Source organism: Lytechinus variegatus, chromosome 9 (genome assembly GCF_018143015.1).
Source record: "Lytechinus variegatus isolate NC3 chromosome 9, Lvar_3.0, whole genome shotgun sequence".
NCBI lineage: Eukaryota > Metazoa > Echinodermata > Echinoidea > Temnopleuroida > Toxopneustidae > Lytechinus > Lytechinus variegatus.
Window position 1 is genome coordinate 25,836,333 of NC_054748.1, and position 64,466 is coordinate 25,900,798.

The following is a 64,466-nucleotide window of genomic DNA, read 5'->3' on the forward strand; positions in this document are numbered from 1 at the left end:
TTTCAAAAGACCCAAACCAATCTTTTTTCCTCATTACTGGTAAACAAATATTCATTTTAGGTGTAATGGGGCCACTTGCAGAGAGATTTGCAATCAAACATAACTTCAGAAATTGAATGCAAATGAATATTTAACACATCTGAAATGAGCAGTCGCTTAATTTAAGTTGTATTATTATTGTAGCGTTATGGAGCATTGTGGCCTAGTGGATAATTCTTCTTACTTTGAAAAAGAGGGTCGTGGGTTCGAATCCCAGCCATGGCATAATTTCCTTCAGCAAGAATTTTATCCACATTGTGCTGCACTCAACCCAGGTGAGGTGAATGGGTACCCAGCAGGATTAATTCCTTGAATGCATGAGCGCTGAAAGGCAGCTCGAGCTAAAGCTGGGGTAATAATAATAACAACGCACCTCGGAATAGAATATTTCTAGATAGATGGCACTATATAAATGCCTATTATTATTATTGTACAGTATAAGGGCCAAGACAAAATGAAGATGAAGCTATAGAAATACTAGAAAAAGTATGATTTTGCCCATGATACACTGCAAAAACTCCGGTGTTGATTTAACACCAGCCCGGAATCTATGTATGTCCACACCAGAGAAGTATTGAAACAACACCAGTTTGGAATCAAACCGATGCTGTTTTAATACAAATTGGTGTTGTATAAGCACCTATCTGGTGTTAGACCAAAACAAAACTGGTGTTGTTTAACACTTATCTGGTGTATAGATTCCGGGCTGGTTTTAAATCAACACCAGAGTTTTTGCAGTGTGCCACAGAGCACTGAATAAAAGCACTTGACTGGGCAATAGGAAGCAGTTCCCAGCATCAGATGGAAGAGATATAGGTCAATACCTAGATGCTATCTGTAAGTTTAACAAAAGACACCAACAATAGGGTAAAAGGTAGAATTCAGAATGCTTTAAAAAAAGTCATGAATATCTGAATTAAAGATTGAGTACATTTGTTACTACAAATGGTAGATTGGGTTTCAACTTGAAGCCACAGAAAAAAAAAATCCCATACGACTTCTGGACAAGTAGGGTAAAGGTGAGTGTGCTGTGCAATTCATTTGCTTGAGGAAAGTGGTCTGAATATGAAGCCTGAAGTCCTTGAATGTCCCTCTTGGAGGCTGTTCTCACTACGTTCCTAAAACTAGTTTACTGGAAACTAGTTTAGTGGAAAATAGTTTAATGCATAGTGAGAACGGTCAAAGCAGTCTTGAAAGCAATCTTCCAAACCAGTTTGGAAAACCACCTCGCGATGTAGTTTTCAAGATCGCTTTGCCTCGTTAAACTGGTTTTAGCGTGAGGACACAACAGTTCTTCGGGAAGCGATCTTCGCACATTTTGAGCGCGCTACTCCAAACGACAGGTGTAGAATGCCTATGCTGCGGTTTCGAATTTCGCGCGAAATGTGTCACCCCACTGAGAGCGTTTCCATAGCAACAAGAGCGCTTTACGTGAAGAGATTTGAAAACCACTTTCGTGTGATCAAGTGGGAACGCTAGCAAAGCGATCTTCCAAAGTGGTTTCCTGAATCGGTTTCCAGTAAACTAGTTTTAGAAAGCGTAATGAGAATGGCCATTTGTTCAAGTTGTAGTTGTAGGGGAGAGAGGAGGAAGGTCTAGGAATTAGCCCAAATAGTATTGGGCCAAGTGGCAACTCTAATCAGGTGTTGAACGTTACTTCCAACCATCTCAGGATCCACACCGAATAATTCAAGAGAATTTGATCCAAGTCAATGAGGCATACAATCAGGATGCCTCACACAGCTTCTAGACTTACACATGGGGAGCATTTCATGAAACAGATAGTCACTGATTATTGTTATAAGCTCCTGGGAATCCTTGCATCTGATTGGCTGAAAGCAAACTAGTCAATGAAATAATGGACTCGTGAAACACTCCCCACAGTTCAAAAGTCTTTCACCAAAGTACATAGGGGGTCAGATCTACTGTCCTACAAAACATAATAACAAGAAAGTAGAAAGGAAACAAAATAGGTGAAAATTGTATCACACTCAGAAATTTTGCCCCATTTCTCCGATTTCTTTTTTTTAAATCCTACCATAAACATTGGCACTAATTGTTTTTTGTCTTTAACTGTTTTGTCAGACAAACACACATGCAATGGCTGGTATTTGTTTTTATATTGGTTGGAATTTATCAATCTTGCATTAGGTGGTCTCAGACTGCCTCGAAGTTTGTCAGTTCCAGGTATTCTCTGATCGGGAAATTTACCCCGATCAGAAAATACCAGGTATTTTGGTAATGGGAAAGCAAACTACGTGTAATTTCCCTGAAAGAAAATACCCGCTAACTAGTGGGTACGTGGCGAAATTACGAGAACTTTCGCGGGGATTTTTCCAAGGTCGCAGGTATTTTGGCGATGTGAAAGCAATTTACGGGAACTTTTTATGCCAGCGTGTCGTTGGCCGCGGGAGCTGTGGGTGGCTGCTGGGCTAGTGAATTTGAATCTCGCGCCTTGCCTGTTTATCAGACCATACTGCGCATGCTCGTAACTTCAGGAACTTACCCGAAGGGTATGGTTCAGGGCGGTGTGAATGCAGGAATAAATTAATGGGTATTTTTAGCCTAAAAAAGTTATCATAATTTAACGGGGATTCTTGTGATCGACGCGGTTTGAAACCACCTTTTGTCATTCATTGCCATGCCAGAAAAACACTTTACAACCAGAGTTGTCAAGAAATTTCAATGAATTTTCAACATATTCAGATACGCAATAATCAATCAGGTAATTTTATCCAAGGGGGGGGGGGCAATCTTTCCTGTAACCATCCGATCCAACCTAAGTAGATCACTTTACAAAGAGAGGGCAGATAGATTTCAATATCATGCATGGATTAATCAAAAGAGATATGTTTTTTTTCTTAATGAAGAAAATCAAGAAATCAAGGTAGTTGAGTCAACTACAACATAAAATCAAAATACATTCTTCCAGAAATTGGATAGAAAATATACAGGACCTCAGATTTGAAAACAACTCTATGAGTGAAGAAAGGGAAGGGAAAGTACTAATATTCGCAAAAATATTTTCATAAATCTGTCTCCTAAGTGCCTCTTGCAAAAAGATATTAATACACCTGTCAGAGACAGAAAATCACTTTCAACTCAACAATAGACTGCCATGAACCTTAGAACGGGTCTACTTTAGCTTAATTTACACTCTGGTTTGTGACGAGGCTTAATAGGTTACCCTTTCAATAATTTCAAGTTATTGTAAGGATATATGAGTAGTTCTGTTCATGAAAAGCCCTTGTGAATTTTTGTTCACATACATTTCTTTCCATTTACAAACTTTGGGAGGGAAGCAGGCAAGTATAGACCTACATATAAAAGGAAGACGAAATTAACAAAAATGTTTTATTTGGAACACCAAATTAACATTAACAAATAGTCATTAGTAAAAAGTATGTATTTCTCATTTCGAGATGAATATAAAGTGTGTAATAACTATGAACAATATATATATATATATATATATATATAAAACCAACCACATTAATAATATTCCACATTTATATAGCGCTTAACATTGGAACGACGTCACTTAGCGCTTAACAGACATATTATTACCCCGGTTATTGGATTCTTGCATGCTCGCATACAATGTATGCACCTTCTCCACTCCCTGGGGAGCATTCCAAGACTCAATTGCTAGGCATACTACATATAGGCTTTCACATCCTACCGGGTACCCATTTAACACCTGGGTGGAGAGTGGCAAAGTGTGGATTAACGCCTTGCCAAAGGACGCTAGGCCATGGTGGGATTCGACACACGACCCTCTGATTACAAGGCGAGAGTCAGAACAGCTACACCACGACGCTTCCACAATAGGCGGTTTCAAACCGCCTCGATCACAAGAATCCCCGTTAAATTACGAGAACTTTTTAAGGCTAAAAAATACCCGTTAATTATTCCTGCATTCACACCGCCCCGAAACACATCCTTCGGGATAAGTTCCCGAAGTTACGAGCATGCGCAGTGTGGTCTGATAAGCAGGCAAGGCGGGAGATTCAAAATCTCTAGCCCAGCAGCCACCCACGCCGCCGCGCCCAACGACACGCTGGGATAAAAGTTCCCGTAATTTGCTTTCACATCGCCAAAATACCTGCGACCTTGGAAAAATCCCCACGAAAGCTCTCGTAATTTCGCCAAGTACCTACTATTTAGCGGGTATTTTCTTTCGGGGAGATTACGCGTAGTTTGCTTTCACATTACCAAAATACCTGGTATTTTCTGATCGGGTAAATTTCCCGATCAGAGAATACCTGGAACTGGCGAACTTCGAGGCGGTCTGAAACCACCTATTGTAGGCCAAAAACTCCTATTTTGTTAACTTAAAATGAAGGGGAAGAGAATGCCCCTCCATGATGTACCCTTCTCCCAGGGTTTAGGATAGCCCAGAGGTGTGGTAGAAACCCCAATTTTAATCCCATGTGAAGTTAATGAGCCCTGCCCTCTTAAAGGGTTTCACCCCTGTGCAGTTCATTGACCTATCAATTCTGATCAGTTTCCAAATGAAGCCTTCTCTCTATTCATATCTCTCTCTCTAGGGCCGTCTGCACCAGCCCAAGTTTTCAAATTAGTGCACTATTTCTGATCCGGCAAATTATCCTGATCTGAACAATCTCGAGATTATTTGTAATGGAGACGCAATTATCGCGCTAGTTCGCAGGATTAATCTCGAGATTGCAATCCCAAGTCAACATGGGATTATTTGCAAAATAGCGTCCTATTTTACAAATTATCCCGCTAATTCGCGTCAGATGCCTCGCTCGAGCAGAAATTGCTCTTCTTGCAATGGAGATGGGGTTCTTTAATCTCGAGATTAATCGCGAAGAGGGCCGATCGGGCTAAAATCTCGAGATTGAGCAAACTCGGGCTGGTGCAGCAATGTCTTCTCTCTCTTTCTCTCTCCCTCTCTTCATTTCTCTATCTTTCCCTTCTTGTTTTTGTCTCCCCTCTCTCCCTCTTTGCTGACCCACTTCTCCACTCTCTACATACATATTTTTTTCTACATTTCTACTTAAAATAGAAGATTATTTTCCCAAATCATTTCTTTTTTAAAGAAGCAAAGTAAAAAAAAGGAGGTCATCAACATTCTCTTTGAAGGATTTGTTCCAATTTTTTTTTCTGACGAGTAAATAAGATAGACCAAAACCAATCTAGAATTGATGCCACCAGACAGAACCACTTTAAAATTCAATTCATGTCTGATTCAGCTATTGATATATTGACTACTACATTATCTAATCCCTAGAGGCTTTATTAATTCCGGGATTCCATTCCCTACAGAGTGCAATAACCAATACCACACATCCCCCTTTTCCCCCTTCGAAATGCACTAAACATACAAAACAAAATTTTAATCACCAAATGACCCGTAGAAGCGTGTATTATCACATTCTTAAATCCTAATAACTTTAATTTGGGTGCTTTAACTACAAGATATCATACAAAGTGTAATCATGAATAGGAAAGGCCTACTAGCCCTACATCCCAGCTTATTTCCCACTGAATCTCTTCCGTCCACCTTTAAAGGGGAAGTTCACCCTGACAAAAACTTTATTGTAAAAATAGCAGAAAAAATAATAAAAAATATTGCCGAAGGTTTGAGAAAAATTCATCAAATAATTAAAAAGTTATTAGAATTTCAATTATTTGATTTGTGACGTCATATGCGAGCAGCATTCCTACATAGCGAATGGTAAAAAATCAATAAAATGTCATTTTCTCAGAAAATTGAAAATGGTTTTCACTGTACCTTTTGTATATCAATGGACAAATCATTTCACACCCGATCATGAATAGAAAACAAAATTAAGTCATCAGGAACCATGCAAAATTTGAAATTCATGCATTTTATATTACATAACACATGGGGCAGCTGCTCGTTTATGACGTCACAAATCCAAAACTTTGAACTCTAATAACTTTCTTACTCTTTAACGGATTTTCCTCAAACCTTCACCAATATTTTTTACTATTTTTTCTGCTATTTTTGCAACAAAGTTTTCTTCAGGGTGAACTTCCCCTTTAAAGATAAATGAAAGTAGTTGCAGTAAACACTGATTTCACGAGAAAGTCTGTAAAACCAGGCTTAAAGGGGTGGTCCAGGCTGAAAGTATTCATAGCTTAATAAATAGAGTAGAATTCACTGAGAAAAATGCTGAAAATTTCAAAGTTTCAAAATAGCAAAGTTAATGAATTTCAAAGTTTAGTAATATTTTGTAAAAACAGTCGTCATGAATGTTCATTAGCTGGACTGATGATGTCACGTCTCCACTTGTTCTTTTGTATTTTATTATATGAAATTAGGTTTATTCAAATTTTTTCCTCCAAGAACTAGAAAAAATTGATTGACAACTGATTTAGTGCATTGACAACTGATTTAGTGCATTAGATATTTATTGCTGCAACTTATTTCATTATAAGGGAGACATATTATTCACACAAGTATGAAATAATGAAAAAAAATGTGATTTTATGTAATAACATAAGAAAACGGAAAGTGGAGATGTGACATCATCAGCTCGCCTAATGAATATTCATGACGACTGTTTTCACAAAATATTGCTAAACTTTAAACTTCAATAACTTTATTATTTGTCATCCGATTTTGATGAAATTTTCGGCGTTTTGCTCAGTGAATTCTACTCTGTGTATTAAAGATTAAATATTTTCAGCCTGGACCACCCCTTTAATTGTCACTAAATCATCGAGGATCTAGATCTGGTACACTTACATAACCTGAACTTTGTTGACTCTTGAAATCTACGCTGAAATATGTTCACATAAAGATCACCAACACAGATAAGCGCACATTGGAAAGTGTATTATTATTGCTTTAAATGTCGGCCTGACGCTTGATCTGAATCGGTACTTATTTGCTAATTTCTCAGCAATTACACAATTTCTTCAAGAATCCTTCGGCACATATTTTTTTATTGATACAAAGAGACACTTTGGTACGTAATTTCATTGTATTTTGTATGAACTCATTTTGAAATCGTTACCGCAACTGGCATTTATCTTTAATTTTCCTAAACCATATCACATTGCAAGTAAATAGTACAACCGAATAGAAATCCTTCCAGATAGGGCCCTATGCTCATCACAAACTATCATTTTTCATTTATTTATTTCACAACAAGATCTATTCAGCAAAGCTGATTTTTAGAAGATCCACGTACATGTATAACATTTTGCAAACATTAGTATTAACATGTAGAAATAGAAGAACATAGCATTACACTTGACCCAAGACCCACATGAGAAAGTTAGACCAACTGATATAGACCAGGTGGAGGTTTAACTGTCAATTTTTTAGATTCTTCTTACCAAAAGGAGGTAAAAGTACAAATTATACACATTTTTGTGTGAACCTGTCCATCTCTTACAATCACACGGACAATTCGAAACTCACATGCTAATTATTTAGCAGGATGAGTAGAATTGATACGGTGAACACTTCTTAAGAAAGAAGCCTGTAGAGTATCAATAGCAATTATCCGCAATAAACTGGTACCGATCAAAAGCCAAGGATTTCCAACACAATGGACTGGGATCATTGACATCAATCTTGGAGAGATGTTTGAGGGAAATAGATGGAGAAGTTTGGTGTTCGATGGAGGTATTTGGTTGTTTTCTGTCAATTCGGTTGAAAGGTTTACAGAAATTCAATATTCTAATGACCTTGTTTTGGTTTGTTCTGTGTTTTGCAATTTTCATCCTGTCCCCCTGGGTGGAGAGTGGCAAAGTGTGGATTAATGCCTTGCCAAAGGACGCTAGGCCAACGGTGGGATTCAAACACACGACCCTCTATACAATTTGATATTTTCTTCCTTTTTATAATGGCATGCTTGGGCATTAAAAGAAACCAAATCCCAAGAAGAGAAGCAATCTTATTGGAAAGAGTAAAATGAGAGGAACAATTTAAAAAAAGTTTCATCAAAATCGGTTATGAAATAAGCAAGTTATGGGAGTTTGAAAACTCTTGTTGTACTTCCTATGGGCATCCTCAAATTGGCAAACGTGCTTCAAAATGGCTGTTTTTGTGGACAACTCTCCATTTGTTTTGTACACAAATATTCAGATTTTCCTCATTATCTTTCAAATTGCATCTTGCCTCCTTCTGAGCACAACATATGTCATGGGAAAATATAATCCACACCATATATGTCAAGGTCAGGAGAAGATAATGTGAGATATGTAAAATAAAGGGGAAAATCTGAAAATATATGTACAAAACAAATGGAGAGTTGTCCACAAAATCACCCATTTTGAAACACGTTTGCCAATTTGAGGATCCACATTGAAAGTACAAGACTTTTTAATCGTCCATAACTTGCTTATTTCATAACCAATTTTGATGAAACTTTTTTTAATTGTTCCTCTCATTTTACTTTTTCCAATAAGATTGCTTCTCTTCTTGAGTTTTGGTTTCCTTTAATAAACTCTTAACTTCAGGCACTCCCCCCCCCAAAAAAAAAAATAAGTGAATGTAACTTGTATTTGTAAATTCATATATTGACGAATTTGGAAATGCAAGGCCAAGCCAAAAATTCAGATGTAGAATAATTGCTGCAGTGTAACTACTGAAATAAAATATACTGGTATATTGTTTTGAGAATGCCCAATCTGAATATACAATCTCTAACATTTCCTGTGTTTACACGCTGCATCGGCTCGCAGTTCTGAACAGCGAGCTGAAGCAGAAATGGCTTTTTCATTGCGTGTAAACGCGCTTTAACTTGCGTCGGCTCTCAGTTCAGAATCAGCAAATTTGCACCACCAAGGTAATAGGTTCAGAAGCGCGAGCCGATGCAGAATCGGCTTTTTTACTACGCGTAAGCAGAAAGCCGATTCTGCATCGGCAATTTCATTTACTTTACCATATGACGTACTTTAAAGCTAACGGAACCAGCATTGTCTTTATTATGACGTATATTGTTGGTGCGCGGGTCATTTCAGGTTTTTGCCCCAAAAGCCGATTCTGAACCGCGAGCCGATGCAGCGTGTAAACGCAGTGCAAGATAAACCCAAAAGCCGATCACATGTAAACACGGTACATGATGCATAAAAGTTATAGCTGCCGATATGGGTAAACAATCCTTCGCTCACAAAACAATTCCATGCTATTTTGGAAAATAAAATTTGACTATTGCCTTCTGAAATTTGTTGTGACCAAACTTGTTTGCTTAAGCTTGTCCTTGAAAATATATACCACTTTTATCCATGTCTGTCCTGTATGCTAATTCACGGTGGCCTTCCTACCTAATGGGTATATAATTTGATCAAAATAACCAACTCATTTCATCAAATTCCACATTCAAATCCCAAAGCAATTACAAAATGACGTCAAATCTGGTGACAAAAAAATCGGGTCACATCCCAGATAAACGGAAGAGAATTGGATTCTGAAATACATGAATCCACACAAAATGGTCATAGGCATGCGATATCAAATGAGGGTAAATTCTGGCAGCATTTTAACAGCTTCCAAGAGTCAATGATCTCACATATTACAAGTTGGTGTGATATGCGATTCACTATTTACAACCTAAAACATGTGGGATTTGGCAGCTTTAATTCCACTTCATAGGCTTCCTATCAAAGATGTCACAATAGTCCCACATACCAACAACGGTGTGATTATTCTTTGATTGCCTGGAAGACTTTGTGAGGGGTTAATTGTGCTAGCTTTGTGGGGATGTAGAGAGTAATTGGGTGAAGTGTTTCTTCAAGAAAATAATCAAAATAGATTATAATTTTACAAAATCAGTTAAGAAAGTGGTTTGGAAACAAAATCCACATCCTACCTGTAGCATTTTTCAAGCATGGAATCTTATCCATACCATTAACAAAGTGTTTGACGTAAAATTCAGGAATTCAGCGGTCGTCGGAATATATGATTATTCCATATATTTGAAAGCATTGTAAAGCAAGCCCGACACCAAAAACCACAGCTAGGCTTCTGATTTCATTGAAGAATTGAGAGAAAATCTTGTGATGAATGTATTTGAAATGGTTAGGGACATTTCCTCAAATGTCATTTCATAATTTGAACGAGTGGTGCTACAACCATGATATGAAAATCCGATCCGTTTGCAAACAAAGTAGGAAAACAAGCAGGAATAATAAAATATAGGAAGAAAGAATTGTTGAGGAGAACTCTTCCATAGCTGTGTTCAATCCTTACTTTACTGCATAGGCACACAAGATTAAAATTACCTGTTTGGTGTTACATAAAGCTAGAAATTAGGACCTACTGTGTGAACGCTAGTGATTATTTTCATATTTATTTATTCATTTTTTTTTTGGGGGGGGGGTTCTGCCCCTGCCCCCTTTGGTACTTTATTGCTAATAATCATCATCAATATCAAAGAGACAGACATAACAAATAAAATATTCCTCCAACCATGTGCATTCACTCATTAAAATCTCAGTACACTAAAATGCTCTAGAGATATTATATTTCCTATTCCTTTTAAAAAGAGAAAATAGTATAAACAATTTTATAGGTTAGAGCATGGAGTAGGGTACATGGTTAGAGGCAGGAATGTCACAATTTAATGGAAACTGCAACCCAAGATGTCATCAAAATGTCATGAAGCAACCGCAGTAATATTCAAGGCTTGATTCATGATAGAAAATTTTGTCAGTGTCGTGTTCACAAGTCCAGCTTGTTCATATAATAATATCATACTTCTTTCAACCACTGTGGAATTTTATTTCATCTACTAACCATTTGGTCTACTTGCCATTTCGCCTATCAACCATTTTGTCTCAAATTTGACAAAGTAAAAAATAATTGGTAGAAAAGTTGAAAATTAGACCAACTGGGCATTAGACTGACTGTAAATTAGACCAAGTGGGTATTAGGACAAGCATGACGAGTGTAACCCAGACTGCAGTTGGACCTGGACCAAAGAGTAGACCAAATTGGTTTATTAAACTGTAGAATCAATTTCCATTTTTTTTTAATTCATGGTTGTGCAAGTAAGGGCAAGTGTAATGGATCAGATGGCAAGTAGACCAGACTAAAAATAGACCAAATAGGTTTAGCCCATGTGGTATTAGACTATTATTAGACGTAGACCAACTGCTCAAAGACCGAGTGAACATAAACTGTAAAAAAATGTTTAAAATTTCAAGCACATCTCTTAAAATAGCTAATATTTAAAGTTTTAAACAAGTTGTTTAAACAGCTTAAATATTAAAAAGTTCTTGTTAGAGTGACATGTGCTTACAATTTTCAAGGAGCTTTTGCTTGAAGCTCCTTGCAATTTAATACAGTGTAGGCCTAAAGTGTGTGAACATAGCTGTCAAGCTCATCTACCCGGCATCAAAGAGGAATGTTTTAATTTAAATATCCCATCACCCTGCAACAAGGGAGACATCAATTGGGGGACTTTGACCTAGGTTTTGACCCCATTAGCGGCATGAGATTTGAACTTCTTTTACCCGACACTTTTTTGGAGTTTGTGGGACTGTAAACATGTCAGCTGTCATTACTCAGTGGGTTGGCATGTTGATGAGGTAAACCTGCAATTTCTCAAAAATTATTACAACTTTTTCTAAACAACCTTTCTTGCCATTCCCCCAACCCTCCAAATATTTTTGGGCAACCTGGTTTTAACAAGCCTGGCTTTTTTAAGGTCTTACCCTTCTTCATTACCGTAATCTTTATGTAACTTTTATTGGAACCTACTATAAAATAATGTAATCTGGACTCGTTATGTTTACAAAATTGCTAATCACGTAACCTATGTTTGAAATAATACAAAATTCTTGTGAAAGAAAGAATAAGCAGGCCTAAATGAACCAACTATATTTTGCTATACCTAGGCTGTGCAATAGCATTATTAAGCCTTTAAAGGGGAAGTTCACCCTAAAGAAATCTTTGTTGTAAAAATAGCAGAAAAAATAGTACAAAATATTGGTGAAGGTTTGAGGAAAATCCGTTAAAGAGTAAGAAAGTTATTAGAGTTCAAAGTTTTGGATTTGTGTCGTCATAAACGAGCAGCTGCCCCATGTGTTATGTAATATAAAATGCATGAATTTCAAATTTTGTATGGTTCCTGAAGACTTAATTTTGTTTTCTATTCATGATCGGGTGTGAAATGATTTGTCTATTGATATACAAAAGGTACAGTGAAAACCATTTTCAATTTTCTGAGAAAATGACATTTCATTGATTTTTTACCATTCGCTATGTAGGAATGCTGCTCGCATATGACGTCACAAATCAAATAATTGAAATTCTAATAACTTTTTAATTATTTGATGAATTTTTCTCAAACCTTCAGCAATATTTTTTATTATTTTTTCTGCTATTTTTACAATAAACTTTTTGTCAGGGTGAACTTCCCCTTTAAGTTGAGGTCTAAATGCTCTATTACTGTACTTTCAGACATTTTATGAAAACAATACCATATTGTGAACAAATATGGGTGTTGACAGCCCCCTCCCCTAGTCCAGATTGGACCTTGTTGTTTGGAAGTGCCCTTTCCCAAAAGCTAACATAGAGGGCACATGTCTCCCAATCTCTAATCAGCGCCAATTGGGGAGTCAAGATGAGTAGATTGGCGCTGATTAGAGATTGCGAGACATGAGCCCTCTATGTTAGCTTTTGGGAAAGGGCACTTCCAAACAACAAGTTCCAATCTGGACTACCCCTCCCCCTGCACTGTGAACCCCTCAACATCCTAAGTGCTACGCCAGGATATGAAGTGAAGTTCTATTTGATAGACTTTCAGGAGAAATTGAGTTTTTGATGTTTCAAGGAAATTATATAGGAGCCTATCTTCTTTAATACATCCCAACGATCTATTCTTCTCAATAAAGATGCAGACTCTCGCTTCACTCCAAACAAAGTCATTTCGACTCCATTCCTTAATGGATAATCACTACAGACTTTAAAAAAAATCTTCTTCGTAATCCGTGATTCTTGACAAAATGTAATCCATTTGGAATCAATCCCGGCCCTCGGGGCGGCACCAGCAGTATGAATGGGTCTACGGATCAGGCAAAGTGCTTGGGAGTGTGCTATTTCATGTACCTATCTCACTCATCATAGGATTTTCAAAAGCACCGAAAATGAGAAATATCTGTACAATGGATGAATTACAAATTGTGCATGATACGATTGAAGTATGTTGTATACTATCGGAGTTTATCCCTCTTGCAAGAGTTTGCACTGAGCTAGAGCTGATGGGTATAATTCAAATACCATTCTATTTTTGATGTTTTCCTTTGAGGGAGGGGGTACAGTAGGTATGGAGGGGGGGAGAGATACACACACCCAAATTATAGTTTTATACATAATCTCATACTGAGATTGGTCCTAATATTAAAATCAATATCAATTTTAGTTTGACTGTTTATCTTTCGCAACTCTTTGACAGAACAATTAATTCCTCTCTCCTAACTATGCCAAGTAGAATCGATCTCAATCACAGGCTACGCTTGATTCACAGATCTTGCAACTCTTAATAGTAATAAAGACACAACCCCGACATCAATGACGTACAATTATAATAAATCCATAATAGACGTGTTACTAGATCTGCGACAGTGTCATCTTAAAGTGGTGCCTTCCCCCTATTGTTATCTCAATACCGTGATACCAGCGGGGAATTGTTTGCAAAGTGGAATCGGAAGCACTGCAGTGGAAGACGCTCACCCCTGAATTATATTGGCGATATTAATAAGCTTGGCTAAAGAAATATGCTGAATAGACTTCCATATTTTATCATGAATGGAACGCTATTTGTTTAGTACAGATATACGATGTCCAGCTGAGACGGAGAATGGATTTTAATGAATGAGAGGTGGAGGACGAAGGGGAAAGACCAGTGTCTATGAAACACAATCTCGACTCGTTTTCTGCTCCCGTGAACATATATAAGTTTATTTTTTGTTACAAGTAGATCTTACTATGCTAATAGAACCTCCATTCATTATCTACTCCCATGAACATATATATGGATTCATTTTTTGTTACAAGTAAATCTTGCTTTGCTAATAAGATCGGACAGCTACATGTAATATAATCATTATGAAATACAAAATGGAATGGACTAAGGAGAAAAATGTCAACGTGACCTAAAAAGTGGTTGGATATTTTAACATGGGCCTACATATCATGATATTCAACGTTTTTAGTATATCCATAAATTAATTTATTGTTCAGTCCTATAAAATATACAAAATTTCCTCTGACCTATTTTCATAAATATGTCATTTCCATTTCCACTAGTGATGGAATCGGGTCAACGCAAATTGTTCAGATTACTGACTGGGATGTATGAATTTTTTTATTTAAAAGTTGGGTTGATTTATATAAGTTCATTTTGATTTGTTGGGTAATATGTACATGTGTATTTTAAGTTAAAGAGCTATGCAAATGATTTGGTTGGCTTTATAAAAAGATGAGACATTCGTCAATCTCAGGTGTGCAAACTAGTTTCAGACTCCACTCAATCTTAAAATCATTACATGATAAGATGGGTTACTATATTTGTAGATAGGATTATTTGACTTCCGGGTTAAGGTCCACCATCGCATGAAATGGGTTTCAGAATAGTAAATTTGTCAGGGCATTTTCAAATTAATTTATAAAGTTTGTTACACTGAGACAATGATGACATATATACTGCATCAACACTATTTCAATACACCAAACCTGGACTGGAATCAACTAACGCTTTATAAAACAAACATGCAATTATCATTCCAACTTCCTTCGTTTATACCATCCAAAGTCAATTACAATTCCACTAATAATTAAGTTGAATTTGTAACATCAACATATTTTTTTTCAACTGCCTCTCAAAATCATACAAAATTCATGATTTTGCTATCAAACAATTATCTTTAAAAAATAACAGATTTGGACAGCTAACACTAAAATAAAAAATAATCAACTTTGTAAAATAAACATTGAGCAGATATTAACCTGGAATGGTGTGAATAAATGGATTTAAAATCCATGGTAAATATTGATACTTTGATAGAGTGTGTTCACAAAATACACATTTATTTGATGTTAACCTGATATAGGGTAATCAAGCACTAACAAATCTGGACAGATAATGATAAAACTGGATGACTCTACAACAAAGTTAAGTCAATATTTGATTTCCCACAATGTCTCTGCCATTTTCTGTCTTTCGGTCTTCTTTGCTTTGTTTCGGAGGGTGTGTTCGGGACCCAATGAAAATTTCTCAGGCGACAATTGCTCGGCTCTTAATTTCTACACACTATTTGAATGACAAACTTCAACCATGGGTTCAACACTATACCCTACCCTTAACCTAACATAAATCCCTATTGCAACCTTACCCTATTTGTCAGATTTTGTCCATCTCTATCTATCCCTTAGTCGAGGGATCTTCTTTTTTCCAATAGCAAGGCAGCGTAAAGCTGATTTGACGTCTGTCGTCATTTAGCGATAAAATTTGGTAGCATCCCTTTCGTGCTGCCAACTTGAAGTAAACCAGGGGTAAAATGCTTAAAGTGTCTATGACGGTATGAGCACTACTTCTACTTCACGTACTACACAATTTTTTCCTCTCCTATTATTTTCACTCCCCCCCCCCCCACATGTATCTTTCTCTCTAGGTGGTTTCAAACCGCCTCGATCACAAGAATCCCCGTTAAATTACGAGAACTTTTTAAGGCTAAAAAATACCCGTTAATTATTCCTGCATTCACACCGCCCCGAAACACATCCTTCGGGATAAGTTCCCGAAGTTACGAGCATGTGCAGTATGGTCTGATAAGCAGGCAAGGCGCGAGATTCGAAATCACTAGCCCAGCAGCCACCCACGCTGGGCTAAAAGTTCCCGTAATTTGCTTTCACATCGCCAAAATACCTGTGACCTTGGAAAAATCCCCACGAAAGTTCTCGTAATTTCGCCAAGTACCTACTATTTAGCGGGTATTTTCTTTCGGGGAGATTACGCGTAGTTTGCTTTCACATTACCAAAATACCTGGTATTTTCTGATCGGGGTAAATTTCCCGATCAGAGAATACCTGGAACTGGCGAACTTCGAGGCGGTCTGAAACCACCTTCTCTCAAAGTTGTGAGGTTGATTTTTTATCGGAGTCATTTTATCAGTCGCACAATCACCAACCCCATCGCTACAGCAAATATTGATCTTAACACTTTGTGCAAAAATTCAAATCTTGACACAGTCATCAGTGAAGTATGTTTGAGTCAGAGAATAATGTAGGTGACCGAGCATAAAAATTCACCGGATTCAATCTCATGAAACCCAATATGTGCGATATATGAAATGGATCATGAGCAGAATCATACTGATGTGTGTCCTTCGACTCGATATCGGTGTAAAAGTGCATTATTCCGGTGGAAAAATTATTGACACATTGGGACCCCTGTATAGTGTTATCAGGGAAGTGTTATCCCTGGTGTTATCATACACACTCCTTAATTGCAGCAGGGAAGTGTTATGTAGAACACTTCCCTGATTGCAGGGTAATTTTACTCATCCACAATAGGAAAAATCTAGTATTTTTTTATCAAATTGTTAAATACCAGCTATTTTGCCAAGGTGAATTCCCATACAGAAAGTCGGATTAACTGTATAGTGGGTAGGTCCACATTTCATAATTACAGCAAAAATCTTAGAGAGATTTCTCTATCATGGCTTTCCAAGGTTTCAAGAAATTAATAAGTTTCAGATACATGTAGGTGTGAATGTATAAAATAAATGAAATAAAAAAGAAAATCTGGGCCATGTCTTACATAGAGTTACAATTGATCCAATCAATCGTATCTCTATGGAAATCCATCCGTGTCATAATTTTTTCTACAGGAAATTTGCAAAATGTCCTTTGTAAACAAAGGAGAACACATCAAATTGTCAAGACATCAATGAATTTATGGATATACATTCATATCTAGATTTTTTTGAACAAACATGCATTTTATATGTTGACTTTGCTGGCTTTCCATTGTTGTGATTGGTAGGATCAATCACAACTCTTTGTAAGACAAGCCCAGGTGCCCATTCTCTTGTCATCCATCTTCTTCACTTTCTGTATCTTACTCTCTCTTTTTTCTTTATCAACCTCACTCCCCCCTCCTCCCTCCCTCTTTCTCTTTCACATCATTCCAAATCCACATGATTTCTTTCTTCTTTCATCCCAGGCCACCAATACTATCAAGACCCTGAAACACAAAATTCAGTGATTGATCATTTGGCAATGTTTTACGATCAACTGCATTGACTTTTGTGTATGATCAATCATAACAATAAGTCCCACAATCAATTGCTAAGTTTTATGTTACAAGGCCTATATCCTGGGTTCACTGTGCTATTTGTCATTTATTGCAGCAATTAGAAATCCACCAGCATTACCGATTCATGAGTAATAGAAGAGGATTGGCTTTAGCTACCAAATTAATTGTTTATACCCCCATCTTTATGTACCTGTTTCTGAAGCACGGAGACATTCACACTTGGTGAAAAGGTAGCAAAAGGATTTAATAATTCTGAGTATTTTTGAAGAATGAAAATCACGTAGGATTGGTAATCATTGTTAGGAAGATAAAGTGAGGAGGAGAGGGAGGGAACTGTTGAGGGAGGCAGGAGCAAGTCAAGGGGGCAGAAGGGGAGGAGGGGAGGGAATGGGAAGCAATGGAAGGGAGAGATAAGGGGACGAGACAGGAGAGAAGGAAGAGAAGGGAGGAGATTAGGGAGGAGTTGATAAGGGGGGAGGGGTGCAAAGAAGAGGACAATGATGATCTGAAACAGCAGACATCTTAATGTTTAAACAGTGACAAGATGTCCAAAAAAGGAGAAATATTCACTCTTTTTTTCTTCAGTGCAAATGTGCCATCTATTATTGTGAGTCATTCGCTACTATCATAAACTTTACAATCTCCTGTCTTCAGACAGATGTAGGCCATATATATATATATAAACTTCTCAAAATGATGCGCTGTGCACACAAGTCAATATTAATCATCATTGAAAACAATCAGTTGTTGAATGGCAGTTAACTTCATCCCAGGTAATATGATAAACAAGTTTGATTTCGCTAAAAAAAAGAAATAAGAGGAATTAAAAGCTTTTTAACTATTTGAAGTTTTCTCACCGAAGAATAAAATGTTTGAATTCTAAAAAGTGCTAAATCATACATACATGTGCTTGAGGCAGTAGAGTATTAACTGTGATTATTTAAATACATTTATGAGAGAAATTAATCCTTCATAAAACCTGACTCAGTCGATTAATTTTCTTCCAGTTGATATGAGACCAAAGGAAAGAAACACAAAGTTGACAAAAAAAACATCTTTTCCTGTCAAACCTATTCTACTACAAATATTCCACACGAACCAAAACTTGATCATAATCTTCATAATATCCCTAGTAACAACAAAAGATGAGCTATAATTCCCTTTTGTAATCACAAAAAGGTTCAAAATTTGATAGAGATTGAATTAGATAAGCCCCAGTTAACAAACGTTCACATTTCATGCCTAGTTGGAGTTAAATACCAAGAACATTGGACGGAAATAGTAACCAAAGTTTGTCTAAAACACCATTATTGCAACTTGGTCTACTCTGAATTTGGTCCAATTACCACTTGGTCCAACCATCTCTTGGTCCAATATCTAATACTTGGACTAACTATCATTTTCTCTAGTACCCAGATGGTCCAATTACCACTTAGCCTTCTCATTTTTTCATTCATTGTCAAATAAACATTTCATTCATAACAGTTCATCCAGAGTGGAGATTGGATGAAATGGGTGAAGTCTAACCAGAAATCTGAAAGAAATGGTATTGGGCTAACAATAAAGCGGTAATTCGACCGATACGATGTAGATGAATTAGGATTAGTCCAAGTTGGATGAGACCAATCAGAAGTAGACAAAGTGTGAGTAGACCAAGTGGCAATGTTAATGGCAAGAGGGATTTTTTTTTAAATAGGATACAGACAGTCATTTCAGTGTCATTTGGTCCTAGATGTTTATTCTTGCATTTTCTCTTCATGAAGTGCAAGTTGACAAATTTGGAGCATATCTTTACTCAACTCCATGTTTAGATTTTGAGGGAACCAAACAACTTTTCATACATTGTTATTATAACAGGGTATGCAAGTTTATTTAACCACAGATTACAAATGAAGAAATGAAAATGCCATTGTTATAGGGTTCTATTAAACAATAGGTGGTTTCAGACCGCCTCGAAGTTCGCCAGTTCCAGGTATTCTCTGATCGGGAAATTTACCCCGATCAGAAAATACCAGGTATTTTGGTAATGTGAAAGCAAACTACGCGTAATCTCCCCGAAAGAAAATACCCGCTAAATAGTAGGTACTTGGTGAAATTACGAGAACTTTCGTGGGGAGTTTTCCAAGGTCGCAGGTATTTTGGCGATGTGAAAGCAAATTACGGGAACTTTTATCCCAGCGTGTCGTTGGGCGCGGCGGCGTGGGTGGCTGCTGGGCTGGAGATTTTGAATCTCCCGCCTTGCCTGCTTATCAGACCACACTGCGCATGCTCGTAACTTCGGGAACTTATCCCGAAGGATGTGTTTCGGGGCGGTGTGAATGCAGGAATAATTAACGGGTATTTTTTAGCCTTAAAAAGTTCTCGTAATTTAACGGGGATTCTTGTGATCGAGGCGGTTTGAAACCGCCTTATAATACTCCATCAATTATTTTGAGCTTTTTACACCAATAAAGGGAAACCACAAATCATACACCGTATTAAAAATTTTCCCATGTTATTCGCCCCCAAACTTCCAATTAAAAGATTGTAAAATTTGGCGGCCACAATGCATTCCCAGCCATGCGAAACCCTTGTGTACCATAACAGTGAGATAGCATGACAGAGATGCATTGAAATTTGACGATTTGTAAAGCCCTCCCAAACTATTTATCATATAACTGGCACCAAAACGTTTCTGCATTCTTGGAGGGCAGAAGAGCTTGAAAAAAATACAATGTCACTTATTTCAATATCAGGTGAACGAGTAATTATGACCAATATGCCAGATTTTTCACTGATTTCCTTTCTTTTTATACATATTTATGTCATGTGTCAGACATGCAACAAGAATGCATCATTATGCAATGTGGTATTTTCAAAACTTGTTTGTCCCTGTTAAAACTGAAAATCTTTTCCCTGAAGGGGAGTAAGCCTAATTTCCAATTTTATTTTAATAGAAGATCACAAAATCACAGAAACATATCTGATGCAAGATTGGAGAACCTATACAAGCAGCTCCCCCACAAATTAAACATGACTTTATTTGAGAAAAATAATTATAGTCTTATATCTGCCTCATTTTTATTTGTATGTTTCATGATTTTATGCTTTTTCATCATGCTAATCATTTGTAAATATTGTGATTGTTATGATTTATTTCAATAAAAACTTTAAAAAAAAGACTATTTGAGAATACACGGTGGAACATCAATATTTAGAAGACTTTTATGAAGACAAACATATCTACATGGATCTATCATCAAATAAAAATATTTGAAATGCGATAGAAAAACTATTATAGGGGAGCTACTAGCATGCCATTACATCACAAATAAAAACTTTGATCGAACCTGTATCAAAATCAACTCCATTTTCTGAAGGTTTTCTCTCATTTTTTCAGTTTTAATTCACAAAACTATCTCTGTGCCAGGGTGGATTAATTTCAAATCAGTGACTCAAATTTAAATGCAAGGATTGTACTATATCCAAGATACATAAAACATTGCGCATGCACAATTGTAGATAACCGAATTAATGAAAAAAAAATAGTGTAACAGCCTTAGCACATAATCCATTAGCTTGTTGATTATGTAATCATATTGGACTGTGTAGACAGTCTGCAATAATGTTTGCACATAATAATGTCTATGTTTAGAGAGCAGGAGAGAGAATATAGGGCGACAATGCAGCGTTCACACGATAAAAAAAACAGTCAATTTTCAGTACATCAAGGAAAAAATTATAATGAGAAAAGGTGTTTAAAATATTAAAACATGAATGGCATTTATCAGTAAATCAGACACCACATATTTAAATTTCAGTGCATACTTTAATTCAAATTCTGGCTGCAATCTCGGATAACTTTATAGACATTTTTTTCAATCAATAAGATTTTTTTTCTAGTCACTTGCTTTTTATTTCATATTTCATTAAACAAAGACGTAATCACAAACTGAACCCAACTTTGTAAAATTTCTATAGAGTGTAGGCTTTCATTGACCATGTCGCTTGAGAGTCCTTTCGGAGGTGCTTGACCAACCTTTTTGGTGCATAATGTTTTCTTTTATCATTATTCTGGATAAAGTGTGAACACACACTGCTGTCATGTCTGGTCATTTTCCTTTCTTTCTATTCCATCTTAAAATAACCTATTGGCTTCAAACAACCAATAATGTCCACAACATGTGTGCCACATGTTTGCTGATGATATTAGACCAAACATGAACAAGCGTGGCATCAGCATTAATGGCAAATCATAGGAGACCTGTTTTCATTAGCCCAAGTTTTCCCCAAAGTGTGCTACCACGGTCACATTTGTTCTATGGCGGCTGTACGGCGAGTCGAAAACAGCCGTTTCATTAATTTTTATTCAAACCACCTATATTTAGTTGGTATAAAAATGTTATAACGGCTGTTTTCGACTTGCCGTACGGCCTCCATAGAACAAATTTGACCGAGGTATAAATGATGTTCCCCACTGGAAAAAAAAACTTACCAGATTAAAAGAAGCTCAACATGATCAAGATGCAATGGGAGGGTTTTATTTTAACTGGAAGCTTTTTCTTTTATATATTTATTTTTGATTTATTTCTTCTTCTTTGTGTGTGTGTGTGTGTGTGGGGGGGGGGGGGGGGTATAGCATGGTATTTGGCACATGAGAAGTGCCACAATTTGGTCATTGGAGGACTACGCTCTCAAGCTTGAGCATTGTGGGGAGAATGGACCAGTGAAATGGCTTAAAAGTTGAGAGCAATGTCTGGGCTTTGTGCCTGAAACATACCTGAATCAAACTTCTTTGTGATAGACTTGACTAGATCTATATTTATGAGGCAATAAATTTCGGGGGGGGGGGGGGGGGTTAACATGATCAAATGTTTTTAAAATTTTGTGACCGAATGAACTGGAAATTTCTATAATTGTAACAAATTTGCCTTAGTGAGAAAGTCGTATTTGCCAGATATTAAAGAAAATTTAAAGAAAATTTTTAAACTGGAGAGCACAGTCTGAATGAATTACTACTTGATTTTGTTTTTAAATTATGCCAATGTCGGGAGAAAATGGAGGGGGAGGAGCACCAAAATGTCCATGTTCATTTACTTTTGACTACAAAAATTCTTTTTTGAATTTTATATCTGGTTATTTTGAGCTAACAAACAAATCTTGTTTATTAAAAAAGTAATTTCTAGAAATCCTTGAAATCCACCTCCTCAAGATAAACACATGTACATGTACCTCACCACTTTCTGAAACACTTTTTCATTCATTTTTAACATGATATCATAATCCCTGTTCAATGTTCCACATTCAAACATGATATCCCCAATGGCTGCGTTCACGGAAGCTTTCAGACCAGTATTCTAATACAAATGTTTCCATTTGTGGGAAAGGGTTTCAATCTTTACTTTTAAATTTAATTTCTCTTTAGGCCCAACCCCCTTTCCACATGAAAAAAAAGAAACTATTGATTACATGTAGATACAGAAGAAACATGAATCCAGGGCTTCATAAACAATGAAAAAAAGGGGGAAAATTGCATGTTTGAAAACATTTGCTCACTTGAATAGTGCTCATGCTATAATGTTTTATTCGCATACTGTTTCATGGAAAAACTCATCACCAAATTTAAAGTTTTTCTGTTCAGATGTTTGATAATGGGTAAAGATCATAAGATACACGTACCCCCATAGCCTGAAATGAAGCTATATCTACATGTATGTAAGCATGCACTCATGAGAAGGGTTTCAGAGTAGAAGAAACATGATTCTCTGGGGGAAGTCCGATGTTATTCAATCATCGTTTCTAAACCTGACAGCTTAAAGTCCTCCCGATGGCTACAAACGTCCACAAAGGTGAGAGAAAACAGAGAAACATTCAGTTTCAGACACACCGACAAGAAACGTACATCTCTGTGTTCATAAAGGACTAACATAGTTGGGTATAAATTAACAACTATCTATTCATTTTTTTTTTAAACAAAAATTTACAAACGAAATTTAACAAAGCATGATCTTGCAAAGTTGAAAACGTTAAAGTGGGATCGATCATCGAATCCCAGCAATGAGATAGTCTCCAGCAAGAAATTTACCCACATTGTGCTGCACTCAACTCAGGTGAGGAATATGGGTACCCAACATGATTAATTCATTAAATTGCACTGATCAAGTCATTAAACTGAGAGTGTTTTAAACGTTAAAAAGTAAATCAAAGGGAAAAGGGTTTTCAAAACATGATCATGTTCCAAGTTGAAAACATTATTACAAGTGAAATTCGCATCCCATCTAGAACAAAGAACACCCCCTCTACATACATACACGTACAAAGGCTTTACCCCCCTGTGCACCAATCTAATGATGCGGTCCACAGACTGGTATCAAAACCTGTAGGATTGTAGATGGGCCTTGGCTGGCTCAACCAGGCTTGGTTATCCTCCAGGGGGATGAGACGTGCTGTGCCGAAATTGGTGCAAGCTCAGCGTGAAACGATTAGAGGAATTAAGAGGTCAATGGCATTAAAGTAAAATCAAAGAAATGAAAGAACTGATTTTTTTTTTAATGTCTGAAGAATGTTTTACAGTTGGTAAGGATAGGGAATGCATGCAATGATAATATTTTTGAAGACAGAAATGAGATAGGGCTTACACTTCATTCTGATGAAATAATTCACTTCGGTTTATTTCGAAATTTTGCCTCTTTTACTGCTTATTTTACAGACCTATTTTCATTAGACCTAGCTTCTCATTTATATCTTGGGACCAACAGTCTACATGTAACCTAAACTCCCTCTCCACTCCCGATTCCCCCTCCTTGTCCCCCCTTTCTCCGACCCACATCATCTTTCTACCCCACCACCCCCTCTCCACAATATCTACTTCCATCTCTTCCCACTGCCCCATACCCCCCTCCCCCAATACCACAATCTCTCATCTCATCTCCCTCACCCTTCCCCTTACCACAATATCTCCCTCCATCTCTTCCCACCACCCCTCCCCAATAAATACCACAATCTCTCATCTCATCTCCCCTCCCCTCCCCCTTCCCCTTACCACAATTTCTCCTTCCATCTCTTCCCACCGCCCCTCCCCTTTGATACCACAATCTCTCCTCTCATCTCATCTCACCACACACTTTGATCCTACCAATCCTAATTGGGTCAATTTAAAGTTTATATTCTAATAACTGTGGCTTTATGAAAATTGAATTTTGATTGGTTGATGGAGAACCTGGATTAATCTACTCAGGAGGTTGTCTGGAAATCTAGAAATCTAGATGATTGACATGTACCTATAAGGTGGGGGTTGAGCAGAAATTACTTTCTCTATCCATTTTTTCTTGTGTCTGCATTTTAAATTTTCATCAATTGTGCTAGACCTGTATTCTGAAAATGATTTCATGTCTTATCTCCATTAACATGATTCTGAAAATAGATATTGAAGGCATACTTGTGATTGGGAGTGGGAAGATGTAAGAAAAATATGCTATCAAAACTAAAATCCAAGATGTTTATCTTAAGAAACAAAGAGTTTTACAAAACAGCAAAATATACCTGCCAACCCTAATAGCCAACAAAGTATTGAAGTTCTCCATAAATAGGAATAATTCAATACTGCAGAATTTTTGTTCACAGAACTAGGAACAAGCAGGTTAAAGATAAATTCCAGTATTGGTAACGATCTCAAAATGACTTTTTACAGAATCTAATATAATGACCACCCAAGTGTCTGTTTGTATGAATAAAAAATATGTGCCAAAGGATTCTGGAAGAAATTGTGTAATTGCTGAGAAATGAGCAAAATAAGCGCGGATTCGGTCACTTCCGTCGGGTCTTTATTCGAGCAATATTAATACACTGTCCCACGTGTGCCTATATGTGTTGGTGATCTTCAGTGTGAACATTTTTCAGCGTAGATTACAAGATTTCACAAAGTTCAGCTTATGTAACTGTACCAGATCTAGATCCTCGATGATATTCTGACAATTAAGCCTGGTGTTACAGACTTTTTCATGAAATCAATGTTTACTGCAACTACTGGAATTTCTCTTTAAATGGCAATTTTCTTACCTCCATCACATGATATTCCAGATTCAGGAACACAGGGTTCAGGATTATCAAATATAAAATAATGCCTCAATTTCGATGCTGGCATTAGAAATACATGGAAAATAGGACAAAACGAATCAATCGCTTAATTAGATTGTAGAAATTGAACTGGAAATGACACTGGTATGAAACAGCATGGGGCAATTAATTGTGCCTCATCATCATTTCTGCACTATTACACAAAGCAACCCCTTCAATATCAAATGACTCAAACTATGCATAAATTGCAAAACGGTAGAATTTCAATGGAACAAGGCCACATGTACTGATACAGTATGCTCATACAGATATTGCAATCATTTCCAACTACGGCTGACCTAAATCAATATATCATTAACATCAAGAGGATGCACTATCAAAATTGTGTAAAACCTGAAAAGGAGTCTAAAAAAATATTCCCCCCCCCCCGCAAAAAAAAGACAAAAAAAAGCAATTGTTGATAGGATGGAATTCCCCTTTCAATATAAAGGAAATATACACGAGTGAATGAAAACATTACTTATTTTTTTCAAATCAAAATAGAAGTGACAAAACATGAAACTAGTTCTAACAAAATGTATGCTTCTTTAACAGGAAAATTGACACTGTCTTCAAAGAATGTAATATATCAAATGAGGCTTTTATGGCTATCAACAGAAAAGGATGTAAATAATAATTAATATTTTAGTTTCATATGTATCAAACAGTTTCTGTTCCCCAAGTACAAACTGGTGAATGAATAGTTGTGAATACAAAACTACAACTTATTTCAATTTTGATACAAGAATGGAATTACAAAAGTAGCATAATTGCACAGAAAAGGAAGCAACAGCATGCAAGTTTGTGTAAGAGAGAAAGAGAAATAGAGTGGAAGAAAAAGTAAGGGAGATATTTATTTCTTTTTTTTCTCTCCAGAGATACATAGATTAGAATCAACTGCTCTTATTCCCCCTTAACAGAAAAAGAAAATTTTCAAAGATTTTACATGATCTCTTTCATTTCTTTTCCATCAATCGTTTTTTGTCAATGAATTTTTCTCTAGTCTGTTGGGGGTATATTTATCATGAAGAGGATTGCTGTAAGAGGCATTTCAAGGACAACTTTTTAAGCATTAATAGTTCATACATGTATATTCTCTTCATCTTCCTTCATTGTCATGATTATGGCATCTAAAATTGTGCTAATTTTGAATACAGTTCAGGGAAAATATGTACAATTAAACTTTAGTCGTTTGAAACCCTAAATACCACTTCTGCCCATAACTCCCCTTTCAACCTTCTCCAATCAATTTCATTTTTCGTAACATGCAGTTCGCCGACAAAAGCATTACTTTTTCATGAATGCACATCTAATAATAAACTCCATTTTCCAACATTCATAATATTTTCTCTCCATCACTCCAAAATGCTAGATGGTGTATTTTGTGTACAAAAGTAATGGAGCAAACATCGATCACAATTCTTCTCCACTTTGAGCCGATCTTGTACTTTCGTGACCTAGAAAACACAATTATGGTATGACCATGGACCCCAGGGTCCATGGTAAGACTTATGAATGCTCGGTAGAGTGCTTTTGAGACCAAGGTTAAATATGACTGAAGCCGTCTAAAAACATATCACATCTGAGGACACTTCAGCTTTAGAGATTATTGACATTCAACCAACAAATTACATCTTCATTCCTCGTCATCTCTATTTTTCTTTTCTCTCTTGTACTTCCCTGGCCTGGGCTTTCTGTTACGTGTCTCAATCAATATGTAAAAATCTAACTTACTGGAAATAAGATGTGGATATTGTCGGCTTTCTGTTGTTTTCAAATTCCAATCAATATGAACCCTACTCTATTATGTGTGTTTCTTTTATTTTGAGACCTGTGTTTGCTGCATGCTAAATGATAACATTTGATCATTTTCAGAATCAAAAAAGATTATATCAAGGCCAAGTCTTGTCATCTGGTGATGCAACTGATTTGTAGCTTTCAAAGGTGACTGTAATCTTCAAATACATGTACACACAAACATGCACATAGTATTCTTATCAATGAGATACAAACAAGAAATAATTTTACACAAATCTGAAAAGAAAACCCACCTGATGAATTTCTGCCACAGATGAGATGTTCATAGGGCTGCAGCATCCCCCAAAGCTCCGCCTCGTTCGCTATCCCATAATCCAACACTGCTTGGGTCAGTTCCCCGTCTGTCTTCTCAAAATACGGAGCACAGGCCCTGAAGAAAAGCTCAGACGCCAGCGCTTCCATCGATGCAGCAAGGTACAGAGCAGCATGGTCTTCGACACGTGAGGATATCCTTGCTTCAGCCAACCATCGGAAGAAACGTCCAATAGGGAAGGTCAGTCCTGCCCGAGCAGTCTTCCCACGTCGCATCTGCTCGCTGCTCATCTGGTACAGCGACAGAGCCTTCACCGCCGCATTCATGCAGGCATCCGCCAACGAGGGCGCCATGACGAGCTTCACCGCAGTCTGAATCTCATGCTTGGTGCACTTGGCGTAGTCGGTGCTCAAGCGTTTGACTTCCCGGACAACCCTTACGAACGGACGTTGCATCAGGAATGACAGCCTCTGGACGACACTCTGCGGGATGCGATCCACCAGCTGGCAGACCTTTTCACTGTTCCGCAAAACACGCCCAACCAACTGCTCATTCCAAGGAATCTTCTCCAGCTCCACCAGCCGACTATACCTCTCCGCAAACTCAAACTCATCCGGAATACTGATATTAAGCGTATCCACGCTCCCGTGTTTCGAGCCTTCCCAGTGGAGGCTACCGTTGCCATAATGGCTGTGCGAGGAAGCCGAGTTCGTCCGGGAGTGTGTGGAGTGGCTCGTGGAGTGACTCATACTTGTACTCATGGTGCCGCTTGACGTATTAGAGGTGGGGCTATCTATCGTCGTTCGCTGGAAAGCGGTTATGATAGTACCTAAGCCAGCCATGGGAAGGCATTTACAAACCTCTTTCAGAAATCAGTGCGTACCTCTCTACGATGATGACGATACAATTTCTTCTCTTGCTGATGCTGGGTACAACTAGAAAGTTCTTCAGACTTGTGACTCAAAAGATTTAAGAGGGGTGCTCAAATTCAGAATGATCTGGAAGATAAAAAAGTTAAAGAAATGTAAGAACAAATGTAACATGGCGGCTGTAGTAAGATGGAAATGCTATAGATCTGGCTATCTCACAGTTTAACAACCTATATACAATGATTTAAAGCTGGGGAAAATGAATAAGTGGGCCTTGGTATAAATTCTACATAAACGGGACAGCTCACACTTAATACAATATCATTCATCATAACACATGAACAAGTAGCACCTTATTTGCCTAAAATATTCCTATATTAAATAGAATATCAATATTGCAAATCTCTCAGAGCACGACACAATTAACAAACTTCTGGGTCGACATTGACACTCCCAGTAAAAAAAAAAATGGGTCTCCATAGAATAGCTGAAAGCAAGATCGATACAACCATTCAATACAAACACACTGGAGATATAATAGAAGGATAATATGATAACAGTGCATTGAGATGACTCTAATAAATACACCTACATCCGAAACAAAAACCCGTCCCCCTTTGTCGCTGCCCGCTCGGCGGACCATGTTAACGTGACAAATTTGACGGTAGGAGATGCATCGCAAACATTTCGGTTTCAATGAACATTGAAGGACAGCTGTAGCGATATGACTAAAAGTAGATAGATTTCAATGGTATTAAAACTGACTGACGTCTGCAATGACTGAAGTCAAATTAGAAGGTTTATTTGGTAATTGTTGGGATGTTATTATCTTCCTAATCAGGATGTTGAGACAGCCCAGTTGGATACCATGGGGTTTTGTTAGAGGGGTGCGAGAGACCCCCTGGTCTTCTATTTGACCAGGGTGGTGTCTTATTAAGCTGTTTGTTTATGAACAACTTTTCGCATGACTGGTGACCATTTCTTGGATGTAAATCAGATTTGCTATCATTTTAATTCCCATTAATTACAGCTGAAGTTTAATTTTTGTGGATTGAAAATTTCAGTTTTACCAAGCAGATGAATAGAAAACACCATGATTTTCAAAGTTTGATGGGAGCATTCTTGCTAAGTACAAACGCACAAACGCACAAGAAAGGATCACCAGTCTATGTTATGCAAAAATTTATGCGCAAAGTACCGGTAAAATTTTATTCGATGATAAATCAGATTCTCCATAAATTTTTATAAATTTCAAATCCCGAGCATCAGCTAAAGTTGGAACTGAATTTTTGGATACTCAGATTTTTACCAAGCTACTGGTGGTAAAATATATCTTTTAAAATTTCGTTTCACTCCCATTGTGTTAATTCAAAACGGAACATTCTTGATGAGTACAAGAAGTGGTCAACAGTCATGTGTAAACTCGTATTCATGGGTAGACTGCCAATTCATCTATTGCCAACTCGTCCACTCATCACATGGTCTACCTTCATTTAGACTAATGCCATTCCATCCATCAATTTCATTTCGTCTAACAACCATTTGGTCCAATAACCATTTGTCTAATCACCAGTTCATCTATAACCATATAGTCTCATAACCAGTTGGTCTCATACCTATCTTCTTTTCATTCATTTCGCCCAATTAACACTTAGTACAATTAGACCAATTGGTATATGGACTAAATGGCTATTGGACCAACTGGTTATTAGACGAAATGGTATAAACCAATACATGTACCTTACAAACCATTTAGAAAACACCATTATCACTACAAGTGGATATCCTCTTCCAGTTATTAAACATGATTAAATTACGGATATTGGACATTTGTTAACAAATACATTTTTTAAAAGATTCAATCATCGATTTCATGTCACTAGAACTCTAATAAGCATAAAGTTGAAGAACTGTCAATAAAAACATTTGTACAAAAGATCATAAATGCATTTGACTGATTTCGCTCATCGATTTAATGTCACTAAAATCTAATAAGCATGAATTTATGGATATTGGTCGCGAGCACAAAGACGGCCGTTTTATAATCCTATTAGGTTAATATGATGAACGCTTTGTCGTGACGTGTCACTCAAACATCACAAGGCTCGAAAAGGTGACATACAGTATGTTGGGGTATGAAAAGTGTAGTATGCATTAAAATCTATCCGAAGGAATGAAATTTGAGGGGATGCAGAACTTTACATTTGAATGTCATCTTAATTCCTTCAGCTAAAATAAAGTTAAACCTGAGATAGTTTTCATAATGAAGCAAGTTGACTACAGGATAGAGTTCCTCTCTTGGAAATTTCTTAAAACAACCAAAACCATTTAAAAAGTTTATCCTTTCCATATTTTTTCAAGTTTATATCAAACAAATCATCATCTTGCGTGCCCTAACATTGCTTCTTCCCATCAATCAAGTCTCACAAGTTGAAAAAGTTTAAAAATTATCTGATTTGATTCATTCAGAGTAGGACTACCTTTCTCAAAGGACAAGTCCACCCCAACAAAAACTTGATTTGAATAAGAGAAAAATTCAACAAGCATAACATTAAAAATTTCATCAAAATCGGATGTAAAATAAGAAAGTTATGACATTTCAAATTTTTGCTTCATTTCACAAAAACAGTTACATGAACGAGCCAGCTACATCCAAATGAGAGAGTCGATGATGTCATTCACATACTATTTCTTTTGTTTTTTATTGTTTGAAATATGAAATATTTTGATTTTCTCGTCATTGTCATGTGAAATGAAGTTTCATTCCTCCCTGAATGCGTGGAATTCCATTATTTTAACATTTTGTGCTTCAGGCAAGGAGGTCCTAATCGTCAAATTCGTAAAAATTGAAATATTGTATAATTCAAACAATAAAAAACAAAAGAAATAGTGAGTGACATCATCAACTCTCTCATTTGGATGTAACTGGCTCGTTCATATAACTATTTTGTTAAAAATAAGCGTAACTTTGAAATGTCATAACTTTCTTATTTTACATCCGATTTTGATGAAATCTTCAGTATTGTGCTTGTCTGATTTTTCTCTATTGATTCAAACCAAAATTTTTGTGAGGTGGACTTGACCTTTATAGCCGTTCATTTTCTTTTGATATATGATTTTAGAATGGAAAAAATAAGGACTACTGCTGCAACTATACCCTAAGTCAACGACACTTGGCAATCAGATATAATCTGAATATGAAGCATTATAAACAAAATTGTGTTTGTTTGATCCCCAAAGCACCATGCTTATTCTAAAGCAATGAAAATCAATAATCATTTTTAGTCATTTAATTGAATGAAGCAGTACCCTGGAAGCCTTTCAGCATGCAGCAATCATTTGATAAAATCAATTAGGGTGTGTTTACACTTCCTTTGCAATGGCTGAATAAATCCGATCAAGTGTTTTCAAACACCCATCATACATACTCATCACAAACGTTGATTGGAAATGCTCATCACCAGTGCTCATTGCAGACACAAACACTCATCATAAATGTTCATCGCAAACAATGCTCAACGCAAACACTCATCATAAACGTTCATTGCAAACAATGTTCAACGCAAACAATGTTCAATGCAAACACTCATCACAAAAAATGTAGGCATAGAGCTCTATGAGAAATTTTGTCTCACATAGACATAAATGCTCAACGCAAACACTTATCACAAAACTCATCATAAATGCTCAATGCAAACACCCATCGCAAAACTCATCATAAATGCTCAACGCAAACACTCATCGCAATACTCATCATAAATGCTCAAAGCAAACACTCATCACAAAACTGATCATAAATGCTCAACGCAAAAACTTATCACAAAAACTCATCTTAATCACCCATTATAAGTGATCATGGTAAATGCTCATGAAGTCGCAAATGCTCATTACAGACGCTAATCACAAATGCTCATCAAAAACAATCATCCTAAATGCTCATCATAAATGCTCATCACAAATACACATCGCAAATGCTCATCGCAAACGCTCATTGCAAATGCTCATCGCAAACGCTCACCACAAAAGCTCACCGAAAACTTTCATTGTAAATGTTCAACACAAACGCTCATCGTGATTGCAATTCCACGGAGGACGTACTGCTTCTTCTTGTTTCTGAGGAGCATGCTATGTTGCAATGTAATATGGACCTGAAAATGGCAAGCAAAAACACTCGCTTTATTATTAAAGACCCATCAATGTTCCACGCTTGAGCAGGAAGCCAGCAGCTGGTTAATATATAAAGAGATGTGTAATTACCCTTCTATTTATTAAATCTGTATGCAAGATACATCAGGCGGGAAGGATTAAAGGGGTTTTATTCTTTGTTTCATTCATCTATTCATCTCCAGATTTATCTAGCACTCTGTTGATACTGGTCTACATGTGCAGACCAATTGTGACTGCATCGGAGGGACAGGGAATTGTTTGGTAGGGGGTAGATTAGCCATACGCGCAGTTACAAAGCCTTGGTGTTTTTAAATTCAACTCTAGAATTTCCATCAATTGTAACATCAAAATATGCTTCTATAGCCTTTGACTGATCAAACTGCAGATGTTTTCAACATCTCAAAAAAGATCTGTGTACTAATTCTATTTGATTACAATTTGCGTCTATTTGCAGTGTCATTCATAAATGAAACACATATATGAGCCTACAGTATTTGTTCGTTAAAAGTCTGTCTTCTATCAATTCATTATTTTACTTCCTTCCCTGTCTCTCTGTCACTCTACTTATTTGTCTGCACCTCTACATGTATCTTTCAAAGTTTCTATCTCCTTTTTTTATTGGTTCTTCTCTCTCTCTCTCTTTCTCATCCTCTCTCTCTCTCTCTTTCTCGTTGTTGCTTCCATCAACACTTTGGAGACTGAAGCAATTTCTGACGGATACTTCAAATCAATAATAAACTTTATATCCCTGATAGAGAGAACGCAACATTGTTTGGTTTCCATTTCATCTACTCCAGGACCCCGTCTTACAAAGGGTTGCGATTAATCGATTCAATCAACCACAACTATGGAAAGCCAGCAACATCAATTTCATAAATGGATGTTCGTTCAAAATATTTTCTAGATACGATGTATATTCATACATTCATTGTTTTCTTGAATATTCAGTGTGCTTCTCTTTGTTTACAAAGGGACATTGTGCAAATTTCCTTCAGGAAAAATTATGACATTGATGGATTTCCATACAGTTGAGGTTGATCAGATCAATCGCAACTCTTTGTAAGACCGGGCCCATATCTGTCTTTCCCCAAAAGAGATTCGCTCTCCGCATCACACACTCAATAATATAAATTACAAAATCCTCCTCCAGCAACGACTCGCCTGAAACTCACACCTAAGAAACACTTCCAAAAATATTCAAAAACACTAGGATACAAAAGATATGCCGGCAGTTCTGCCTTTTTGGGGACTAATTTTCCGGATATTACAGACGCTTTTGTTGTAGGTTTCACGCCTGGAGTGGAGAGGATACATCGTTTGTTCGTGGCGAAAGGGTCCCCACGGGAAATTGAAGGAAGAGGACGATGTGTTTGTTGCGAGCAGTGAGGAGACGAGTATTAAGCTGAAAGACTTATCAAAACTGTTGTATCTAAAGACATTTCAATATTGTTTGTGAGCTTTTTTAATAGGTAGATCGTTATGAGATTTGTGAGGTTTCATTTGGATCTAATGGTTGATCATTTACTGGTCCTCTTTTGACCCCTTTGATACAATGTAATTGCAGTACATTACATGTTTTCCATAGACTTCCTCTCGGTTATATCTCAGGATATAGGTTAATTTTGTTCTATATAATATATTCAGCTATATTCTGTAGTATACCAGTTCCCCTCTTTTATTCCTCTTCTGTTTGTTGTCAAATTTGTTTTGTTATGATATTGTTTATGGCACTTCATGGTCATAAGGGAGAAGGGGAAGGGGGGGGGGTCTTGATGCTTAGTTTTAAGGGACCAATCAAATACATTGGTGCACAATCTCACATGGTCAAAGTGGCAAAAATTATAGGCCTACATATAAAAACATGAAGGAAATGTGTTATTCAACCAAAATCATGTAAAGAGTGTGTTTCTGGAGTTATAATCTAAATTTCATATTTACTTAATAAAGATAAATACACATTGGATGTCAGGGTGCTACATAAGCACTTGCCCGATTGCCTGGGGCAAGTAAAAGTTAGAGTCAGGCAAGTGTTTTGAAGTAAAGACCAAAACTACTTGTCCGAATTGGGCAAGCAGAATTTCTCACAGAATGACCAAAATTAGGGTCGATATGATATTGACCCTAATTTTGGTCATGGCAGGCAAGATAAAATCACTGGAAATCACAGGAAAACGAAATGCAATAACAAGGTAGATCAGTTCATGTCAAAAGAGAGAAAAAGGTCAATGGTTTATAGAACCGCAAAACTTTCTTTTGAAGAGGTAAAACTTTTTTTCAAGGATTTTTTCGGGCAAGTGAAATATATTTTTGGGCAAGTATATTCCAACTATTAAAAAATTTACTTGTCCAACTGGGCAAGTGCTTCCAAAAAGTTATGTAGCACCCTGGATGTGGATATTGTAACCAGCCGAACATTCAAGCCTTGCAGATTCTAATTTAAAGTGAAAAGATGTTGATTCAAATGCAGGAATGGCAGCGCGAGAGCAAGGTAAAAAAATTGTGCTCTGCATACTGATGCAAAATCAAGCTAATTATCTTTGTAGTAAGTCAAGTCTCTCTACAAAACATGCCAACATGTTCAAACATGGTCAAAACGTTAATGCTGCACAGCCATAAGTTTGATTTTCAAGTTCAAATATTAAAGACATTATCATGCTCAGGTTTATTGTTAGAACTGTCAAACCACATGTTCAAAGAAAATATGAACCGTGAAGCCAGTTTGCACTGATTAGCATCTATTTGCATTTAGAAAACGTGTTTCTCATACTGTAGGGTCATTCAGACTATCATAATTCACTGTATGAGAAGCAATAAGATAAAATTCTGGATATTGTAAAAGTATTGACAACCAATTATTCATATTTTGGATGGCACAATATTGTACACTCTATAATGGACAGTTTAAGTGAATATAGATTGGCTGTAATTAACATCCAGATCTTAAATTACAAATACAAATTTTAGGGAGGAGTAAGCATTTGCAATGAAGATCTTTACAACATATAGCAAGTAGATTCAGAACCTACTGAATATGATTATAATGATGGTATTACATTCAAAGTATCATGCTGTCTTGGATTAGTCAATTATGTCTTCATTGTTTTTGCAAGATGAAGTCGAACAGTTAGCAATCAAAACGTTGCAACTCATGCTTGCTTCTTTGTGCTCATTTAGATCAGCTTATCAGCTTCATATTTCATTATTGTAACTGTATCAATATTTAATGTGAACACCCTTGACCTAGATATAGACCTACAACAGGGTTCGACATTAGCAGAGGCCTGGGGCAACCAAAAATGAGTCAGGCCACCAAAATTATAATAATAAATAAATAAAATAAAATGACCCGATACTTTTACTTATTTAACAGTTTTAGAATGATGGTAATGATAATTACACCGAATATGCCTCCTTGTTGTTCTTATTTCAGCAATGATCTCGTTATACTCCTTTAATCGTCTTATATATAAGAACGAATGTATTACGTGCATGCCAGTATTTTGTATCAATTTTGTCTCTCCTTGATTATGTATATTTGTAATTTGTATGTTTGCATGTAAACAAAATGAATTTCCATTAAGTTGGACAATAAAACATTATATATAAAATTCTGTAAAAGCCTGCAATTGGTGGCCCAGTAGGGCTACCAAAGTTTGATAAATTGTAATCATTTCTATTGTTTTAGTGCCACCAAATTTGCTTTTTGGGCTACCAAGAATATGAAATGGATGATTTTGGTGGACCAATTGGGCCACAAAGAAAAAAAAGTTAATATGGAGCCTTGCCTACAACATTTAACAAGGTAATGTAATGGACAGTCATTAAGATTTTTATTTCTATTTCTGTTAAATAAATAATAATTTGTCTGAATGAACCTACCTAGCATTCATGTTGACTCCCATGGGATCTGTGTCAGAAAATCAAGTGAATAGCACTGGTCAAATTTGATCAGAATTGATTGAATATGAAGTTTGTTGATTCAAGGTCGAAATCGTGCTGTAACTCTGCCGAGTGCAAGCCACAACAGACTCAATGTCTGAGGTTTTAAAGATGATTTATGTTTTAATATAAAGACTTGGATGCAAAGGGAGCAAAAGGTCCTACATGACTGAGCTGATGTATTCTATGTGAGCATATTGGTCCTACCCCCTCCCCTCTAGGTCCCTAGCCTGCTGTGCAGACCCTTCACTCGAGTTAAAGGGGAAGTTCACCCTGACAAAAACTTTATTGTAAAAATAGCAGAAAAAATAATAAAAAATATTGCCGAAGGTTTGAGAAAAATTCATCAAGTAATTAAAAAGTTATTAGAATTTCAATTATTTGATTTGTGACGTCATATGCGAGCAGCATTCCTACATAGCGAATGGTAAAAAATCAATGAAATGTCATTTTCTAAGAAAATTGAAAATGGTTTTCACTGTACCTTTTGTATATCAATAGACAAATCATTTCACATCCAATCATGAATAGAAAACAAAATTAAGTCATCAGGAACCATGCAATATGTGAAATTCATACATTTTATATTACGTAACACATGGGGCAGCTGCTCGTTTATGACGTCACAAATCCAAAACTTTGAGCTCTAATAACTTTCTTACTCTTTAACGGATTTTCCTCAAACCTTCACCAATATTTTTTTACTATTTTTCTGCTTTTTTTGCAACAAAGTTTTCTTCAGGGTGAACTTCCCCTTTAAGGGTCTGAATTGAAGCCTACTCATGCCTTTGTATGTGCTAGTCTTTGCATGGAGACACACTTGTTGATCAAAGTTTCAACCAGGGTCTGTGCCTGCAGACTACGTCTCCACTCCATTTCAAATTAGAGAGAAATTAAGCAAAAACCCCTACTGTATGACAGTGCTCATTTAAGGCTATTTGTTCCCGATGATAAAGGAAGCAAAAGATTTTTTCTTCGAAATTGACCTTTTTCATAATTTGGGATATTCATATATGCTCAACATGATGCTAACAAAAATTGAGTAGCAGACCCCCCCCCCCAACAAAAGCAAGAACTCTATATATTTCAAGTTGCTTCCTATTTTCATGAGCAAGTTGCCCCACTTCTGCCCCCCCCCCCTCTTCAAAAAGAAAAAGCAAAAGGCTATATTTTGACTGTGCTTGGTGCATTCTTCTTTGCAAATTCCCTTTCTTTTTTTAAATGCAATTTCGCAAAATACATTTTCTCTTGGGAAGTGATATCACAAGTTTCACACAGCCAAGTATTCTTCATAATTGAAAGGTGTAAAAAGGGCCTAATGATGCAGAATTGCTTTAGAATCTAGCAAACTGAAATGAAACTGATAATCATCTTGTGGGTATAGGGCTGCACCATATTTTCTCTGCAATTTTGAAAAATACATATTTTTCTTTGGGGGATTGTTTCATATTGGAAAAATACCACATAATTTTAGAGTTGAGCTGCAAAAATATCAGGTATTTTTCCTAAAGGGAAGTGTAAAATATCCTCAAGATGTAGAAAGGCTTTGGAATCTTGCAAATTGAAATGAAATTGATATTCGTCACATGGGTAGGATTCTAAAAAGTCTAAAATCAGCCAGGAGTCAAGAGGAGCCAGGGTATGACGGAAAAAAATAAATATGGATGGACAGTTGACAAATTGGATAAAGGAAGGTGATCCGCTAGAAAACTGGGCCAGATATTCCTCTGTGCCCGGGATATTATTTCAAGATGCTCTCCTGGATCAAGGGATTGGATAAAAAAAGAGGAAGAAAACAACAAAATTACCATAATGGTTTGAAACTTATAAAGATTTGGGGATGGGTGTCATGAATAAGGATAGATACAGGCTTTTCTCTTGTAGTACAATTTCCCCTGGTCGGGTCTTGATGGCTGACTTTTGCTACAACTCTCAACGATTAGATTATCAAAGATATGCCTGTATATATTACAAAAAGATTAGCTACATTATTTAGATTACATGCAAGTTTGAAGGAAAAATAATAAGGAAATCATAGGCAGCAGGCAGCTGAAAAAAGTTGCAAAACTATCTTAATGCCACAAAAATAAAGGCCTGATTTTCTAGATAGGCTACAGTAACTAAATTAATCTACGAGCTATGGCAATAAAAAGAATTGAAATAAGGTTGTACAAGAGCTTACAATAGTAAGACCTGACATTTGAAACCTATTTAAAATACGTAAAGAAGTTAGCGTCTCACAATTAGGCCAAATATTATGTAAAAATGAAGAATGCCATTTTGATCATTTTCTTTTTTCATTGTGGGGTGAAGGGAAGTGCAGACTATCTTTTCCCCTATTTTTATAACCAATCATTAAAAAATATAAATCTCAACACAATAATTTTGAGGTCTCATTTAGGTCTCATCAGCGAAGCAAAATAGATTTCCATCCAATATGAATACATATCTTGTACTTTACTCAACTAATTTTTCATACGGTGCACATAAAGCACAGACATTTGATGCCTCGAGTCAAAATTTGTCTTTTCAATCTTTTGATTCCTCAAGAAAACCGCAACCTGCAACAAATTTGAGACTGAATCAACCACAAAACCACCCCTAGTCCATCCCAAACTACATGTACTGCTTCATCCAAGGACAGAGAGATGCAAATTTCAATGAAATACAGGATAATTTCCATTCTTTTGGTCTACATGTATATAATAACATGTTCCATCAATTTTATTGCCCCTGTCTCAATGGTGAGACCTACTCCATGTTGACCAAACCAATCACGTTATTTCTAATGACATATTATCAGTCTGTTTGGAATCAATTTCGTTCGTGAGACTGAAGCAATAGTTTATCCTGGGGGCTACTCCTCTATTATAATACATGTAGACACAATTATCTATGCTATTCAACATGTAGGTCAGAATTTGATACAAATAGTGCATTCCGATCAACAAATCACCAATTTGGCAACATATTTGGTATTATAATCAACTTGGACGATAATAAGGAGGGCTGTATATCAACATGGTTTTCATGAGAAAAAAATCTTTAAAATATAAATCCAAATACAATGTATAATTTCCAATGGATCAATTGTTACATAAAAATCTTATCTTTATATCATCTAAATCCAGTTTGGTGGGTCAATATTTACAGCTTTGTCTGGACAAATCAATGAAATTAAGAATGAATCTCTGGAGGGGGAGTTTTTTTTTCTGTAGGAGTATTTCCCAACATTGCAACGTGAGATAAAGGGTATGGTATATTTGAAATTCATAAAAAATATTTGATAATAACTGTACATGTATGAATTCATTTTGAAAATTAACATCTTTCAAACCTCTTCTGGAGAAAATTTCAATCACTTTGAATAAAAAAAATAAATGAACGAACATGTCAGATTACCACTTGATATGTAATTAAAAAAACGAAGAAGGCAATAGTTTGCCCCTTCACAGGTACTTAAGAGATTCCTAATTCAGTGTTCCAATTTCCGCCTTCTGCATAAATTATCGAGTAATTGGCGACCTACTTTAAATTGAACTATAGAATTTAAAGTGCAGACATAAATGAAGTATATGATGTATACTAATTTTTGAATATTGTTCTAATCCTTTTCCATTTTATTTTTCAATTTAAAATTTTGTGATATAATACATGACAGACAAATCAATCAATATTGTCAATTAAACCAAACATATATATAGCTGCATTAGTTAATGTTCAGATCATTTTCCCTTCAGATGTTCATTAATTAATTTCCCTAATTTACTTCTGAAATCTACTTAACATAGAACAAATTCAAACTATGACTTTATCTGAAAAACACTTCTGACTTTCGGTGGATATTTGACTTATGGAATGTTGACTTATGCAACTTTGCCCCTTCTTTCTTTTTATCACTGCAAATTTTCAAGACCCTGAGCTGAACTCTAGCTATCAAAAGTTTATTTTCTCTATTTCCAAACAGAGTAAATAAATCTTCAGTAATCACACTTCTTGTATACAAAGTAGATCCGTGATATGATACCGACATGGCATTTGATAAATTGAGTGCATCGATCATACAGACTCAAAAGGAAACAAGATGTCAACTTGTTATTCTTCTTTTGATCCATCATACAAAATGTTACCTACAACTACTCTAGGCGATCCACAGCCTGAATCGATCATAAACATCTTTTCCTTCTACTTCTTTTATTCCCTTTATCACCCCATTCACACCACAGGTTTCATTTTATGGTACTTCATTACATTTCATCTGTATTGTGATGCTAAAATAGCCTTTTCTAAAAGCTCCATACCAACACAGTAATGAAACTATGAGTACATGCATTTTTTTCACTTAAATTTTGGCTAAATAAGAAAATGTCCATTAAAACTACACAAAGCATGGAATGGTCATAATTAATGCTCTTCATCATAAACTTTTTGCTGTAATGATGATATCTAATCTTCAACCATCTTTAGTGACAAAAAATTTTCTCTTGAACTGGCAAGTTTACTCCACCCTTTTGCAAATGCTAATATCACATGCAGTTGCCCGATTTAATATCACATGCAGTTGCCCGAAAAAGTGCACACAAGTCTGGTTTGCATGCAGAAAACTTTTGAACATGCTCAAAACTTTGTTGCGCAACTTGCACAGAACGATGTAACAGCCTTTAAATATAAAATAATCTTTAACTGATGATCATGACCATCATCCATTTTCGGTGGGTTGATACGGCTAAAAGATTTATCTATTCAACAATCTTTCACAGTAACATTCACACTGAATCATGTTTTCTCTGTGATTTATACACATAAATAACTTGTGCGAAGAGGTCGCAATAACATCTACTGTATTATCTTCTTTGTCACATTAAAGAGACAAGATCTTTCTGCATCACTCCCTCCTGTCCAAAAACCATTGTAAGTTGTTGACATTTTAATCCATCAAAATACTACTTAGGTCACAAGTTGGTCGTAAAATTTAGGAAGTTTTTTTAATCTTTCATAATGACGTCTGACTTCAACTCTTTTATAGAGAGTATTTTGCAGAGTTTGTTAAATCTTTCAAAATGTGTAGAATAATGATTCCATGTGTGTGACTGTTACAGAACAAATACATTGTGATTTTTTTTTAGAGAAGTATTAATTATTTTCTTTATAATCAGAAAATCTTGACTATTAAAGCTTGAAAAATGAAGGCGTAAATAATTATGATGAACTAGTCTATGATGAACAAAGATAAGTAGTCTCCTGTAAAATCGCTTGAATAAAGAACGTTAGATGGAAACATGAAACACCAAAGAAAGAAAAAAAAGGTTAGGGTACCTTTTTTAAAAAAGTCACTTCTCTCTACTGTATTTTGAACAATCAGGCTTTAAGTTCAAAATTGCAAGTGACAATTTGCATGAGATTTGCTGAACTTGGGTGATAATTGAGTCAAAACAAAGTATGATAGCACGTTCAGCACAACTTTCAAAAGCTTCCCAAACAAGTTTATAAAAATAATGGTTTCGTGTCAAATTAGTTTCGACACAGACGTAATCAAGTTACTAGTTGACATGTGGACCCTTCTTGTATTTAGACCGACTGTACATGAATTATCTCACATTTCAATCACTTTTTTTCTTATTTTTTATCAATGAGAATGAAGTCAAAGGGCATTATAACAAGGATAATACATATTTCATTATTCTGATCCTGGTAAGAAAGTCGAGAGCATACATTGTATGCTTAAAAGATAAAACTTCTGTCTCAACTTTTCTCATGACATTGGACATTGTTTTATACACAAAGGCAGAAGGCCACCATCAATGTTGCAAGTTTCATAATTCAGTGATTTCTATTTCTTACGAACAATAATGCCTTCTCCCAACTACGTGAGATTAGTCTGAGTGTTAAACAAAATTTTGAAGCAAAATGTGGCCTTCGGTCGAATATTTTCTTTTGATAAATATGAATGACATGGCAGTATGCCAAGAATAAGATTAGTAGAACACTGTTTTTTTTTAAAGAAAATGATAGGCTTGTAATAGGCCTATCGTTATTACAATTCTACACAGACACTTATCCAAGAGAAGTATGAGCTCAGGACATATAAATACAAAAAAGTATGAGCTCAGACATCCCCCCCTCCTTCCACATGACTCAGAGTTGGCATAATACATTGTCTTTCATCAGAAGTAGTTAGACTCTCTTTTCTTCTCGTTTTGCAAGCAGTTGGAGTGATTGCCTTTTTTTCTCGTAGGAAAATTTGTGAACATCTTCTACACACAATATTTTTTTTAGCCCCACCAATTTTCTAGGGATAAGGAAAAAAAGAGGCAGTGTGGCTACATGTACATCATACCTTAATAATGTCACAGGTTATTGTCAAATTCCTCGCTAATTCCCCCACATACCACAGCACACTAGTCATGAGAACATTAAGGTCAAAGTTCAAAGATCACTGCCAATCACACTGGGATGGCAGTCACATGATTTTTACTTTCTCATGTCTGGAAGAGGTCTGGGGCTCATAAATTCATTTTGAATATGAGGCCATTCTCATTACGCTTTCCAAAACTAGTTTACTGGAAACCGATTCAGGAAACAAGCTGGAAGATCGCTTTGCTAGCGTGATCAGCGTGATCACACTTGATCACACGAAAGTGGTTTTCAAAATCACTTCACGTAAAGCTATCTTGTTGCTATGGAAACGCTCTCAGTGGGGTGACACGTTTCGCACGAAATTCGAAACTGCAGCGTAGGCATTCTACAGCTGTTGTGTGGAGTAGTGCGCTCAAAATGTGTGAAGATCGCTTCCCGAACAATGGTTGTGTCCTCCGCTAAAAACAGTTTAAAGAGGCAAAGCGATCTTGAAAACTACATCACGAGGTGGATTTCTGAACCGGTTTGGAAGATCGCTTCGACCGTTCTCACTACACGTTAAACTAGTTTTCAGTAATTTAGAAAAGTAGTAAGAAAGATGCCTTTCAAATCTTGGTATATTAGATCATAGTTGATCCATAGTATTCAACAGGTGTCTGCAAAATGGCAGGGCCAGGTGCTTGCACACCTCTCCAGAAAAAAAAATCTATTTTGTTTTTTATTTAGAGTCAAATGTAAATTTGCACATGGTCAAGGGGTGTGTTCAATGTTTATTTTCAAATTTAAACAGGAACACGAATCATTATCACAGTCTCATTATACCCACATTTTGCAATGGCGTTTTCATCATAATTGATGCTGATATTTAAATTTGAAAATTAAACGCACCCTAGTCAAATGAATGCTTCAACTTTCCATGAATATTGCTAACTTCAATCAATTTTACTCTTTAAAATTGCAATTTCATTCTTTAAATTCTTTCTTTAAGTTGAAGTGCAGATTCCACTTATTTTGCCTGGTATACTATTCAATACAAAGAGGTGTAAGAGGGCTGTAATGGGTCTCAAAGTAGGATAGATCATGCACTAATCCCCTGCTTAATCCACTAATCCCAGACTCCACTTCCTGGATAATACTAAGAAGATTTAATAGCTTGACTTCTTTCTCATTGATTTTTATTGCTCATGATCTCTGTTTATAGCTCATGATCTCACTTTGTTCACTGGACTAAACACCATTAAACGTTTCAATTGTATCTTTCCATTTGAGTCATAAGTTTAAGTCTTTACCAAATCAGATAGGTGTGCATTGACCTAGAATTTAATCCTACAATCCAGTAGTAAACAAGGGAGCATTTAGACTGCAAGTAAATATCGCAGAAAATCATGGTGAGCTTATCTTTACCACAATTAAATATCAAATGTGAATTCACCTTCTAACAAAGCCTAATATCATGTTGTAAACAAGAGGGCATTTACACTGCAAGTGAATAATTGATTAAAATCATAAGATTCGAACTAAACCACAATTAGATATTTCAGGTGTAATCTGAATAACCAAGCATTACTCTATCAACAAATGGTAAACAAATGCATTTAGCAAGTAAACATGAATTTATCTCCTGTAAAAATAGGCCTATAGCTTCTGCATAGAGCTATTCATACAAAAGATATGTTTTTATTTAAAATCAGATTTCAACAAATAAGGTGTCAGTGTGAATTGACTTGCATGTATAGGTCCTTGAGGGGTACTAAACAAACCTAATATCCAAAAGTAAATAACTAAATCATTTACACTGATGGTAAATTTGAATTTGGATTCTAAACATTTAAATCTACCTTCAAGATAAATGGACATTGAACCCTACATAGCAAACATATCCAACACCCAATTGCCCATATTCAGAAGTCTGGCTTAAAGGTATTATTTAACTTTGTGAGCAGCCGATTAAAAAAAATTCTCAAACCAAGATGAAACATGTGTAAAAGTACATATGATAAGAACTAAAAAAACCCTGAAAACAACCATTATTGAGAATGAAAAGCTAAAAATACAAGGCAAAATCCAATTTTGTAATTAGGGGTCTTAAAGAGGCTTAAATAGAACACATAAGTATATGGGATGAAATTAAGATGGTGTTTCCGGCCACTTTATATTTCACTTTTTAAAGCACTAATGATTTCCGGACACGATTTTTTCTGGTGTGACCTTCTAGCTCAGATTTTTTAAAAGTCAAATCAATGTTAGCCAATCACTTTAACTTAAATTCTGTGCTAAACTTATGGAAAGCCAAAAATGTCAAAAAAGAATTAATTACAAATTACATATATGCTTCTTATGATTACTGTGCTCGATCTTTCACCATGTCTTAATGGCAAAGAAAAATAATTCAGTTATTATCCTCAGACAGTAATGATCCGAGTAAAACCTCAGATACATTTCCCCTATGGCACCGTACAGCAAGTCCAAAACAGCAGTTGTATTCAAACCACCTATAATAATGTAGCTGGTGCAAAAAAAAAAACGTTTTCGACTCCCCGTACAGCCGCCAAAGAGCAAATGTGACCGAGGTACATGTATAACAGATATTGAAGCTGATAAATGAACCTGTTCTGTAAAATATTTCTCACATTTGGCTACTCATACTTAACCACAACTTCAGACCAGAGTTTACATTAAATCTTATTTTAGAATACATGGACAAAGTATTTTTAAGAGCTTTTATGGCTAGAACATTTAGGAACAAAGAATTGTTGTTTTTTACTTATGTCCTCAGAAACCAATTAAGCATGCAAGGCTAGTTGCTTTAGTCAAATAAAAAAGAGCTTTCTGAGGGGAAAAAGAAACAAACTGAAAATTTTGACAGTTTCATTCACCTTCATAATAATAATCTAAATCGTACCCTTGAAAAGTGATTGCAGTAATAAAAAGGATTTCTTTTTCTTTTAAGACATACAAGGTATCTTACAATAATCAAGGATATTTTTTTCCAGAAAAAAAGGATGACAAATTTCTGTAATCCTATGAATATGAAGAAAAGTAAGAATCATATATCAGCTGTCAGATTTATATAAATCCAATTACAAAGTGAAAATCTTTTCACAAGTATTGCGTGAAATAATTGACATGACAACATGAGATTTCTCATTTCTAATTCTATGTTTCAAGTGTACACAGCCACAGGGTATAGCCACTTCAGTTAGGAATCTGCTCTACCGGCCAGGAGTGACATAACAATGATGCTGTTCTCATTACGCTTTCTAAAACTAGTTTACTGGAAACCGATTCAGGAAACCACTTTGGAAGATCGCTTAATACTAGCATTCTCACTTAATCACAACGAAAGTGGTTTTCAAATTCACTTCACGTAAAGCGCTCTTGTTGCTATGGAGACGCTCTCAGTGGGGTAACACGTTTCGCGCAAAATTTGAAACCGCACCATAGACACTCTACACCTGTCATGTGGAGTAGCGCGCTCAAAATGTGCGAGGATCGCTTCCCGAAGAACGGTTGTGTCCTCACTTACGCTAAAACCAGTTTAACAAGGCAAAGCAATCTTGAAAACTACATCGCGAGGTGGTTTTCCAAACTGGTTTGGAAGATCGCTTCCAAGACCGCTTTGACCGTTCTCACTACGCGTTAAACTAGTTTCCACTAAACTAGTTTCCAGTAAACTAGTTTTAGGAACGTAGTGATAACAGCCTCATAGTTATCTTTACCTTTCTCCAATCTAAATGTTAAGCGCCAAGCAAGATAGCATGTTCCATTTTTAAAAGTCTTTGCTATGACTCTTGCCAGGGATCGAATTAACAACCTTCCAATCATGGGGAGGGCACTTTACCACTGAGCCACCATACCCATTTATGTAGATCCACCTACTACAACTAAATATTGTTGAATAATGCATAGGGTCTTGTGTAAGAACTAATCAAAAGAACAATTATCATTAATTTAATTTAGAGCACTATTTCAGCTTTCCATATGCCATCATAATATCATTCATAACTCAAAAATCAGTTACATTTTATCAAACAACCCCCCCAAAAAAAAATTACTTATCATGAAAATCACATTTATGAGTACAATGTCAATCAGTAGTGCTGACAGCTCAAAAAATTTAAATCCACTCATGTCGGCTTTGTGGCAACATTCGTGTTGATATTCACTAGTGTGGAAAACATCCAATTATGAAATAAACCATCATAACAGTTCCACGCCATTCGCTTCTATGGTAACTGCTCATGAGGAAATTATGCACCTGTAACATGCATGTAAAAAGCATGGAGATATATTTTCCATGCTGTATTTATACATTAAACCAACAGTGATACACTGATTTTTTTTTATATATTTATCAAATTAGTATTTTAGATTTAGCAATCAGATAAACAACTGAATTCAAATTGAATCTGAATCTTTGCTTTAATTGCTAAATCCTTTGATATTCAACTATTTTATTTATTGTTATGTATGTACCTGTAGGCACAGATTTAATGCCACTCTAATGGGGGGTGACACAATCGAACATCACCCTGATAAATAGGTTTGCTGCTTGAATATTTGCCACTGGTTTACTAATACCATGGTCATATTTGTTCTACGGCGGCCGTACTGCGAGTCGAAAAAAGCCGTTTTAACATTTTTTGTCCAACTACATAAAGGTGGTTTGAATCAAACTTCATCAAAATCGGATAAGAAATAATAAAGTTATTGAAGTTTAGAATTTAGCAAAACTTAATGAAAACAGTCGTCATGAATATTCATTAGGTGGGTTGATGATATCACATCCCCACTTTCCGTTTTCTTATGTTATTTCATAAAATCATATTTTTTTCATTATTTCATACTTGTGTGAATAGTATGTTTCCCTTATAATGAAATAAGTTGCAGCAATAAATGTATAATGCACTAAATCAGTTGTCAATCCAATTTTTCTAGTTCTTGGAGGAAAAATTTTGAATAAATCTGATTTCATAAAATAAAATACAAAAGAACAAGTGGGGATATAAAACGGATAATGAAACAGCCGTTTTCGACTCGCCGAACAGCCCCCGTAGAGCAAATGTGACCAAGGTATTAGGGAATGAACTACCTCCTAATCCCCTCCCTGCTTGAAACGTAGGGCCTTTGTCTTAATAATAATGCATACATTTATTTTTTATCACTGTCAGTCATACTTAGCATCATACCATTTCAACCAATAAAATTAATCAACTCAATAAGCCTATACATCTAATTGCTTGCGATGATTGTCACGTTTCACATGATAAATGTTCCTTTCAAGTAATAAAAAGTACATCCAATTGTTGAGCCTTCGATGTCTAATAATATATCCACCATGTCTGTTCAATGTTTATTGGTCATGCCATGAATGGTACCAAGCCAATTAGTGAATTCTCTTCTAATATCGAGGGAAGCGGGAGTTCCTTGCATTATCATTATTTCAGGCAATATGTTACATGAGATGACTAGAATAGGACTTTCCAAAGGTACATTTTCAACGGTATAATCATGGAGGTAAAAAAGGAATGGTATAATAGGGAGCTAAAGCTGTTAAAGAACCTTACATCCTCCTTAAAGGACAAGTCCACCCCAACAGAAACTTGGTTTGAATAAAAAGATAAAAAATCAACAAGCATAACACTGACAATTTCATCAAAATCGGATGTAAAATAAGAAAGTTATGGCATTTTAAAATTTCGCTTATTTTCAACAAAAAATTTATATGAACGAGCCAGTTACATCCAAATGAGAGAGTTGATGTCACTCACTCACTATTTCTTTTGTAATTTATTATATGAAATATTTTCATTTTCTCGTCATTGTCACGTGGAATGAAGTTTCATTCCTCCCTGAACACATGGAATTCCATTATTTTAACATTTTGTGCTTCAGGCAAGGATGTCTTAATCGTCAAATTCGTAAAAATTGAAATATTGTATAATTCAAACAATAAAAAACAAAAGAAATAGTGAGTGAGTGACATCATCGACTCTCTCATTTGGATGTAACTGGCTCGTTCATATAACTATTTTGTTGAAAATAAGCGAAACTTTGAAATGTCATAACTTTCTTATTTTACATCCGATTTTGATGAAATTTTCAGCATTGTGCTTGTCTGATTTTTCTCTATTGATTCAAATCAACATTTTTCTGGGGTGGACTTGACCTTTAAATGCAGACAAATGACTAGCCTAATAGGTGGGGGCTGCAGATATATTGGGGCATCTTCAGAAAAGGGTTCTTTTGTATACCAAGACTAATCAATATGCAAACATTAATTTCTAGAAATGCGACCAAACTAGAAAAACCCTGGAGGGATGTATAATCAAGGAGATACATACATGTATCTCCTTGGCATTATCAAATCCCATACCAAATATCATTCTTACATTTAATGGGGAAAATTATACTGCATCATTTACATTATCATATATTTTTATTTCAAAAGATGGGGAGGAGAGAAGGTACGTGTTTTAAAGAATAACTGAAAATAGATCACTGAAAATAAGAAACAGAGATGTAAAGGAATATGGATAGGGGTGGGGGGCAGGATAGGTGCGGGGTAAGGAGAGGGAGACAGGGATAAGGGAGCCCTGGTCTTTTCCTTTACTTCCGATAAATGTGACATGAACATGAAGTAGGCTTATCTATCAATTTTATTTTGTAGAGAGATTTATGTCCAGTTACAATGAGCCATCATGGCCATGAGCTTAAGTTCTTACATGTTAGGCTCAGATTAATGGTATATAGAAAAACAAGGGGATCAATTACAAAAAAATGATCTTGATACCATAGAATGTCCATGTTCACACAAACTTGTGATTTGGCAAAATGCAACTAAGTCATTATAATCACAGCATCATTCAAATATTACAAAAGATAATGAATAAAAATTAGTCCTTGTTTGAGATCCAGTAGCTCACAGCTTATTGCAAATTGCCAAGCGCTAATCTCTGATTATAAACTATTGTCCATCTAAACTGAGAATGATATTACAGTGGCCCAATAACAACATCACTCTATTATTTATGGGGCAATTATTCTGGGTTAATAAAGACAACAATGTTCTCGTTCTATTGTTGCTATAATCTATACTCTGTAAGGCCAGGTGCACCCTAACCTAGTCTTGATATATGAACAAAATTGGGCAAAACATAGGAAGATTTGTTATTTTTTGCTGTTGTTAGAGGTTGGAAAATAGTCTAAGATGTACCAGACAATTTTAACTTTTCGTTCCAATTCTTCAATAGAAATTTGTGAATCAGTACACAACAAGGGGGTGGGTATACAAATCACACAGGTGATGAAATCACACAAAATGCCTTCCTTAATTTGGTACAGTCATCTGGCACAGTGAGTTTCATTTAAATGATTAGGCCATTAGGGATTTATTTGTACAGAATCAATACTTTGATTTGGGACATGATATAGCAGGTTCATTGTTTTATGAAAGGCACAAGACTAGATATCATATCTGCCGAATATGTGCTGCACATTAGAAGCACTGCTCATTGGAAGAATATATAAAATTGCAAAACGTTTGGAGTTTGATTACAAACTCTTCCTCCAACAAGAGCATGGTCATGGCCAGCTTTTCAGACAGACAATATGCTAATACACCTGTCCTTTTGTAATCCAGAATATTGTCTCTAAATGACTCCACAATCAATGTCATAATCAAACCTCTTTCAAGCCAATAATACCTACTTAAGTTAGACAAGAAAAGGCTACCCTTATTATAAAGGTTATTAGCTTTATCCCTCTTTACAGCTTCACTTGTACATGTACCTCTCATCATAAAGTCAAATACCCTCATCATAGAGCTATCTGTAATAGCTCCATGCCCTCACTATTCATGACCTAAATCTGTAGACAATGTAATAGACCCAAGATCAATAAGCAAACCATGTTAACATGCCAATAAACTCTGGGCTTTTGTTTGAGCCACTTGACGTTCATTGTTTGAGGCTCCGAACTTGAGTACATGACAAATGAGGTGGAGGACTTTCAAGGGTTAGGGTGGGATCATGCAGAGGGGTAATACTTTGCACCCCTGGTAGGAGTTGGTGGAGGTAACACCAGTAATGCTAACTGGTTTGTGGGTGTGTGTCTGTGTGTGTGGGGGAGATGAGATGATTCCTGTGATGTAGTATAACAATGATGATAATGTTGTTGATGACAAAGACAAAAGTAAAGAAGTGACGAAGTGACGATGATGAATACATGTGCATTATTGAAAATTACATCAGACGGCATTGGTAGCGCAGGTGCTTGGGAATGATGATGATGATTTTCGGGTGGTGGTGATGGTGACGATGATGGATGATGATGATGGATGATAATGGATGATGATGATGATGACAAAGGTGGTGATTATGTTGATGATGATCATGATGTTGGTGGTGGTGGTAGTGGTGGTGATGATGACGATGGTGGTGATGATGTTGATGATGATGACAATGATGGGGATGAAGAAGATGGAAATTATAATTAGGATGTTGATGGTGGTGATGATGATGACATCTGACAATAATAATAAAGTTGATTATGGTGATGAAAATGATGGTGACGAGGATGACAATGGTGAACCTGACAATGATGATGATGATAAAAATGATCATCATCACAGAATCAGTGAACCCAGACAAAAACATATACTCTATATATCTAAATTGTTAAATACCTCCTTCTATTGGATTCACTGAATCAACAAGGTCTCCTGTTAGACAGAAAAACAAATGAGTTTCATCCTACCTTGCACTTGTATGATGATGCTTTATAGCTCCATTCATAATATTCCAGGCTGACAGAAAAAGATCATTATAAATCCTGATTAAGTTCTTTCCAAAGATAAATTATTTTGATTGTGATCAAATCAAATGAATACAGTTCTCAGTGCATGCATTTCGAAAACCAAGATTCCCCGATATTCCAGGAGCTCTGCACTGCATCAGTGCACTACAATAAATGAGAGGCTGAGGCAAGTGGTATCTCACACACTCTTCACAAGTCTACACACAGACCGAGTGGGAGTGATGCTAGCCATTCACAACACAGTATTCACCAGAGCACAACTTAACCTATGAATATGCATGATGCTCTGGCCAATGAGGGATCAGAAATGGTTCAGTCACTGGTGGATTGCTCCACTACTGCATAGGGAAAGGGGTGAAATTGTGAAGGCAAAATTGAGCCACAAGTGCTATTGTTCAGTGCATGTCTTGTCAAGAGAAATCAAGGATTTTCAGCCAACGAAAATATTTAGAAAATGCAGGATTTGCAACTGTTAGTCACATTGCCAAAAAGAGTATAATCTCCCAAATAAATTAAATTCAATCTTTGACCCAATTTTTCATGATTGAAATTCATCTTCAGTTTAGATGTTATTTTGTGATATTGTGTTCAGTTGGGATTCTCTGCTTATACTCAATACATCCAGTACTACATTCACAAAATTAATTTCTTTCCAGAGTTCAAAATGAAAAACGTTGATTTGAATAAATGGAGAATAATCAAACGAGCATTATGCTGAAAATTTCATCAAATTCGGATGTAAAATAAGAAAGTTATGACACTTTAAAGTTTCACTTATTTTTCACAAAACAGTGATATGCACAACTCAGTGACATGCAAATGAGACAGTCGATGATGTCCCTCACTCACTATTCCTTTTGTTTTTTATTGTTTGAATTATACAATATTTCATTTTTTACAGATTTGACAAAAAAGACCAACTTGATTGAACCATATAGTATTAAACAATGCTAATTACGCATGTTCAGGGAGGAATTAATCGTTGTTTCACACGACAACAGAGAAAATTTCAATATTTCATATTTCACATAATAAAATACAAAAGAAATAGTGAGTGATGTTATCCGTCTCCTCATTTGCATACATACAAGGATGTGAATATAAGTTTTTTTTAATTAAGTGAAACTTTAAAATGTCATAACTTTCTTATTTTACATCTGATTTTGATGAGATTTTCAGTGTTACGCTTGTTGGATTTTTCCCCTTTTATTCGGATCAACTTTTTGTTGGGGTGGACTTGTCCTTTAAAAGAACAGAATTCCAAATAAATCCATGAATATTATGGATTTCAAATAATTTCAACTTAATAACGTGTCACAAATTCAAATTATAACAGTATTTTTTAGCAATCATCCCTTCCCCTCTCCAGCCACAATAGGTATCCCACTAGTGTTAATTGATTGGAATAAATTTATCCCCCCAAAAGAAAGCTCACTTTATCAACTGAGTTCATCAAGAGACAGTTGGAGCTTACTGAGGATTAAAGGAAGTTAATCTTTGAATGAAATACCTCCCATAATGAAGAGATCTGATTTAATCCCCTTCCTCCCCTTTCAGACTAGGAAAAAGGGGGCAGTGTATATTGTTCAATGATCATGAGGCCCTAAATGGAAATAGCTTCAAGCGTAAACTGAAGGAAGGAAAAGGAAGAAATGGATGAAGATTTAGAAAGAGGGGAATGGAAAACATGAAATTGAAAAAAATGAAAGAAAATAAGGAATATGTGTAAAATATAAAAAAGTGAAATAGAAATACAAAGTAGAAAAATATCAGATTTTTTTTCAAAGAGCCAGAACAAAAAAGATGAAGGATAGAAAGAAAAAAAGTAACAAAGGAGAAAATGAAAAAAAGAGAAAAAAAATTATTTGCTTTGTATTCATTACAATGCAGAAATACCCTAAGATTTTAATGTTTTATTTAATTTTAAAGCATTAGAGCCACTATGTTAAATTTTAGCCTACTGCTTTAATATATCCATATATTTCATTTATTTGACATGGTGTAATAAAAAAGTAGAACCTTAATAACCAGGAGGTCAAATTACAGATTTATTTTCATGATAAAATATTAGAACAAGTTGAATAAATCAAATTCTTACACTAACTGTTTGTTACATGTAACTGATTATTGGGTGTCTGAATGGGGCAAATCTGAAGGAGTGGAGTTTTTTTAAGGAGGGGGTCATCATCTTGAGTAAATCTTTTTGAAAAAGTTTTGGTTTTCAAAGATCATGATTTTTTTAAAGAAGGAGCTGCCGACCTGACCACCCAATATTCAAATCCACATTGCATCACAAGCAGATGCTTAGCTTAATTGATACTTCTGTTATCAACTCAACGGCTAAACATGTTTAAAATAAATTGAATATGATTCTACCGACTTATCAGGATTTTTTTTATTACCGACTTTAACAGGAAATGTAGAGATTTTTTATGTTATTTGTACTGCAGAAAATGAGGGGGGGGGGTGGACTCTAAACTATACTGGAGTGAATATGCAAAAACTATTAATATATCAAAATTCGATGCCCTGACAAGTAATCATTATTCACAAGTATTTTCATGTTTATTTTTTATTTCTTTTTTTCACAAGTACTGTATTTTCTTGATCAAGACGGTATGAATCACTCCATAGGGAAATTTCTTTGTTTGATTCTTTTATCAGTAAGTGTTTGTTTCAAGTACTCTGCAAATAAAGACAGATTTTGGTAAGCAGTGTCAATAAACTTTGTCATTTCTTCTTGGCATCACTGATAACAATCACTCAATGATAAAACTCTATCAAATTCCAATAAGGTGAATAAATTGGGCGCTGCAATCCATCTCTCCTCAATCCATGTTCTGTAGTACAACACGGTGATTTTGTGAAATCCTACTAAAATAAAGAATATTAAATCATAATTGAATCACTCATGCATAATAAGGCAAAGAATGAACCTCAAAGATACAATCCCACATAAAGGCTAAGCCATACGGCTATACAGTGCGTCCCAGAAAAAGGAAACCGGGATTCCCATGTCGTTTAAATTCAAATGAAAATAAATTATGGTATTTCCTTAACATAATCATAAAATTCAATTATTCCTCTTTATTTTGATACCTAATATGAGATGAACACTCCACGCATTAATGAGAAAGACGAGTTTAAATTCTTATCGCTGATGAGGTCTACGGTACACCATGTGGAGTGTTTAATATAGAAATAGTGGATAGAAGAAAAGGAAATGGATAGGCGAGAAAGTGGAGATTTGAGAGTAGAATATTCTTTTCTTGAATGTAGTCCTGAAAAGGACTGTAAACCAGAAGAGAAATGACGAGTTGAAAACAGCTTAGTAAGAGCATAGTAAACATAAGAAACATACAACTTGATAAAAATTTTGACACTTTTGGCTTCCCATAATTTCAGCAGAGAGTTAGATCATGGTCTAAGTTAAACCTGACTTCAGAATTCAGGCCATTTGATAATTGTGAATATATTATCTCTGAAAACAGGTTTCTTTTTTGTGGGACGCACTGTATCTAGCTGGCTAGACTGCTCTTTTCATAATTCCCTTTTTTCTCCTTTCAGTATAATCAATCCAAAATTCACTAAATTGTTGCTTCAGTTCAATGACATCTTCTCAAAGGGGGTGTTTCAGGTATCACTTTACAGTGAATTTCACTGACAAATGCCTTGTCAGCCAATGAGGCACAAGAATTTCAGAAGCTTATAACAGTTGTCAGTGAAGCTCTTGGACAATCAGCTTCGCGAAATGCATCTCTGGCCTCATCTGGTTCAGGGCCCCCATAATATAAAGCTTAACGATTATTGATCGTGGGGAATCATTTCCCCGATTGATTGCATTGATTATTGTGTATGATCGATCGTAAAAAACAGCCCCACACTTGATCACTAAGCTTTGTGCTGCAGGCCCCCGAGAAATACCTCTCCGTCAGTTAACATAACACTCCACAAGGAAAATGGTACCTCAATGATATGCATTTTCCAGTCATAAATTTTTAACAAGGGTATTCCAGTGCACTTGGAAAGCGTCACTTATCAGGATGTGAAAGATCAGTAACTTCTGCTTTTTGAACATTTAGAACACAAATTCAAAGAGTACACAAAAAAAAACATTTGCCTGTGACTGTGGATAGATTTGATGTAGGGTCGGATAAAAGAAGATGTAAGAAACAGAGAATGAAAGTTATGATGAAATGAAACCATTCAAGAGTGATACAGAGACAGATGAAACGTGCTGGAAGAAACGATAGAAACAACGGGAGCGTTTCATGAAGCGAATATAGTCAGTGATTTTCACCGACTATTTCTTATGAGCCAATCAGATGCAAGGATTTCAGTAGCTTTTAACAGCTGTCAATGAACATAACTGACTTATTGCTTCATGAAATGGTCCTTTCAAGACAACATATTCACTTGATCAAAGCAGACGGCTTTGCTAATAGCTTCTTAATCTCCAGATTCATTAAACTAATGTAGGCAGTCGGTATTTCCAGGGACGATTGGACACCATCTTTTCTTTGAAAAGACTTCTTCAGAGAGAACAGATGCCCGACTATCACTCGATATTCTAACTTCCATTAATGTATTTGAAAAGATTTAACTTCACCGCTCTCTTGTAAAGACCGGCTCCAGGCAACGCAGCTTCGGTTGAAGCCGTAGAAGGCTGCATAGTGGGGGGAGCGTTTCATGGACAGGTTTTTGCCAGTGATTGTCACCGACTAACTTGCTCTTGGCCAATCACATGCAAGGATTTCCGGTAGCATGTTCCATCTATTGGGGAAAATCTTGACAGAGATCTTAATGCAAGGCCCCCTGGTCTGGTGATGTAGCATTGGGGAAGCTCTGATGGCACGTGGCCGAGGTAAGATGAACACGGTCCCCGTCCCAAGATTCCCCTGGTGGGAATGAAAGAGACAAAAGTGACCACACTTCTAACGCTTGCTCACCGACAGAGTTTACAAGGGGTAAAGAAAATGTTTATTTATGAAGTGTGGAAATGGAAAGGGTTTGGCCGAATCTTGAAAGATGAGAGCCACCGATCACGCTTCGCTAAAGCTACAAGAGGCAAGCCTTTATATTGCTTTAGAATACGCAGTGACTGTATCGGCAAGTAATTCATTCATATTTTATGAGGCAGAATCGATCCCAAAAGAGCACTCTATTTTCTTATTTCCCTGTACTTTCATCCCTCGTAATTTAGGTACCGACTGTTTGCATTTTTTTTTAATGATTGGTAATTTTGAATTGTTTTTACTCTTCCCTTTCAAAGCGATATAAGTTACTCAGGTTCAATGGCCCAAATCAAGCCAATTCGAATTCTGTGAATATATAATGAGATGCGTTTTGGCAACTGGAAATCTTAAAGGAAATTTCATTTTCTACTACCAGTATATTGTACTTGTATTTTTGCTGCTATCAGTACTACTACTGTCATTACTACTACTACTACTACTACTACTACTACTACTACTGCTACTACTACTACTACTACTACTACTACTACTACTACTACTACTACTACTACTACTACTACTACTACTACTACTACTACTACTACTACTACTGCTACTGCTACTATACTACTACTACTACCACTGCTACTATACTACTACTAGTACTACAGTGAATTACGGTTGCGGAGTTATGTGTTATAAGAGAGTCTTGCACGTTAACTTTAATGTTGACCTGAAAATGACCTTTGGACTTACCATGTGACCTCCAACTGCAGCATAACATGCAGGTCTCCTAAGTACATCTACCATATAAGTTTGGTTGAAAAGTGACTAACGGTTGCAGGGTTATGTGTCATAATGTTTGTGACGAAAGGACGATGGATGACGAACAGACGGACAACGGATGACCAATGCCAACGGACAGACGGACGACATTTGGATCCCTTATTCACGCCTTCACCTCTGGTGGACGAGACAAAAACGTTAGCTTTGCAAGCAATTAAAATTTTGGAAAAGAAATGTACATTGGCATAATTACACCTTTATGATGCTGTGTTCAGACTCACTCCTTGTGCATGATGATACAGCACGTTTTGGTTATGTTCATATTGCTTTTCCTAGGATACCCACACAGACCACACTGACATGACATTTCAATTCAAATTTTAGCTTCAAGTGTTAAGAGTCTAAGTACTGTTAAAACTTCTAATATAACTGCCGTTTTAAAATCTGACACAACCTTGGTTAAAGTTTAAAGGCCAAGTCCACCCTACCAAAAAGTTGATTTGAATGTACTTTTCGTCAAATCATCAAAATTGGATATCATTTATAATAAGTTATGATATTTTAAAGTTTTGATTACTTTCTTAAAGAGTTTATGCACGTCATGTTGGGTATCCAAATACATTTAAGTCTGTGTTAACATAAATCTAAATTGAATGCAAACTTTCATAACAATTGTGTTCTTGACAACCTGAAAGCTTGCTTGAAGCTTCCCATACATAACAACAAAGTGATGCTAGAGGAAGTAAATTCAATAGAATTAGGATTCCAAGTATTAGAATTGAAGTATTATTATTAAAAGGAGTATGACGTTTAATACTACATGCTGGATCTATAAAAGGAAAGAAACCTCCATGAAATTGCATCACTTACAGCTGGCCTAAAGCTATAATGGCCAAATGGAGGTGGCCATTTATATCAAAGATTAAAGATCGGACACTTAGGCATTAGGCAACGCTCCTAAACGCCCGAAAAATGCTCCTGGGGAAGGGCGCCCAACAGCATCGAGTAAGTCAATCTTCGCATATCTGCACGCGACTGTGTATAAAACATATAGGGAAAATGAGAGAGGGGAGTTTGAAAAGGGCTCAAGGTTGGTTCATGGAAATAATTCCACCTTTTATTACCAAGAAACCTCTAAAATATATTCATCTCAAATTTAAGGGGGGAAAAATTGATTTTTTTTTCTAATGTAAAAATTGTCTATTACTTCAACCCTTCACCATTTCTCTCATATCTTTTGAACACAACTATCTCGCAATACGCAAAGGTAAAAAAAGGTCCTTCCTTTGATAGCCAATGCTGTGGGGCGCTCTTCCCAAGCGTTTCATTGCGTGGTATATGTACTGTCCGATCTTCCCCCTGTAGTATCTTTGCTTGTATCCCCTGTGTGCCCCATTTTGTTAAGATTGGTACATACTGGAGGGCAGCCAGTTGGTTGGGTACGGAGGCTCAGTAGGTGGTTTCAAACCGCCTCGTTCACAAGAATCCCCGTTAAATTACGAGAACTTTTCTAGGCTAAAAATACCCATTAATTTATTTCTGCATTCACACCACCCTGAACCCATACCCTTCGGGATAAGTTTCTGAAGTTACGAGCATGCGCAGTATGGTCTGATAAACAGGCAAGGCGCGAGATTCAAAATCACTAGCCCAGCAGCCACCCACAGATCCCGCGCCCAACGACACGCTGGGATAAAAAGTTCCCATAAATTGCTTTCACATTGCCAAAATACCTGCGACCTTGGAAAAATCCCCGTGAAAGTTCTCGTAATTTCGCCAAGTACCTACTATTTAGCGGGTATTTTCTTTTGGGGAAATTACGCGTAGTTTGCTTTCACATTACCAAAATACCTGGTATTTTCTGATCGGGGTAAATTTCCCGATCAGAGAATACCTGGAACTGACAAACTTCGAGGCGGTCTGAAACCACCTAGTGGTAGAGTGGCTGCCTCATGAGGTCATGGGTTCAATCCCTGGCTGAGCCATACCAAGATACATGTATGTAACGACGACGACGGGACCTTGAGCTTTGGAATGGAGAAGGGTAATATTGAAATAAAGTTATGCAGGGCCTGATGAAAAATCAGTTAAAGTGGCGACCCTGGGTAAATAAAAGTGATAATCTTTTTTTTCATTATTCTTTTTGTAGATTTTAGTTGCTTTATATCAGACAAAGTAACTCTAACTTTGAACACAGGGGAAGCCGTATTTTGCATAATGAAAGAAGCAATGGTTAAAAGAAACTTGCAAAATGAAGAGTGTAAATGTTTCAGTGGACATCATGTATTCTTTTGTGGGCATGTGTTGGTCCTGAAAAGGATAGAATTGACCACCAGAACTTGTGTTCTAGTCGTCTTCACGTATGTTCTTTTCATCTTCAGGAAAACAAAAAAATAACACAACAAATGTACAGGTGAGTACAAGTACATATTTTTTGTAGATTTTAGTTGCTTTATAAAAAGTAACTTTAACTTTAAAGGGGAAAAAACAGTAAAGCCATATTTTGCACAATGAAAGAAGTAATGGTATATAAAGGAACTCGCAAAAACTAACCCAAAACCACAACAAAGGAACAAGATGGAGAATTCAAACACATCTTTGTACTGCAACAAGAACATCCACTCTGGATTTGGAGCTTACCGTTCCATGAATGAAAATCGCTACATTGTCGACGATTTCCGTGGCCGCGCATCCATTTCAAATTGCCAATCAATATCATATTATCGTAACGAGATCCGTGGAATAATCCCGCTTGCATGGATACTGCCTTTCAATCGTAAGCAAGGAATCATGGTGAATTTCCCTCGGTGTATGTTTCCTTTAAGACACCTGAATCGCCAGATGCCACTGGGAAGTTTGTCGTGAATTTAGAGAAATAATCAGAGGTGATTGTTAGGAGGGAACGACTGGAGAGAATTAAAACTTCAGCTTTAGCTGTTCTCACTCTTTCTCTCTCCATCCCCTTCTTCCATTTTATTTCTTTCCCTCTTTCCACTATATATATATCTCTCTCTCTCCTGTCTGTCTCTCTTTGTTCTATCTCACTCTCCTTTTCTAAAAGTTTCGTGAATGAATTTCAGCCTGATGAATATCCTGAAACGTGCATCAAGTTTGGACACCCCATCAGACTACATGTATGGGACTACACTGTTCTCGCCTTTCTCGCTAGCTGCACCCATTTATATCCATGTATTCATTTTACTTTCCTCTACTAGTTTTACAATAATCAGAACCCTATAACCCCCCCCCCCAAAAAAAAAAAGAGGGATATACAAACAAAGATTGTTTTAGTTATTGAATTCAGATGTATTATTTTAAATAAATGACAGACAGGTATTTCTCAACATTTCTTAACAAATGAAAAATTCTACATTTCTACTTTCCAATATTACAGGATTACAACATCTCTGATAGTCAGAACACACAGTGAAATCAAGTGCTTACCAAATTATGTTTACTTTCCCCTTTCAAAACACCACTTGCATCACCAGAATAGCACCCGAACATCTCTGCTTCCCATCAGCGCTTCTCCTCTTGGCACGTCCGTCCAGCGCCAGCCAGAGCTGTCTCAAGCCCTTTTCCTCAGAAACACTAGCTACGGCCTAAGCCTTGGCTTTTCAGCTTTGCTCTTTATTTACCTGGGTCCAAATGCCGGTGCTAATCTTCCCGAGTGATACCCCGAGGGCCTTTTCAGTCCGTTTGAGTGACAGTCGAGTAGTGTCAAGAGGACCCCGGTGAAAAAATCCCTGAATGCGAATGGGACTTCTCACAGCATCGATGGATACCGTGTTATTCTACGATTTCTCTCTCCTCACAGAGAGTTTTTTTTAAGAGAGGTTCATAGTTTTTTTTAAGAGGGGTTCGGACAGGTAGAGGTCATAGTTTTGATTAGAGTTTAGCCAACAGAAAATAATTCATCATTTTTTGTGAGATTGGCAGATCATTGTGAGTGGAAAGGAAGGGGGGGTGGTATTGTAGTGGAAAATCCTAGGTTTGTCACAAAAGATTTAATAGTGGTCTTAATTCTTATAATACTGGACTTGATTGAGCATTGTATATTGTAGTTAGTCTGTGGGCACAGACCCAGGTTCAATACTACCAAAGTTTTGTCTAGTCTGCTGGGCAAACCCTTTCCTCGAGTAAAGGGTCTGACTTGCAGCCTGCTCGTGCCTTGGGTACTGTAGGCCCTCTCACTCCTGAATTGAAACAGTGAGTTTTGCATGCGCTAGTCTTTGCATGGAGACACACTTGTTGATCAAACTTTCAATCCAGGGTCTGTGCCTGAAGACTTAAGTTTTGTCCACATTCCTCACACTGTGGACACCAGCCCTATAAGGGGGCAACAACATTAAAGTTCTTGCAGTTACAAAAAGAAACACACAATTTAGAGGTCATAACTTCTCCTATCTTGAGATTTTCTTCCTAAAATTGGAAACTCTGATTTTAATGAGAAATACATTTACAATATGAAAAATACATTACGTGGAGTGCTGTGACAGAGTTGATTAGTCTCCAGACATTAAAATAAGAGTCATGGGTTCAAACCCTAGCCATGATGTAATGTCCCTCTGCAATCAATTTAACTCCATTGTGCTGCACTCAACCCAGGTGAGGTATTTGGGTACCCAGCACTGGTAGGGTCCATGCTTGAATGCACCAAGCGCCTCTAGCAGCTGGAGCTATTAAAAAGGCACAAACTACGAACTGAAGTTAAATATATTCATATTTTTTTAATGAAGCATGGGGGGGGGAAGCAACCTTGCGAGATCCTTATACAATTGTGTACCTTATAAACATCAATCACTATATGCCACTCTCTAATAAATACTTTTTTTTAGCTTTAATTAACACTTTCTTAAGCTGCCTTTTGCTTTATCATAGTTTACATTTTTCATGTTTTCCAATCTCTTCTCCTTCCGCCGTTTCTCTCTCTGTCGGTCTTCCACTTATTTTCTATCTCTCTCTCACTCTCTAAAGCTCTCTCCGGGGGGCCAGTCAAATATATTGCTGTACACACGCATGACCAAAAAATGTGTTTAAACAGGTTTTTTCAGTTTTGGATGCTGGTATCAAAAACACTGATTTTCAAAAAAAGGGGTAGTTTTGAAAGATTTGTCGATGGTCAATTGCAGGGTCAAACGTATTTCGGGTATTTTTTTTCCAAAGCTTTTTTTCTTAGACTAGCCAAACGTGTTTAGGGTATGTTTTTTTTCCCAAGCTTTTTACCCCAGGGTCATATTCTGGCGACAACTTGTTTAGGGGCCAAAATGTGTCAATAAATTAAGGCCGCAAAATTACTTGTTTAGGGGGTTATTTTGCACACAGACAAAAACTTGTTTAGGGGGTGTTTGGAAATTCCTTGGTCACGCGTGTGTACAGCGATGTATTTGACTGCGCCCCCCCCCCCCCGGTGTTTGGAAACAATTTGGCCCCGCATGTGTACAGCAATACATTTTACTGCCCCCCCCCTGGGCTCTCTCTTCTATTCCCCCTCCCACGTTCCTTCTCTCCTCTCCCATGGACTTTCTAACAAATCTATACACTCACTACAACTTATTGTATACAAAATACGAAGCGGGTAAAAGGCCTTAAAATAATCAACGCACAATGAGAAAAATCTCATGCATGTCACGCTCCTTTCTCGATGCTCTTTAGAGCACCGTTAAGTCGGCTGTAACGACACACAGACAATTAGATCATAACATTAATTGACCTCAGGGCAACACGTTCTGGTTCGTTTCAAGGGCGTTCGGTACCAATTTGTGAAACGAACTGCGACAGTTTCTGGACTAATTCAATCATGTGAATGACAAGTTGGAAGGCTTTTATTGAATGCAGTTGTTAATGGGAGAGGCATATTTAGGCTAACAATGAAATGAAGTAGAAAGGAAATGTGCATTTTTTGCCGTTCCACAGCCAATGAAATGCCACTGCCATGTAGGAAATTTAGAAGAAAAAAAGATAAATAAATTGTAAAGAAAAAATGGAGAAAAAGCAACTTAAGAAAATGGAGAGAAACAAAATTAATATTTATCATGTGTTATTTGGGAGAATAGAGAAAAGATAGAGAAAATGGCATATTAAACACAGACAATTTTAATAGAAATGTGAATAATTTAAGTTTTAATTTCACAACATAATTTGGCACCGTGGTCTAGAGGTTTATGACTCTCGTCTTTTAATCTGAGGGATGTGGGTTCGATTCCCAGCCATGGGGTGTTTTACTTCAGCAAGAACTTCACTAACATTGTGCCGCACTCAACCCGGGTGAGGTGAATGGGTACCCCCCCCCCCCCCCCCCATCTCAATATCTCGGTCCACTCCCTTTACTGCATTGAAAGAGAAATAGTAACAACAAATGTACTTGTTTGATAATAATAATAATTATACTTGCTTATATAGCCCTTCATACTTTGTCAGAAGTAAGCGCTTCTTACTGCATTGAAAGAGAAATAGTAACAACAAATGTACATGTTTAATAATAATAATTATACTTGCTTATATAGCCCTTCATACTTTGTCAGAAGTAAACGCTTCTTACTGCATTGAAAGAGAAATAGTAACAACAAATGTACATGTTTAATAATAATAATTATACTTGCTTATATAGCCCTTCATACTTTGTCAGAAGTAAGCGCTTCTTACTGCATTGAAAGAGAAATAGTAACAACAAATGTACATGTTTAATAATAATAATTATACTTGCTTATATAGCCCTTCATACTTTGTCAGAAGTAAGCGCTCAACAGTATATGGAGCATAATTACCCTGGCTTGAGCAGTGCAGCTGTTACGCACGCTGCATTACAAGGAATAAATTCCTGCCAGGTACCCATTTACCTCACCTGGGTTGAGTGCAGCACATTGTGGATCAATTTCTTGCTGAAGGAAATTATGCCATGGTTGGGATTCGAACCCACAACCCTCTGTTTCAGAGTCCGGAGACTAATCCACTGGGCAACAGAGCTCCACACGATGGCCAACATTGTTTGAATAATATCACTAGCCTCTATGTTCGTTGATGTAAGACGGTAAATTCAATTCCCTGATTCCTGTCTAAACACACAAATTACATTAAGCACCGAACAGCTATTAGGGCGAAT

The 64,466-nt window shown here is 36.4% G+C and overlaps 1 protein-coding gene across 2 annotated transcripts; it reads right to left on the reverse strand.

The window, feature by feature from the left end:
- Window positions 1-25,420: 25,420 nt before the first annotated feature.
- On the reverse strand, window positions 25,421-51,781 carry LOC121421555 (ankyrin repeat and BTB/POZ domain-containing protein 2-like). Of its 2 annotated transcripts, none has more exons than XM_041616300.1 (2): window positions 51,564-51,781; window positions 25,421-28,472 (listed from the first exon to the last, which is right to left on the reverse strand). In XM_041616300.1, exon 2 carries the CDS (start codon window positions 28,314-28,316, stop codon window positions 27,342-27,344), a length of 975 nt encoding a protein of 324 aa, XP_041472234.1. In that variant the 5' UTR covers window positions 28,317-28,472; window positions 51,564-51,781; the 3' UTR covers window positions 25,421-27,341. The 2 variants fall into 2 exon arrangements, with proteins under 2 accessions (XP_041472234.1, XP_041472235.1); XM_041616301.1 differs by lacking the exon at window positions 51,564-51,781 and adding an exon at window positions 32,375-32,468.
- Between the last annotated feature and the right edge of the window lie 12,685 nt (window positions 51,782-64,466).

Bases quoted from the DNA above. Each gene is read 5' to 3' on its own strand.
- LOC121421555 (XM_041616300.1), bottom strand. From the start codon at position 28,316: ATGGCTGGCTTAGGTACTATCATAACCGCTTTCCAGCGAACGACGATA.